A 72,089-nucleotide genomic window follows, 5' to 3' on the forward strand; every position below is an offset into this window, starting at 1 on the left:
GTGACCCATGTGGCCTCCTCTGGGGACCTTCAGAGTCTTCAGTCCAGTACCAGGTCCTGGTCCTGGTCTGATCAGACTGTTTCTGTTCGACGCTCCTCCTTTCACCTCAAACACCAGCTGAACTCCTGCCTCTTCTGCTCTGACTGGAACAAACACAGGCTGCCCATAAAGTCTCTTTACAAATTAACTAATTAATTACAAAAGCAAATGAACAAAGAAATCTGTGGAAATGATTCCAACATGAACAGTAGATATGGAGGTTTCTTTGCCTCATTAATCCACCTGTATACGGACACCATTAGTTGTATGAAGCACATCCAGACGGTACTGGATTTGTTCCCATGTTCTCTGGGTCCTAGACTCATCAGTGGTGTCGGTGACATCAGTAGTGGCTTTGCCATTGGAAATCTGCACAAAACTTTACAGGTATTTACTAAATGTTGAAAAAACAGAAGTGTGTAATGTCGATTTTTCCATTAAATCACAAATGCATTTATTATCGCGAGATGACACAAGAAGTCATTCCATAAACATGGTGATGAATGTAAATATCACGTTGATGTACAGATACATTCATTATTATTCTATATTACCCCTCTATCTCCTACTAAATTTAAAAAATAACTGGGTTTCCTGGTGTGTCCACACATACTGCACCATGTTTCTGTTAAAACTCTTCTTCACTTGTTGTAACATCCGTCAACATCCGGTCTTGTTTATTCATGTGACTCTAGTTGTGGAAAAACGTCTGTCCATTACACTTTTGTGTGATATACCAGTTGTGCTACGCCCAAAGAACCACCTCCTGCCACTGCAAAAACTTTTAATCGAAAAACCAGAGTTTTGGCCAAAGGGTCGTTTAGGTACATTTTTATGTGCAAGTTATATTCGAGCAATTTGAGGGTTAATGGAAAAGCGACTAGTGATCTTTTCCTTCAGGTCTTTGATGTCCCTTACATTTGTTCAATACATGATATCTTTACCAAAACCCCATAGAAAGAAATCCAGGGCTGTGATATCTGGTGAAGGAGGTGTCCAGGGAATTGGACCATCCCTGCCAACCCACCGCTCTGGAACCCACCAACATACAGTCCCCAATACTTAATCCTGTAGTTTCTCTGAGTCTGTGTATCTGATTTTGTTCAACAAACCAGGATACATATTGTGTCATTTCTTGAGCAGTAGCCACTTTAGGTGGTTTATTTAACAGAACCTATTTCATCAACAGAGTACCTGAAATACACAAGTGAAATGTGGTTCAAAACTTTGATGAACTACTGAGTACACAGAACAAATCTGATTAACACATCCCATCAAATGCTTTTGTAACAATTATTTTTAATTATAAAGAGACTTTGTGGACACCCTGTATGAACAGTGGCAAATGTTGAGACAAATATTTTTTGGATCCCTTTTGAATCATGCCAACATTTACACATATGATGTTTGACAATTTAAAAGATTTTTTTGAGCCAAGAAAGTCTTAGTTCTTGGCAAAGATACTATAGACATATGTAGTTTCATGTTACACACCTGAATAGACCAAGGTTATTATCGTTAACGAAAACTAACGAAATGACCAAAACTAGAATTATAAGAACATTTTCGTTAACCGAAACGAATAAAAACTGTAATTAAATGAAAAATATAACTAACTGAAACTGTATTGTGTGTTTATAAAACTAAAACTTATGGATAAAATTCCCTGCGTTTTCATCTTCGTCAGTGTCAGATTGATACAAAATTGATTTATTTCACTTGCAATTTTCTCTGCTGTCACCATACGACACTTTTTGGTCCATCACTTGTGGTTTCCAGTCGTCTTCTGGTCCCCACTCTACCTGGAAACATGGAGACTAAAGCAGCAGAGTCCTGTCTGGGACTGATTTGAATACGACGACAGAGAAGAAGAGAAAAGAGACCACTGAACTACAACTGAACTACAAGTAAACTAAAACTAAACTACAACTAAACTAAAACTAAACTCAACTAAGCATTTAGAAAATAATGAAAACTAATAAAAACTAGTAAACCTGCTCTAAAAACTAATTAAAACTGAATTAGAGAAAAAAAAGTCAAAACTAAATAAAACTAAACTAGAATGAAAAATCCAAAACTATTAGAACCTTGGAATAGACTGCATCTCTTGTCACAACACTATAACAGTCATTACATTAGAACAGTGTTTTGCAACCTTGGGGTCACCTGAAATTTCTAGCAATTGATAAAAAAAAAAACAAAAAAAACATACTAATAGAAAATATATGGTGAGTTGACAGAGCCAATCCCAGTCCATATCAGACAAACTGTGGTTGTGAAACTGCAGCACTGTGGTTCTGTTTGTGTCACATGTTCACTGTGGTCAGTTTCAGATGCTGCAGCTCTTTCATAATTCATAGTTTCAGTTCTTGTTTGTTCAGTATTAATTGTCCTCCTTGTAAATCCCAGCTGGACTGACTGGACAGATCCTGAGCCTTTGTGCAGTAATCTACACCTGGATTTACTGCCTCTGTCCACAGTAATACACATTATACAGACTAAATGTCCTCTAACATTAACGTTTATTTGCAACATAGTACAGCAAACTATTACATGATCAAAAACAAATTAATTTTAGCAAAAAAATGTCTGTTTTGAATGTCTGGGGTCACCAGAAATTTGTGATGTTAAAATGGGTTAACCCTAACCCTTAATGTAAAAAAAACAACACCACGTACTTCTGTTTTTGCGACATTTAATAAATATTGGTAATATTTTGTGCACATGTCCAATGGAAAAACAACTGTTAAAATTCCATTTATTTTCCTAAAGACATTTCTGGTTCATAGACACTGAGGTTATTCACATTTTTTTCCTAAGGATAGTTTGTAAATGTACACATTTTCATACTGTAATTTTGTTTATTTGTACTAAAACAGAAAATTTGGAGTTGTCATGATTTCAAAATTATCATTATCTCACTGGTCTGGCCCACTTCAGATCAAACTGGGCTGTATGCAGCCCCTGAACTAAAATGAGTCTGACAGCCCTGCTTTAGGTCATAGTTACACTCCAAAAGAACCTCTAACACTGTAGAAGTAAAATCAATGGTTTTAGACTAAAATGAGTGCTCGTTATGGTGCACATACAGGATCTGTGCTATTAGCTGGAGCTGAGAGGAGGTCTGTAAACTGGTCAGACAGCGCCACCAAGAGGCTGAGTGCAGGATGTGTTGTAAAATACTGCATATTGATAAAATTCCAATGGACCCCAGACTATCTACCCTGGTCTAATACCTGATGATGTAATTAAAAGAGAAGACACTTATTCAAAATTTTAATTCTTGCTGCAAAAAGGTAGTCACAAGGAACTGGTTCAAAAGTGACCTTCTTCGACCACAACAATGGCTGGACATTATAGAGGAAATCTATACCATGGAAAAATTAACATTTCAACTGAGGATTAAGATGGGAACTTTTAAGCAAAGATGGGAGAAATGGATCATATTCAAGGACACTAATTCTTGACACCAGATCAAGTACGGAAAAGCAGTCGAATGCATAAGGAACAGCATCCCCCCTGGTTGTATTGTGTGGTTTTTTGTTTTGTTACTGCATTGTAAAAGTGATTTAAAACATTAAAATAAAAAGTAAAAAAAAAAAAAAAATACTACATATTGAATAGTTAAAACATCTTGGATTGAAAACATTTTTGATTAATATCCCAAAGACAAAAAAGACACCAAGGAACTGATGAAATTCACACACTGCCTTTAATACTGTACATTTAATACAGATTCCATATTATAGTGTTTTTTTAAATGAATGGCAATGGCAAATCCTTTTTCTGCATGATGATTTCCATAAGTTAAGAAGCAAATGGAATAGCATATTTCAGTTTCTCGCTTATGCGGTTAAATTAGCTTGGAGCAAAAAAAACAAACAAAAAAACAGTTTGTAGGTCCCATATAAATAGGAATGATATAGAAAAGAGTGCAAAAATGGAGACTTCCCATTCATTTTATGAAGCAGAAAGAGTTGGGCATATTACAGAGTTCAATTCCAAACTTAGAGATCCTTAGTCGAGAAGCACATTCCTTAACATCTCAGTAAAAAGACTGAAAATACTGCATGGCAACCCAATCAATTAAAATCCCCAATTAAGTTAGCTTAAAACACAGTGCATTTCCAGACTGACATTGGAATTAAACGTCATTTCCTTTCATTTAATGCCACTCCCTCTTAACCGAATGCCAAAAGTGCAAGTTATTCTTCCCAGTTAGAAAAATATTGCAGCAGAACAAATAGTTCCAATTGGAGTCAATGACACCATCCCTCCAGTTTTAGAAATGAAAAAACAAACAAAAAACCAAAAAAAAAACCCCAAGCTAAAATCAAGGTTTCCAGTCACATGTCCTGGACTGTTAGAAAGCGAGAGGTTTCTGTTGTGGGGCAACATTATCTACAGTTAGAGACGTTTCAAACGTCCTTTTGTGGGGGAGCTATATTGAAAGAAGAAAAGAGCAGAGACTCAATTAGAACCTTGATACCTCAGCTTCGACCACATTTTAGTGTCTTATATTTTTTTGTCAGGTCATATGTATTATACAGATGAGTGTGTGTGTGTGTGTGTATACATGAATGTGTGTGCATGAGTGCGGGCTACTTTTGGGCTGGGCATGGTTGAGTATTTCAGGGCTGGCGGCGTTCCCTCTTGGTGAGCAGGTAACACTGGATGGTTCTGAGGCGGTCTTTGGCGGGGGCGAACTCTGGCTGCAGCTTCAGAGTGGATTCGTACCAACGCATGGCCTTCTCAAACTCCTCCTGGAAAACACACATCGTGTCAACACCAACCCCTGCCGTGACCCAGACAATCTAGACCAGGGTTCTCAAACTCCTGTTCTTTCAGGTTCCACGTTCAGCCTGGTTTGATCTGCAGTGGACTGCACCAGTAAAACAAGAACAGAACAACCTAGAAATAATGACAACTGACAATTTATGGCTTTGTTTTAGTGGAAAGAAAAAAAACCCATTAAATTATGAAAATACTTACTTTTATAAACTATCCAAACAAAAAAGATGTGAATAACCTGAAAAAACTGAAACTTCTTCAGAAAATTTAGTGCAGTTTTACCAATCTTCTTCCTCCACTTCTCATTAGTCCATGTGCATTCTGGATCAGATCTACAAAGACACTAAACTGAGGAACAGGAAGAGAAGAGTTCAAACTGGACTGAATTTAATACAGACATTTCAGGTTGGACACATTTGTTCAGGTTATTCACATTTTATTGGTACAGGAGAGTTTGGAAATGGAAAGAGTTTCACAATTTAATGTGACTTTTTTTGCACTAAAATTTGAAGTTGTCATTATTTATAGGCATCATGTTAGGTGATTTTTGGGTGATTTTTAGGTGGTTTTTGAGTAATGTTTGAGTGATTTTTAGGTGTTTTCTTGTGTGATTTTTGGGTGGTTTTTAGGGTAATTTATGGGTGAATTTGGGTGATTTTTGAGTAGTAATTTATCATTTCTACATGTGCATTATGGATCACATCTACAAAGACACTAAACACTGAGGAACAGGCAGAAAACTGTTAAAATTGTGCTTAATTTTCTTTAGACATTTCAGGTTGGTCATATTTGTTCAGGTTATTCACATTTTATTGCTACAGGATAGTTTGTAAATGTAAATATTTTCATCATTTAATGTTATTTTTTGCACTAAAACAAAGAAAAACTTCCGAAGTTGTTAATTCAAGATTTATTTTTGTTTAATTCAGGATTTTTTGGGTTTAATTCAAGTTTTTTTTACTTAACTGTAGATTTTTTTTTTTTTTTGCTTAATTCAACATTTTTTCCTTAATTCAAGCTACTTTTTTTTTTGCTTAATTCAATTCAAGACTGTGGAATTTTTGACTTTGCAAAAACATGCCAGGGGCTGGATTAGAACCTTTAGCGGGCCGCATGTTTGACACCCATGATGTAGACCATGTGTGATCTGAGCAGGTTTTATTATTAAAAGGCTGTGTAACATGACCATACATATCAGGTGACTGTAGATAATCTTTTTGGCATTTCATATTAGAGTCCTCCCCTACCATTATATTAAGGACCATCCACACCCCCACTCCCCTGAACGTAAAGTCAGTTCTTAGTTTAACACTCTAGCAGCTAAACTATTGGCTGAATTCATGCCAAACTGAGTTTATAGATTGCCAGTGACCCAGAACAGAAGTGATTACATTTTGGGAAAAGTAGGTCACAGTTAAAAATTTTTATGAATTTTTAAAATCTTTTCTTTCCCCCTTTCCTTATAATGGTCAAAAGGTGTCTGCTGTCTGTGTCTCTGCTGACTAGGGCTGTGTATTGGCAAGAATCTGGCGACACGATTAGGGGTCTAAGAAAATATCGGTTCTGCAATATATCGTGATATATCATTTCACAATACTGTATCGATATTTAAAAGTACTGTATCAATATTTTTTAGGTATTTATTCAAATCCAGATATGGCGGAGGTTCATTTTTGTTTTTCTGTTTTTCTTTATATTTTCTTTATTATTATTTAACACTCTTTTATTACATATGTTACTTCCTTTGCTGGGATCACACAAAAATCCTGTTCTGATGTTAGTTGTGAACTAATAGAATCTGAACATTTGAACAGGATCTGAAACTGGAATGTCTGTAAAACAGAATTTCAGTTTGAACACAGGAACATTTTGCGATATAACATTAGATCCTGTTGGGATCAAATTAAAATGTATTTTGTATTTGCGCATATTTCTGCTGTAATTCAATTCTTCCAGGAAATAATCATTAAAAAAAAAAAAGAAACAAAAAAAATTGCCTTTTTAATAGTATCATGATATGTCATGATCCTAGTATTGTGATTTGTATTATATCGCCAGATTCTTGCAAATACACACCCCTAGATACGATACAAATCACAATACTAGGATCACGACACAATATATCACAATGTATCATGATACTGTTAAAAAGGCAATTTTTTTATTGGTTTTGTTTATCTCCTGGAAGAATTGAATTACAGCAGAAACATGCACAAATATTAAACACATTTTTATTTGATCACAACAGGATCTAATGTTGATCTAATCACAAAATGTTCCTGTGTTCAAACTTAAATTATGTTTTACAGACATGACAGTTTAAGATCCTGGGGGGCAGATCTATCTTGGCGGAGGTCTGCGCTCTCAGAGTGCTTTTCTTGTTTGTATATGAAATGATATCAGACAGCCCTATTTTAACACAGACAAACAAAAGTTATGAAATATTAGTTATTGGAGCTGTTACCATTGCTATATAGACGTTGGCAAGGGTGAAGTGGTTTACAACAAAGTGTGGAGCGATTTCTACGGCCATACGGGCGACTGTAAGAGCATCCTCCCACAGCCGAGCGTTCTGGAAAATGTTGGCCAGACTGATGAGGGGTACATCCTGTCAACAGGTGGAGAGGAAACACAAAAACAGGTTAGCTTTGATTCAAATAATACATTCACAACAGCACATTCAAGTGACTACACTAGGGTTATACAAGGGGTTCTACAACCACTATGGAAGCAATTTAAGACTCATGTCAAATCCATTCTATTCTATTCTATCCTATCCTATCCTAGTCTAGTCTAGTCTAGTCTAGTCTAGTCTAGTCTAGTCTGAAGGATATGTAAAGGACTGTAAACTCAGTATTAGACTTTCCATTATTTGTGACATGCCGTTATAGTCTGATGTTTTCTTATCCAAGATACAGTGGGCTTCAAATGAATTAATTTCAGCAGATTTTAACTGAGTGCTAAAGGTTCTGTTCTTCTGCCAGATCTTATTAAAGCAGCACTTTATCCATATTCAATCACAGCAATGTTAACAGGAAGAATGTTTACTATTTATTGTTTTTAGAAGTAGCTCTTATAGTTGTTGAGGTGACACCACATTATGGCAGGGTTTCCTCCAAAAGCTGAGTGGGCTGCACAGTTTGCATTAGTTCACACTGTACAGACTTCTGTTTCTTCTTTGGACTTCAGTGGGATCAACTTGCTGCTAAAAACATACTTAAAGTGAATGCAACTTTTAATGAAACTTTGTAAATCTAGCATCTAATCAATTGGTCAGACCTGTTCAGTTATGTTTAAGACATATAGTGGTTCAGTGGTTGACTTCTGAGTACCTCAACTTAAGAGTTTTCCCTGTTAGGAGCCAATGCTTGGTCGATTTTTGCTTTGAGTTGCGAGCCAAAATTTGAGTTACGAGTGAGTTTCAGATACGCTGTCACTAGTTAGCACAACATCCGCCCAGCATCCCACGTCTCACTCGTTCACTTCACGTGGTTTCCTCACTGTGCAAGTGTCTCAGTTGTGTTAGGCTTGTGTTTTATGCTTTTTGAGCGGTTATTTTTCCAAATTTCTTTCTCCTAACCATGGGTCTGACCTCTTTTCACTTCTTCCAGACAAACTAAAGCATTTCAGCACCTCCATTCTGGAGATAATACCTGTAATATCTCATACCACCATTATCGTCAAATTTAGAATTATATAAAAAAAAACTAATGAACTAAAACAGTGGTTCCCAACCTTTTTTGGCTCGTGACCCCATTGTAACATCAAATTTCTGGTGACCTCAGACATTCAAAACTGAGACATTTTTATTATTTCAATTTTTTTTTTTTTTTTTTTTTTTTTTACAAAAACTAAAATAGTTTGCTATACTATGTTGCAAATAAATGTTAATTTTAGACGACACTGAGGCTATATAATGTATATTATTATGGACAGAGGCAGAAAAGCCAGGTGTAGATTACTGCACAAAGGGAGAATTTGATTTTCCTTGGTCAGGATCTGTCCAGTCAGTCCAGCTGTGATTTACAAGGCTGACAATTAATACTGAACAAACAAGAACTGAAACTATGAATTATGAAAGAGCTGCAGCATCTGAAACTGACCACAATGAACATTTGACACAGAAACAGAACCACAGTGCTGCAGTTTCAGACTCACAGTTCGTCATGTCTTTTATGGATTGGGATTGTCTCTGTCAACTCACCATATATATATTTTATTAGTAGGTTTTTATGTTTATTTTTATCAATTACTAGAAATTTCAGGTGACCCCATCTGAATTCCAGGTGACCCCACGTGGGGTCCCGACCCCAAGGTTGAAAAACACTGAACTAAAATAAAATACATTTAAATTAAATACTCATTATTAATTCTCCAAATCCACAGGGAGTCGCAGCAGAGGGATCAAAGAGCCACGTGTCTCCAGAGCTGCCGGAAGATTATATAAAAATGAGGCTGACAGGAGGAACCCGTCAGTACTCGTCAAGATGCCGTGGTGAACAGAGACATGGAGGATCCACCACCAGAATACCTACTAGCTGTCCTCCAACATTTGTCTTTTTATTGACTACAACATGGACAACGCGCTGAGCTTATGTTGGTGTAAGTTATCTATAAGTTAGGTGTGGAAATTGGGGTGATTTTTTGGGGGCTGGAACGGATTAATGGCATTTCAATTAATTTCAACGGGGAAAACTGATTTAACATACAAGCAAACTGAGATACGAGCTTGGTCATGGAATGAATTAAACTTGTAAGGCAAGGTAGTGCTGCATTTACATGTCTCAGACTAACAATCAGACAGACATTAGATGTGTTTCCCTGTGCAGCAGTGGTTGCATGGATGTTAAACACTGACTAAAGCATGGAGTCTTACTTACCTTCATGTGGTGGGGGGCATAGTTGAGGGCCTGACGGAGGCAGTCGATGGCTCTTTTCCCTTGACCTTTGACCCTCCAGTACAGTGCAGCCATACTGGATAATACCCATGATGTCTGATTCTGCAGGTTTTAAAATAAAGTGAAGGGAATTGGACAAAAAAAATCCACATTTGAACTTTGATGCACTTCAACAGTTATAACAAATAGTGCAGGGTAATAGTATGATGGGGGCAGTATTAAGACATAACTGCGGTGTAGCTGCCAATTCGGCAACTGTGAAAATGATCTTATCTCTGTTGTAAACTGGCAAATAATTGGATTTTGATGTTTCAAAAAACCTAGAGACAATTCACGTCAGCAAGTTAGGCTTTCAATTATTGCACAAATCCCCAGATTAGAGGGTACTGAAATTAACACAACATCAGCAAGTGAACAACTGCATTTACACAAACCCTGATATTTCAGTCATAAAAACACCTCAGGTGACCACACCCCTAGATAACCACGTAAACACTAAAATCACCCAGTTCTCTTTGGGTAGAATATGTGTAGAGCTGCAACCGATTAATCGACTAGGTGCTTGAAGCCAATGCAAAAATTCACGATTCGATTAATCAACTTGAATTGATTGAAGGGAGATATTCTATTGCAGTTTTCCTTAATTGAAGCTTCTTTGTGTGTCACAATAAGCGTCTGTGTGAAACACAACAGTGGAACCAATGTTTAACAGCAGAGAAATGAAGGAAACAAAGCTTTGATTCAGGAGAATTGTGTTTGAATGATTTTTTTTTTTTAATCACTTTGAGTCGATTAATCGGTTGCAGCTCTAAATACGTGTAAATTTAGTCTTGTGTTGGTTTACTCCATGTGAGGGGACAGGATTAGGTGATGTAACAAGTTTCCAGGAGGGACAGAACAAGGTTATTATCGTTAACGAAAACTAAAGAAATGATGAAAACTAGAATTGAACAAACATTTTCATTAACTGAAATAAATAGAAACTATAATTAAAAGAAAAAACGATAACTAACTGAAACTGTATTGTGTGTTTACAAAACTAACTAAAACAGATAAAAAATTATGGATAAAATTCCCTTCATTTTCGTCTTTGTCAACGTCAGATTGATATGAAATCGATTTAGTTTGCTCTAGCAATTTTAGCTAGCGGCACCATACGACACTTTGGTCCATCACTTGTGGTTTCCGGTCGTCTTCTGGTTCCCACTCTACCTGGAAATATGGAGACTAAAGTTGGGAGGAAGCAGCAGAGTCCTGTCTGGGATTTACTGGAATATAACGGTGAAGAAGATAAAAGATTTGACGAAACTAAAATTAATACTAAAACTAAGCATTTAGAAAAAAATGGAAACTAATAAAAACTAGCAAACCTGCTCTAAAAATTAATTAAAACGAACTGAATTAGAGAAAAAAAAGTCAAAACTAAATAAAACTAAACTATAATGAAAAATCCAAAACTATGATAACCTTGGGACAGAAGCAAGACTGAGGATGAAACAACTAATATGACAGAGATTTAAGGTTCGAAGATCAATGGCTGCCTTTAACAACTTGCACATTAGTGTCAGACAAAATAAAAGAAGCAGAAAATGTTGGTTAGACACTTCACTGTACCTGAAAACACTTCACAAATGTATAAAATTATCTTTTCTGATGAAACGTTTTGGGGCACTGACACACATATCTTATCAGATCACTTTATTTAGTGTCCATGTGAACAGTTAAAGTGCCATCTCTAAATGGAATTATTTCAAACAGGATGTACAAATACGGTCCATGTGGCTGCAGATACTGGGTTAAAGAGCGGCCAAGAATTAAGTTAAAAGGGACTTGTTCTTTTGTGGCATTAACCGGGAGAAAACACTAACATTCCGACAAATAGTTAGAGAGAAAACTCGACACATTTCGTGGCGAACTCGATGACTTTCAAATTGGTCTGTGCTTGTTGCTGGTGTAAAGTGATGCGAGACTCTGTGAGCCCTTACCTTCTCCAGGACTTTAGCGATCCGTGTGCCCACCTGCTCAAAGGACTGAGGTAAGTACTTATCTTTGCCGAGATTCTGCAGAACCTGAGGATTGAACAAACAAATAAACAATCAGCAAGGATCTCTGCACACTTAATGACAGTGAAACAGCCCATAAACGGCTATGTTCATTTTCATTTGAATTCCTCACATTAGTTTGCATAAAACATCTCATTCAATTACATGGGAGTAGTATGTATGATGATCAATACTTCAACAATATATTGAATTGATAGTTCATTGAATTATCAGTTATTTTGTCACTTGTGTTAAGTTTCAAGTTTGAAGTTTATTTGTCATGTGCGTTCAGGTACAAGTACCATGGCAATGAAACAGTGTGCCCTGGCTCTCTCTCCGCCCAATATTGAAAAATAAATAACAACAAAATAACAATCACAGCAACAATAAAAAATACTTAACAATAAATAGCACTAGCCCTCCTATTGTAAATAAAAACACTAAATAAATAAATACAATTCTAAAAACTGAAAGTCAGGCTGCAGGTTCCCAGCTCCCTCCTTCTAGCTGAGCTGCTGTTCAGCAGCCGTGTAGCCTGAGGAAAAAAAACTGTCTTTGAAGCGAGTAGTCCAGGCTTTGATACTTTGTAAACGTTTCCCTGACGGAAGATAATGAAAGAGTCTGTGTGCAGGATGACTTGTGTCCTGTATGATGCCCAGTGCCTTTTTCCTGCTGCATTTTGTGTAGATGTCCTGTAGTGACGGTAGTAATGGTGCTCCAATGATTTTTGATGCTGATTTGACTGTTCTGATCAGGAGTGTGTCGTCGTGTGATGTAATGTTCCCAAACCATACCAGTATTCTGCCAGTCAGACGGCTTTCTATTGTGCTGCGATAGAAATTGATGAGTGTTTTTGTTGACAAACCATATTTTTTCAGACATCTCAGAAAGAATAGTCTCTGGTGTGCTTTTTTGATGATGCTGCTGATGTGAAAAGACCAGGACAGTAAATCAGAAAAGTGGATGCCTAAGAACTTGAAGTTATTGACAATTTCAAAAAATACTATCTAGTATTTTTCTGATCTGACCCATTTGAGATTGAATTGGTTTGTATGTGGAACCTCAATTACAATGATTGTTAATATCTTTGTGTAATTTTTGCATTTCACAAATTCATCCAACGGGCCAGACTGGACCCTTTGGCGGCTCGGATTTGGCCTCCAGGCTGCATGTTTGACACCCCTGAGTACGGTCAGTAACTCCAGATAACACCCTCTAAGCACTGTTTAAACTGCGTTGAGTGTTTGGTTTGATGTTGCATGGCCTGGTGCAGCTCATTATACCTCACGCAGCTGGCTTTCTCCTGTGTAGTGGATGGCAGCGCGATTGGCCACCCCGGCCAGGTGGTCCAGGGTGTGCATACTGGCAGCTAGGTTGGCGTTGCATAAAGGCTCGGCAGCTGGCTCCTGGAGTGGAGTGGCAAAGTCGATGTGCTCCGTGATACTGAAGAGATACAGTGAGGAGAGAATTACAAACGAACATTAAAAACCTTAACGTTTTCAAAGGAAGAAATCAAGTACAGCTACATTTACGGAGGTTTGTTCTGTTGGCGGACTTTAACCCTTTAACCCTGAGACATTATTTCAGTGAAACAGGTTGCTGTGAATGACCTTGTGTTCCTTTTCGTCAGTGGTTTTGTTTTACTGTGTGTTTTAGGGTCAAAACAGGGTGGAATAAGTGAAAAAGACAAAGAGAGAAATTTAATTTTTACAAGTTTTTTACTAAATAAGGCACTCAGAATGTACATCCATAAGAGATTTAAGATGTTGAACATGAACTGTGAACTGGAACACACTGAACAACAAGTATTTGAATTTTGGCCCAGTAGTTTTGGTTCTGGGCTCTTTTTTTCTAAATCAGTTCAGCTGCTGTTTGGCATCTGGTTGAACTCCAAAAAGCAGTTACACGGTCAAAATTTGGTAAAAACACAAAAAATGACCAAAAAAAACAAAGAAAAACAAACAAAAAAAAAAACGGCGATGAAAAGGCAATGGGGGCTGCACTGAGATGCTCAGATGTTTATGACTAGAACAAGGTCTATTCCAGTGTTTTTCCAACCTTGGGGTCGGGACCCCACATGAGGTTGCCTGGAATTCAAATGGGGTCGCCTGAAATTTCTAGTAATTGATGAAAATTCAAAAAAAAATTTCAAAAAAAAAAAAATATATATATATAGTGAGTTGATGGAGACGATCTCAATCCATAACAGACATGATGAACTGTGGTTGTGAAACTGCAGCACTGTGGTTCTGTTTCTGTGTCAAATGTTCATTGTGGTCAGTTTCAGATGCTGCAGCTCTTTCATAATTCATAGTTTCAGTTCTTGTTTGTTCAGTATTAATTGTCCTCCTTGTAAATCACAGCTGGACTGACTGTACATATCCTGACCAAGGAAAACCAAATTCTCCCTTTGTGCAGTAATCTACACCTGGATTTACTGCCTCTGTCCACAATAATATACATTATATAGATTAAATGTCCTCTAAAATTAACATTTATTTGCAACATAGTATAGCAAACTATTACATGATCAAAAACAAATTAATTTTAGCAAAAAAAAACAAAAAACAAAAAAACAGTCTCAGTTTTGAATGTCTAGGGTCGCCAGAAATTTGTGATGTTAAAATGGGGTCATGAGCCAAAAAAGGTTAGAAACCACTGGTCTATTCTATCAGCATGTTTTGAATTTTTTCTTATTGAGGAAATGGTTGAATTTTTAGCAATATTTAAAATAAATCATATATTTGGAATGAGCACCACAGACACGCTCAGGGTTAAAGGGTTAATATTGGTTTTATCTTTTTTTCATCTCCTGTATAAGATAAAAATGCACAATGCCGTATGTGAAAGTCTCACTCTATGTTCTTCGCAGACACAGCCAACCAGGTGCTAGCTACAGTGGTGAGGTCCACTCTTCTGGTCCGCTGGCATTCCTCTGGACCAGGCCAGCCAAGACTCGTGTAATCCCTCCAGCGACCTAAACAAACCACAAAACACACTGATGTCTCATTTGGGTAGGAACAGGATACTGTGGCCTATTGGATCAGCTGTAGTTTCAGTTTTCTCTGAAGTTATGGAGCAAAGCCTGCACTAAAGGACTCATTCAAACTAGTTGGTTTGATGAGTGGTTCCACTACTGCAATATGAGGTTCATCTAAATGACTCTGGTGTAAAGTCCAGATGAACACCAATCATGTACGTTACTGAATGGGACTATTTCTATTATTGTTTTCTCTTGTGGCCAGTTGTCTTTGCTATGCCATTGTGAGGAGGATAAGGATTTAAAAATAGTATAATTTCACGAAGCTTAACCCAAAAAGACCCAAACATCCACCATCGACCAAAAGCATCTGCTGATCTAAAATATTTACTGCCTGTTGATCCAGTAATCCCATCAATTCATGCAAATAATTGGGATAAAATGCAGTTTATCATTTTTTCATGGTCATCAGATATGATCCATTTGGACGTTCAGACGCTCCGTAGTGAATGTGGAAACACCGACATCTTCTACAACATTGACTCACCAGTAAAACCCATGGACTTTGATCAATGACAGTGAATGGAGATACTTGTTTTATGTTCAGTTAATGATATACTTTGTTGAAAAGGTCCCTTTTTCCTTATGTTTTCCTGATTTGATCAAGTAATCTTTGTATTTACTTTGAGCTTGTATGAACATCTACATGATCAATAAATTAAATATAGGGAAACACCTGATTTTCACTAAAAATGCAAAATGCAGAGGATGATATTATAAATGATGATAAATCACTTGGGAAAGACAACAAAATCATTTGGAAGTTGTGTCAAAAATAGTTGTGGGTCTTTTATGGGTTAATAGATTAATACTATTATTTGCAGAACAACACCAGACCATAAATAAAACAAGGACAAACAATGCATTATGATTAAATGATAACTGTACAGTCTTAATCTACAGTGACATCAGGTGGTGAAACTGCCAGCTACAACCTAGGGTGATCTACAGTGCGTGTACCCTTTTATTGTACAGATCAAATTGTAAAATTAAATACATAATGATAAAGCACCATGACAAACTGTTAATTAGCTGCTATTAATTAGACATTTACTACAATATATTTAATAGATTTGCATCCAAGTAAGATAATGTTAAATGTACTTATGGATCATAGTACAGTCTTGTTCTGACATTAGGGTACAGTACTGTGACGTATTTATTACAATGCTCTTGATGAAAGTGTGAGTATTAATCCCAGTTATTATCAGTGTCCAAGGGGTATAATCTATCACTGTGAAAATACTGCTGATGCAGACAGTCTGTATACTTTACTCCTCCTCATCCTCAAGTTACCCAACTTTCAAACTAATGTGCCACACCATCTGCTATTTTACAGAGGACTTTACCTCTAAAGAGCTACACTGAGGCTTAGGCAACTATTTCAGCTGATAAAAGCCTTAAATAAATGTGAGATAATGACACTGAATTTAAAGTGTGCCTGTACTGGTCATGCTTAAAACATTAATTGTGCTTTGTGTATTACTTATAAGTAAAAGATGTGCAAATTCAGGAAAAAAAATTGCCATAAATGCACTGGACCTTTTTATCATGTGAATTACACACACGGGCAGAACCTATGGGGAGCTGCCATTGCCGGCCTGAAGCGACATACTGTCATTGATTACAGGTGATTGAGTGCGAGTAAACAAGCAGCAGTCAGTGAGTGAGACTGAGTGGAGTTCCGGGATTTCTGCGTTTGTTTGTACAGTCGTAAGCTTTGAAGTCCACCAGTATCCTAGAGATGTGACCCAGCACTGGCTGATAATGTGTCATCTTTGACTGGTGTCTGCTGCACGGGGTCAGTGACCAGTCCATCACAGCCCAGGAAATCAGACAAAACAATGATACTTGCGTCACTACCAGTGCTGGAACAGCCAGAGAAGGAGGAAACATGTCACTGACCATGACTGACTGACAGACCAGTGACTTAATACTGGCAAGTATTTGACAACAAGCTATAATGTAAGTTACCTGACAGAACCGTTAGGATTATACATGATCTTTTGAAATTTCACTACAGGTACCCTTTAAACTATGGGTGTATTCACACCTAGCAAGTCCTTTGGTCCACTTATTTGATTCAGATCAAATGAGGACTTGATTTTTTTCGTTTGGGTCAGATCACATTCTTATTACACTTTTTGCTAGTGGACCAAAACTTGTAAACAGAAGCACACATGTGACAAACTGTGCTAGCATTGGACAGAAAAGTCGGGGGTGGGGTGAACCACAGATGGCGGGTGTTGATGAAAATAAATGTGGAGGTCCTACATGCAGTTATCATTTTCGGAATATGTATTCTATTTTTACAGACACAAATTTATGAAAACAGATTAGGGCAGGACTGGATAAGCAGTGGCTTCTTCCTACTCCCTTTCAGGCACAACAGTTGTTCTATTATTCTATTTTTTATTTTTGTTTTATTAATTTTTTCACCCTATGTTTTGTATTATGTTTGAGTCTGAAATAAACTAAACTAAAAAAAATGCTACTGTCAAGAACAGCTCATTAGGAGCCAGTTTCGTAATATGGGCATCTGACCAAATGTCAATGAGACACTCAATCTCCTCATTGCTCCATGTCTGTCAATGGCTCACGGCTGCTGCTATTAGCTCTAGCTACCCATGCGGCTCGTCTAGCACAAAAAGGCGCATGGTTCCTTGGCTTGTTTTGGCTCAAGGCTGGTTATTTTCACACCAGAAGTGAACTGGCCAAGAGTCCGCTTGGAAGCGGTCCGCTTGTTTGATTCGAATCAGAGTTAACATTTGTATTCACACCTGAAAAAAAGTCTGGACTTTCCAGGGAAACAAACTCTGGTTCGTTTTAAATGGACCAAAACAAAGTAGGTGTGAATACACCCTTTATTTGAACCTATACGTAGGTGGTACAACCCAGTGAAGCACCTCAACTGCTTTCTTCTGTGTTCAAGCTCATGTAAGTAGAGGATGCTGGTATGTGTACCTGAAGGGCCAGGCGATGGGATGGTTGGTCCACTGATCTCCAACACAGACTGTCCAGGCATTGATTCTGCATTCTGGTTGTCGTCAGAGCCTGTAACGCTCTCTGTCCCATCCACTTTGGCCTTCCTGACACGCTTTACTTGAAAGGTAATCTGTTGAACAGCGGTCGTATAATTAGTCAGATTTACGTCACGTCAGGCCCACATGGGTTGTGGTGACTTTTTTGACTATGGACACTTACCCACTCTGCTCCTTCGTCATCCTCACAATTTCCAAAGCAAGGCCCTCCACCAGCCCGCGCACCCATGACACGGTCATTCTTTAGCACCCGAATGCCTCTCAGGTCCCCTCGTTTGCCGCCGACATCCAGAGCCCCTTCAAAAGCTCCCATTAAGTCCTCCTTCAGCTGCCACTCCTCCTCCCCTTCTACTCCTCCACTGCCAAACGGGATGGCCAATTTTGCTGCTCCTGAACCGGAGGGAGAAGGTCGCTGCTGGCCCGCTGCTTCACCTGATCCATTACTGTCCAGGATCACCTCTGAACAAGGACAGCAGCAGGTAGGAACATTAGTCATTATCAGCATAAGCATTGGAGATATTGACCTAATTGGTGTTAAACTAAAGATGCAAGTGGCTACGCATTTAAGTTTCAAAACTGCTCACTGTAAAAATCTGTCATGCATACACTTGTTTTTTATGCTCAGAGAGCCAGGCCATAACTCATGTTAGCAGGATAATTAGATAGAACTTATGTTTTCCACATAGCATCATCTCATTACATCTGGACAAATGTAATCAATCATACTGGAAACAGCAACATCTTTTAGCCGTAATTTTTAATTAACCATTTTATCCAGTATAAACACTGGATTAGAAGAATTTTCTGGAATTTTCATCTATTATTTAATCTTGTTATTACTCTCAAACAGCAGTGAGTCCTCCATGGCTGACATGGCTGGTGCGTCCTGCTTCTCCTCGCTGCCTTCCCACTCCTCCAGGTGGATGCCAAGGTCTTCAGCCATGCAGGCACCACCTTCTGCTTTAAAACAAGTTTAAGCACATACATTACTCTCCATAGATAGAAAAAAAAAAAACCTATAAGACAATGAAAACACCTCATTTTCTTATGATACTAACGAAAGCAAAATATGAACTTTACGTTAAATTCTTACAATAATACACTCCTAAATTTTCCTAATCTCACACACTGGACCCTCAGTGCAGTTTGACCTCAATGTGAATATTTTTAAAATTGATTAAAAAAAAGACCAGTTTAGACCAGAGTTTAGAATTTACAGGTGAGTTATTAAGGTAGATTAGATGTTTAATACACACACGGTGTCTAACATTAGCATCAGCACTTAGCACATTAAGAGCAATGAACTTCCACTGAGGGCACTTGGGGACCAACTCCAGATCATCTGCACCCTGGTCAGGGGCACTAACCCATATGTGCATGTTTTAATAATGGAGCAAATCCAGTGGTGCAGAGAACGGATAAACTCAACACAGAAAGGTTCTTATCTGAATGACATTTGAACCTGTTATGAGGTGGAAGTACTATCCACTGCATCACCACCTCGCCGTGGTTAGTGATTCAACATAAAGTCAGATTCTGAATTGCGATGGGTACAGTGTTCTCCTCGACAGACGTGATGACTTTTAAGACTTACCAAATCTCTGAGTATGTGTTTTTTTCCCTTGTTGTTGGATTTGGAACAAATAAACAACTTTCTCAGTGTCCCTGCTGATTCTGTTCACTGCTCAGTTTACTCTAGGAAAGCTCAGACTATTTTAATCTGGAAGATCCCCGCAGTGCTGGAGGACATCAAATCTGTGAGCTATAGACTTCTATTTTTTATTTCCTTATAGTCTGACTTTTTTTTTTTGAAGTTTGTTTCTGTTTGCATGCTTAGTGGAAGAGCTATAATAAACAGAATACAGTTGCAATGTTTGTTTTTCCATAACAATTTGAAAACAAATAGCATTAGCATGACTTTTGTCTATATTTCAAAGATTTGCCCTAATCTGAGGTCTGGCTGTATTCTTTTTTTAGTGTCTGCATGAAATCATGCACTCAGCGCACTTTATGGGAGCAATATTTAGCTTTGAAGAGCAAAATATACACACTGCTAAATTCAGCACTGGCTATTTTCTGCCGCTTAAATTATTGAGTGGCAAAATTTCTCTACTTCAAAGCACTTTTCTCTTCACTCCCACTGATATGAATAAAGAAAACAGTGCAGTCTCCGTTCACAGCAAATGCACAGTATATTACTTATGTCTCATTACAGGTTCAACTGACGACGCTGGAAGGGTTCAAGGTGTAAGACAAAAAAAAACAAGCGCAAGTTGAATCTTGTACAAAATCAAACCATCTGTATATTTCAGACAAATTTCAAAATCCCCACAGTTACCCCCAGATCCTGATGAGGTTTTGAGGATCACATCCAGACCACAACAGATGCCCCATTTGCCCTGTGGTGTGTCAGTAAACTGTCTACTACTATTGGCTTCTGTCTAATAAGCTGAATCATCCACTTATTTATTTATCAATAGCCAACACAACCAGGACACTGAATGTTGGTACAAAACCAGCTTAACCCATAAGGACCCAGTGTGACATTTGTGGCAGTTCCCAAATGAATTTCTCTCTATATTTAACCATCCTTAATTGATTTATCACCGTTTATTGCAATATTATCTTCTGTATTTTGTGTATTTTTTCAATGAAAATTAGGTGTTTTCCAACATTTAATTTACTGATCATGTGGATGTTCATAAAAAGCTCAGAGTAAAGATGAGGATTATTAAATCAAAAATAAAGAAAACTGAAGAAAAAGTGACTTTTTCAGTAGACTATATCATTAACTGAACACAAACCAAGTATCTCCATCCACTGTCATTGATCCAACTCCATGGGTTTTACTGGTGAATCAATGCTGTACAAGATGATGGTGATTCCACGGTAACTACGGAGCCTCTGAACATCCGAATGAGTCATATCTGATGACCATGAAAACATGACAAACTGCATTTTACACCAAGGATTGATAGGATGAGTGGATCAACAGGCATTAAACAGTTTAGATCAGTAGATGGTGGATGTTTGGGTCTTTATGGGTTAAATGGATTAAGCAGGGCTGTATTCAGTCCAGTCATGTTTCCACAAATACAGATTTTAAGTATTACTCATTGGAGAAGCCACTCCTAAAAACTGCTTCACACTGTGTCACATACTTTACACACTTCATGGAGTATTCAAGTGCAAACAGTAAATCAGGAATCTATATTTGAAAGATAATGAAGGTAGACTGTGTGGCTCATTTTGCTTGTTTAAATTCATAGGCCTACATCTATAAGGTCATTACAGCATTTAGGTCAGTGGTTCCCAACCTTTTTTGGTTCGTGACCCCATTTTAACATCACAAACTTCGGGCGACCCAGACATTCAAAACACAGACTTTTTTTTTTTTTTTTGCTAAAACTAATTTGTTTTTGATCGTCTAATAGTTTGCTGTACTATGTTGCAAATAAACGCTAATCTTAGACAACATTTAGTCTATATAATGTATATTATTATGAACGGAGGCAGTACATCCAGGTGTAGATTACTGCACGAAGTGAGAATTTTATCTTCCTTGGTCAGGATATGTACAGTCAGTCCAGCTTGGATTTACAATGCTGACAATTAATACTGAACAAACAACTCAAACTATGAATTATGAAAGAGCTGCAGCATCTGAAACAGACCACAATGAACTTTTGAAAGGTAAACAGAACCACAGTGCTTCAGTTTCAGCTTCACAGTTTGTCATGTCTTGTGTGTATTGTGATTATCTCTCTCAACTCACTATATGTAGACAGACAGACAGACAGACAGACAGACCGACAGACAGACCGACAGACAGACCCCCAGGTGACCCCCACGTGGGGTCCTGACCCCAAGGTTGAAAAACACTGCTTTAGATGCTAATTAGATGCTAAAATCATAAGCATAACCAATTCATTTGCACAGAGGCTGACTTTTATATTCGAAAGTAACTCTGTGATCATCAGGCAAGCAAGTGGTTTTAAAATAGTACTTTTTAAATTAATAAAATATTAAAGCTGCTGTGCATATATTCTGGCCAATAAAACAAAATTTTGGCCAGTGTTTCTTTTCTACTAGTACCTTTGCCTGGTGATTCCAAATCATTACAGTGTGTTAGGCCCCAGGGTCTAGGACTGGTATGTGTTGTGTGTTGCTGTTACTTGTTTGGTCTTGCAGTGTGCTCCTGGGAGCTGGTTGGGTGGAGTTGGACCAGCCAAAGGCAGCAGGCCACAATCTCCTGAGTCAATAAAGCCCGCCCTGTCCTGTCAGTCTCTGCCACTCCTCTGCCACCACATTATCATACTTTGCTTTATTATACGTTTCCGTTTGGAGTTTTGTTACCTTACTTGGGCACCGTGGCTCCCTCCCAGTTTCATTTGTTGAATGATACCCTTTCAGTTACATTCATTGAACTTTGTAAAATAAACTTCTCTTCCCAGTTCACTTCTTACGTGCACTCTTTCTATTCCTTGTTATCAGTAAGTCAGGCCGCAGCACATGATTGCAGGCTAATTAGATAGAACTTACTGTTTTTCCACACAGCATCGTCTCAGGAAAATTCTGGCCCTTGGACAAATGTAGTTAATGACCCCTTCTTTAAAACTTTTATATTCCAGAACTACAACACTATGCTTGAGAAATCTGGTAAAATTGCCTTGTCTGTGCATTAACTCACGTGAACAGGACTGCCGGTGTGACAGATTGTAAAGGAAGGGGTAGAACTGCAGACAGCGCAGCAATGGTAGGCTGCTGCGACACTGTTCACAGCCAGCGAAGGAGGAGAAGGAAGAGGCGGAGGAAAGGGCTGTCACCAGGATTTGGCGGAACAAGGCCAGAGCACCTGTCACATTGCCTTGGGCCAAGTGCACGCTCACCAGGCTAAGCAGGGTGTGGGGCTAAAGCAGGAAAAACAAACAAAACAGAAATATTAGCCGACAAGTAACTTTATGAGAACAGTCATTCAGTTTTGGTAGATTAGACATGTGTATACATTTCAGTTCCTCTTATTATTGCACTGAATTGTGAAGTATTAGATGTATAAATTAAAGTATGTAAGTAATACTTTCATTTTTCCATGAGTGTCAAACTGTCACCTTTAAAGCATTTTCAATTCTGAAGCAAAACCCACCTGTAATTCCTGGGTGTGAACTTCATCAGCACTACTAACATACACAAAAGGTTATTTCATTTAAGGTATATTATAAAGTACAGTTTTTGCCCAGACAAGGCCCCTTTTTGTAAGTTCACCTGAACAAGATGCTGGAACTGTTCCCTATTGATTTCAGTCAGTGCTGACCGGATAGCATCTTGCAGATCCTGCACATTTTCTAGCCAGGTCCTCTAGTGCTTAAATCTAGCTGTGGTAAGTTGAAATGTGGATGATCTAGAGGCTGCTACAAAGGACTGGATTCATAGACATGATCCTAGAGTACCTTGAGATGACACGGCAGAATACAGTGCTGAAGTCGGTTTAACAATGACCATAATGCCTGGTCATTAAGGAATGTACATGGACACATTTAGCCATGAAATGGATAGAACTGTTCCTCAAGTGAGGTGACGGACTGAGTACATTTTGTTGCAACGTACAGGACAATTAAGATTACATAACATTAGATCAGCACACTTTATTCCAGACAGCGTGTAAAGGCTGGAATGGGCTTAAACAGCCCTGCACTATAGGATTTAAAACAAATGAAACTATTCAGCAATTACATGTTCTGATCTGTTTGGTTTGTCTGTCTATGTATGTAAAGGTACACTTTTATGGAGATTAACCTTTTATGTTGTTCTACAGTATTTCTGTATTACGATCATTAAATTTAACTTACTATCAGGGTTTCCTTTCTTATAATTACATGAACAGTTTCTGTCTGACATCACCACTAGCACAAACACTTTAGGAAGAAGTGTAGGGCTGCACGATTAATCGATTTTAAATTGAAATTGGATTTTTTAATTAGTACGATTTTTAAAAAAGGGAAATCGTAAAATCGATTTCATCTCTCTCGTACCTGCGGGCCGCACGCTTGCGGGCTCCCGTAGGCTCCTCCTCCTATCAGTGACAGCGGTCTGTCACAGAAGTCTGTGTAATGACTGGACTTTAAATGTGTTATTGAGCCCGCAGTACTTATAGCAATGTAAGCCGTGACTTCACGCACAGATCCCGCAACTGAAATAGAACTGCATGTGGATCACTCATCTTCCGTTGTCCCAGATCCGTATCGTACTGTCTTCTTCCGATCTGGGTCCGGGTCTCGGGGTCATCAGCCTCAGCAGAGGAGCCCACACAGCCCTGTGCCCACACACATCCACCAGCTCCACAGATAGAATCCCTCCAGCGTGTCCTGGGTCGGTCTATTCCACGCACGGATCCCCCAGTTTAAATAGAACCGCATGTGGATCACTCATATTAACGTGGTCAACGCACGCACGCACGCACGACTGATGCCTGTCACTGACTTACATTGGTATCACTTCTGTGGGCCCAGATACCCAGAAAAAAAAAAAAAAAAAAAAAAAAAAAACATATATATATATATGTGTGTATATATATATATATATATATATATATATATATATATATATATATACATACATACATATTTACAATTTAGTCCTCTTATTTGCTAAATTTTTCATTCACAAATGTAAGTTCTGTTACACAAAACCAAATATTTATTTTTTGAAAGATGTTTGAACTTTATTTAAAGCTGTTAGATAAATGTGGAAACAAAAAGGCTATAAAAAACATAAGTATTTGCTCTGATTTGGACATTGTATTATATAGTGTATTCCCCCTGGCAAACTTCTGTTATTTTCTTGTTGTATACATTGTTTGTATACTCTACTTCATTCAATAAAGATTTAATTAAGAATAAAACTTCTGTGGGTTCATCACGTGATCCCATCACAGATTTGAGGTCAGAGCAGTGCCTTGCATTGTTGGCTGCTCACGAAAATGGCATGCTGACTTCTGTTGTCTTTTGTAGTTTTACCCAAAAATCAAAATCAAAATCGAAAATCGAGTTTTTAGAGGAAGAAAATCAGGATTTTTTTTTTTGCCAAAATCGTGCAGCCCTAAAGAAGTGTAAAGAATATTTTAAAATTTAAATTTCAAAACTACAAGAACTCTCTTGTTCTCTGCTACACTTGTCTTCTACTAATCGTTACACTGTTTTAACCCTTTTTCTTCAGGTCTGTCTCTCAGAGGCAGCTGGTGGTAAAACAAAACAGAGAAGCGGAGCGAGAAATAAGCACAGTCAGTGTCCTGAGTTAAACTTGTGTGTCAGTCGGCTGACGGTCTGCATGTGGCGACATGCCACACGCCCTTTCATTTTATTTTTTTTGACTCAACCTGGAATTTTAGTGCTTTCAGTACTTTGCTTTTTGTTCATTAAGGCTGCCCTGTGTCTGACAGGACTGTAAACAAATAATGTGCAACTTTGTGTCTCTTCGAACCTGGTTTAGTTTATCTGAAGTTGGATGAAGCTGAAATTCCTACACAACTGTAATCATTACCATTTATATGTTTAATTAATAATCATAGCATCATCTGACAAAATAAATATTTGAAAATATCTTAGATCTGTTTGCTAGTAATTATTTTGCATTCATTTAATTGTAAACAGCATTACATTACTGTTTATTTGGTTAAACACTACTGCTCATTAGGGATGTAAACAATTAACTATCAATTAATTGTCGATAAGAATTTGCCCGATTAAATTACAATATTGTTGGTTAATTGCCCTTTTCCACGGCGGTGTTTGTGGTGTCGACAGTAGGGGGCACCACTGCCCACACTAGGCTTCATCGATGAGGCTGAATATTGGGGTGAGTTGTCCACCTGTCCACACCTGTCCAAAGGCTGCCGGCATGTCCGCGCTGCGATGCTGCAGCCGGGATAGTCATTGAACTGGATCATGGCGTTGATTAGTTAGAATCGCCGTAGGGACATGGTAGAGCGAAACCGCACCCCTGCCCAAATACACACACATATGCATGGTCGGTATACTGGACGGAGCGTTTTCCCTGGAGGTTGGTCTAGTCCATGGTGATCTGGACTATCTGGTCAGAGAGACATAAGTTGAAAACATCCTCCAGGGTCCTGATCTGGGCCACAATATAAGGTATGTCGGGCACCCCAGTGGCCACGGGAAAATAGGGGGGGGTGTCTCGCTCCATCATGTCAGGTAGTGATGCAAAGTCAAAAATGCCCATTTCTTCTAAACTGCCCCTCTTCAGATCCATTTATTTTATTGAATTTCTCTGCAGAATTGATTTAGTTCTACTACATAAACGTCATTGCCTGTACTGTATCCCAAATGGTACAATAAATCAATCATTAAGGAATATGACATACTTTTTTCATGAAGTACATAAACAGTATTTTGCTTTTATTCTTATAGACTCTATTGAAAGACAAATTCAGGCTCTCAGGAAAATCGCCGCTTATCAATTACCCGTTAATTGATCGATAAGGTCAACCAACTAATGATTCATGAATTAATCGATAATTTGCATCCCCACTGCTCATTAAGTATCTAACTGATGTTAGATATGAGGATGTTGCTATTCTGTCACTGTTCTAAGTGTACATTATAATCACATTTTTAACACAGGCTGTTATTAAATGAGGACAGTAAGTTTCACATTTGTCAGGTAAAATAAATTCTTTCCAGATCCTGGGCTAGTGAGAAAAAGTCCAAATGTAAACCCCAGTTATTGTATGGTGACCTGATGGATTCTCTTTACACAGACACATTGAAAAGAAATATGTGATGAGCTACAGGATTAAGCATGTATCGTCAGGATGTTCTTAGTTTCATATCAGTGACTGCTGCTGAATGGTACTGTAGACTATCAGGAAAAGCTGGTTCTGTCATCAAGCTGATGCTCTAATAACAGTGGGTGGTCCGACAGTTCATTAGGTATAACTCTAAAGTGGTAAACTGCGGCTGTACATGTGCCTTTACCTCTGATGCATTCAGTGCCAGTGCCTGCTCCAGCAATGTCTGTGCGTGGGTGGTCAAGCTATAGTGCAGCAGTAGGTTAGCAGCATTGGTGAAGGGCAAGTGGCGGTAGGACGGTGGAGCTGAGCTCAACACTTTACGCAGGCACTGCAAGGCACGGCTGCCATTGCCTTTAGCCCGCCAGAACACTGCTGCCTCATTGTGGACCTGCCAGCGGGGTATAGTGGCCTGTGTGTACGAAAAACAAGTGTGTTAGCTTAGAAAATTAACAACGTAAGATCACTGCAGACAGCTGAAGGTTGGAGAGGTTAGAGTGAATCATCAGCAGTTAAGAACTTCCAATAAACTGAGACTTTATGGACATAAATCTCTGTAGGGTAGGTTTGTAACCAGTATTTCACTAAAAAAGGTTCAGTCATTCAAAAGTCATCACTGTAAAGGGCAGTTCAAGTGATTTAAGTCTGGGGCTACACTCACACTGTAAACCTGAGTGCTCAATTTAGACTTACTACTCAGATTGGGTTTTTATGTTTTACTCTTCATGCTACTATTAAAATAAAGCCACTGTTAGATTCTGTTGTACACTGGTCCTGCAAAAAAAGAATAATACACAAAGGTGTTACATGCAGCTGTAGGTAAACACTGAAGCCACTGAAGTCAGATTTAGAGTTTACATTTTATCAGATTTAATACAGGACTATTTCCCTGTTGACATTCACCTACTGACTCCTGCCAATGCAGAATTGTGATGAATCTCAAGCGAGACAACAGTGATGTAAAAGTCACAAAATTCTCATCAGTGGTCAGATTGAGGTCATGAGGCCAATAAATGAATAATAAACAATAAAATAAAATAATAAATGCTCTTTGCTCTAGGACGATGAGTGGAAGGAGCCCAAAATAAAGACATCTGATGTGTGTGCAGTAGGGCTGGGTAAAAAAATTGATTTAATCGATCTTACATCGATTTCGTTTTAATTTTGCGTAATCGATTAATACTGGATGAGATCGATTTTTCAGATTAGGACCAGGAGTATGCGGAAGCATGGCCACCTCCGTCTTGCAAACCCTTGAAATGTCATATTTATTTCCTCTCTAATATCAATATTGATTTCAGTATTGATGTGTTGCATGACTGCAGTAGTCAAATAATCAGGTTACAACTCAAAATTGTACTTTGATATCACTAAATTAATCTGAATCAATCAATGAATACAGAATCGCATCGATATTGAATCGAATTGAATTGAATCGTGATTAATCGATTCAGAACCTTATGAATCAAAATCAAATCGATTATGGAAAATGGCTATGATACCCAGCCCTAGTGTGCAGTCTGAATGTAGCCAAAGGCATTCAGTGCACAGGCCGACATGGGGAGACACCCTGAAGTGAACCTGTGCTGGTCATGCTTACGACATTAATTGTGCTTTGTGCATTACTTATAAGCAAGAGAGGCACAAATTCAGTAAAAGGAAAAAAAAAAAAATCACCATAAATGCACTACACTCGACCTTTGCCATTGACAAATGCAACTAATCAAGCAGCACAGCTGTAAGCTTTGCACTCTGCCATTGTCCTAGAGACGTGACCCAGCACCAGTCGATAATGTGTCATCTTAGACTGGTGTCTACTGCATGGGGTCAGTGACCAGTCCATCACAGCCCAGATAATCGGATAATACAATGAGTCTGCGTCACTACCGGTGCTGGAACAGCCCGTGAAGGAGGCAACATGTCTCTGACCATGACTGACTGACGGAGCAGTGACTTAGTATTCCCACATATTTAATAAACGTAAGTTATGCAAGTAAGTTATTAGTTAGTAATGCAAGTTACCTGATGGAACCGCTAGTATTATACATGATCTTTTGAAATAGCTAGCAATGAAAATTGATCACAGGTACCCTTTAATATCATTCAAAAATAGAACTATACAGCTGACAAGGAACTGTTTCTTTCAGCTGAGGAATATCGCTAAACTTAGGAAAATTGTACCAAAAGACGATCTCGAGCTGGTTATCCACGCCTTTGTGTCATCTCGTTTAGACTATTGTAGCAGTTTATTCTCTTGTCTAAACAAAAATGGACCTGTCTCGACTGCAGCAGGTCCAAAATTCTGCTGCCAGGTTCCTGATTCGCACCAACAGAAGGGTTCATATTACCGCGATTTTAAAAGCCCTTCATTGGTTCCCAGTCACTTTCCGCATTCATTTTGAAATCCTGGTGTTGACCTTCAGAGCCCTGCATGGTCTGATATCAGAGTCTTGTTATGCCCCTGTACCCCCTCTCGGAGGCTGAGGTCGCTGGAACAGTACCTACCTACCTACCTACTACTCACACTCGCTTCAGGACCTGAGGGGACAAGGCTCTGGACTGATCTCCCACTCTCTTCGTTCTTTGGACTCTGTTCATGTTTTTAAGAATAAACTCAAAACCCACTTGTTTCTTCAGGCATTTTAACGGCAGTAGATTAAGGGTTATTATATGACCATCATGTTTATTTTAATTTATACCTATTTGTGATTGTAATTTTATATTGTATTTTATTGTCTTTTGTGAAGCACCATGTGACTTCCCTTGCCTGTGAAAGGTGGTATATAAACAAACTTTGCTTGCTTGCTATAAGTATACAAAGTAAGAGATGGATCTGACTCTGTAGGATCATCTTGTCATTCCAGCATTTGAGTGCACTATTGAAATTCGTAACATGTCAAAAGCAGTGAAGCTTATTAACACTGTATAAGTATATACAGTATAAAGTGACTGATCCTCTTAAAATTTTCAGCAAGTAGCACATCAAACCATGCTTGATGCAGGTGTCTCAGCCATATTATAAAATACCAAAAGAGTAATGAATAGATCTCTTACTTCTTTCAGAGCTTGAGCGATTCTGGACCCTATCTGTTCCAGTGTCCATCCTCCACTGCGTAGCTGCAGTATCTGAAATCAGACACATTGAAATTGCCGTTATGTTAATTGCTGTCTATTGTTGCGGTTGGTTATAGAACACTGACAGTCACCATTCACATACATACCTGCGAGGTGAAGGGATCTGGCAGCTCCTTTTCTTCAAGTGGCCAGTCTAATGAGGCAGGCAGTGAGGCTGGATATGGTTGGGGCACTGGGCCACAGTCTGGCAAAGCGACTGTCTGAGGAGGACTGGTGCCCCCATACAGTAGAGCTGCCACTGGGCTGGATACAAACAATTACAAATATTGCAACATATCACTTCTGGGCAGTTAGTACAAGTGCAAACTCTGGAGGTAATCTTTGCTGATGTTTATTGCAGCATTGAGTTTCCAGGAATGTGTACTGACCTGAGGCCTTGTGTTTCAGGAGGAATGTAGTATGTGGGCAGCTGGTCAGCAGGGGGAACCGATGGGAACTCACTGGCACAGTCAGCCCTCTGAGGCCACAACATCCTCTGCATGTCCTAAGGGGAAAAAACAACACTTAGTTTCCCACAGTCACACACCTGTTACCAGGTGTACACACAGTATATAGAATAAATAAAAACGTTCAACTATTAATCAGTCTCTTGGGACCACAATTTGCAATTATATGAAAAAAAAAAACAAAAAAAAACTTACAAAACATTTGACCTTACTCACAATTTGATGCAAGATAAAAGATAAGCAATATTCATGTGACTTTAAATATTCATCACGTAGCATTTCTTTACAAGTGTGGTGCAGTCGCTCTCTAAATTTTGGTATGGGCATCAGCACTGCAGAATTTATCTACATTGACCTACTGCAACCAATTCTAAATGAAAACATATGTGTATATCCAGGGTTTCCCAACCACTGCAACAATTAGGAATAGAATCAAAGTAAACTTCTGTTTAGTGTAATGCTTAATCATGGTTCAGGGCCCTTCAATATCATTTAACCATTGTTAATTTGCGATTATTATTTATACAACACACAAAAATACCAAAAAGTATAGAATAGAATAGAATAGAATAGAATAGAATAGAATAGAATAGAATAGAATAGATCTTTTGTTGTCACTGTTACAGGAACAATGAATATCCATTTAGCTGCAAACATTTAAAGCGCAAAAAGTCTAAAAATACCACACAAAATACTGAAAAATATAGGCAATGTACAAAAGCTACAAGATAAAATATTAAATATACATATATTACTAAAACACTGCTAAAATGTACAAAAAGCTGACTTTATACTACAGATAAAAGAAATATAAACAATAAATAAGGAAATATATATATATATATATATATATATATATATATATATATATACCAGCAGTATAGGTATTTCAGAGAAATTATATTTTCCTCATCCGTGAGCGTATTTGTGTTGCTGTTTTCTTGCTAGGATTGACTGTAATGTCAAATTCACCACTGTGTGTTAGTAATAGTCAGGAATTGTGTAAAAATGCAGTTTTTAGTCAAATACTGTCATACCCCTGAGAGCCCCATGACCACCAGACCTACTGCCAACTTAACCCTGCTGAACCCCTGAGAAAAGAAGTTGGATGTATTTCTATGTCTTACCTGTGTGTAATCCTGATGGCCGCCCCAGAGCGCGGCGGCAGGATCCTGGTCTCCAGACACAGAGGGGTGAAGCCAGGGGCTGGCAGCGGTCTGGTTTGAGTTGTGCTCAGACACAAGTGCCACACTAGATGCAATTGACACCTCCTCTCCAAACTATGAACATATACACAGAATTAATTGAGAAACACAAACACTCACTTTCATTTAGTCTATATAAATTAAATATAAATTCAGAGGCATCTGTCATTTATTCAGGAGCAGTAGTAAATAAATATTATGTGACTACGTAAACAAATGTGACATGTACCTTGGGCCTCAGGCTGTCACAAACATGAAATTTCAGCCGACCATTAACTGTCATTAAAGTAACAGCAACACACTATTCAACTGTCTTGGCTCATTTTGTGCCAGTATTATATGCTTAACAGTAGTTAAGTAATATAACCTCATGAAGATAAACTGTTTATTAGAATTCAGTGTTTCATCTACAAATTGGTCTGACTGAGTCCTGGGACTCAGCTCACAAAAAAAAAAGTCCCTCTGACATTTTGTGGAGTCCCACTGCTATATTGTTGAGTCCCCAAATAAAACTTCAATTTTAAAAAGTATTTTGTTTGTTTCATCATCTTCATTTTCCAGATCAAATCATGTCACACATATACACCATTGTACACACATAAACAGAAAGTGAAACATAATCATATTTTCCTGAACTGTTTAAAGAACAAATGTAAATATTCTGAAAGAATGGTGATTTTAAAACATGTTAAGCTGATCTGATCCAGACTGGTCAGTGGTTCACTCCTGGTGAGTGACAGAAACCACAACAATGGCATAAGGTCTAGTTACTCTGTCGGTCAGTCAAGGGAAGATCCTTATCAAACCATAGTTTTAGTTTGTTTTTCAGAGGCATGTTTTCACTGGTGTTCACTCCACAGATCGACAAATTCACAACACAGTATCAGTACTATCATTGGTGCCTGCAGCTGTACATCCATATGACCTGTGCGTACTGAGTGAAATGAGAGAGAGAGAGAGAGAGAGAGAGAGAGAGAGAGAGAGAGAGAGAGAGAGAGAGAGAGAGTGAGGGAGATGTATGGGATGGAGGTATGCAGGGACCGCACTACTAACCGTGTACTAAATGGCTGGCTCACAGGAAAATGCGAAGAGACATTTTTATTGGCCGCTTATGGGGAAAAAATTATTGTAAATTTTGTTTTATCTTTGTGTCCCCTGGGATTCATTTGTTCATTTTTTTTTGCGTCCTTTTCTAATTCAATCCATCTAGGATGCAGGGGTAGATGAAACATTGGTGTTTGACAAAATACAAATTTAAAAAATCTTACTGACTTTTAGGATAAAAAGATACACCTAAATCAATTATGTTCATCTCAAAGTGAGCCACATAGCATGATTGCCTGAGTCATATTTTTGGCCAAATTGTGATATCTGTGTAACTTTACTCTCTTAACACCACTGCCTCATTTTATGTAGATATCACAATTTAGCCAAAAATATGACTTAGTGCAATTATGCGAAGAGGCTAATGATATTAGAAGAGCCAGAAGGAACCTTTGTTCCTACAGCCTTAAAAATATACAACACCTTAATCGAGAGCTTACAAACACATGAGCTGAATGACTATTTTACTGCCAACAAATACTACTATTAAATAATGAGCTAATTAATTGTTTCGTGTTATTTTTATTTAATTGTATTTTGATAGGATGACTGAATTTCCCTGAGGGGATCACTGAAGTTTATCTCATCTCATAAACAGTTGGTGGCACTAATTCTGCACTAATGTCTCATAAACCATAGCAGAGGATGTGGGAGCAAAAAATAATGTCATTACAGATGGAAAGTGGAAATAGTGCTCAAAATATGTTTTTTAGTTTCTTCCAGCTGCTTTTATACAGGTGTATGGAAAATATTCTACCGATTATGCAGTGATCACAGTAAGCTGAAGTAATTGCCGTCAGTCATACTGTATCCATAATTATTATGACAGAACTAAGTGTGTCTTTTGTTTTCACAAAACCCAGGGCAATGAACAATTAGTCTTCTTGTCGCCATAACCTACATTTTCCAAATCTAAGACTCACTTGTACATAGTGAACATGCTCAAACAGATCGCCACGGTGATAACGCACAGGCAGGTCAAAGGGGCAGTAGAGACTGCGTTGCTGTTGGCCCAAACGACACATCTGATGGTTCCCTAAAGCACACAAAACAAAGCACGTTTCAGGGCTTTTTTTTCTTTTTACTGCAGCATCAAACAATGTGCGCATATGAAGATTAAACCTAGATATAAAAAGATCAAAGCTTTTTAAAACAGCTTGCGCATTAAGTGGCATTAGATTAGAGAACACCTCCTCGTGTGTGTTAAACTGTTTTCAGTGCCGTCATAAGCAGGTCTGGTTAATGTGCGTGGCATCATACCAAGCTGGGCTTCCTTGGCCATCTGGGTCTCGTGTATAATGTTGCGTAGGATCTGCTCTTCCTGCAGCAGCTTGTGTTTGTCCAGTGCCTCCTGTTGGCGAAGATAGTGGTCATGCTGCTTCTGGTACTCTTTTAGCTCATTCAGTGTCCGCTGAAGGGATCTAAAAATATGGAAAATGACGGAGGGAAAATAGAGAACAGTTGGCAGAAATACACACCAGGGTAACAAAGCATACCACATTATCATCTTGTTTTCATACCTTTAGGCTAACGACTGACAGCAAATACATACCCATGAACTGATAGTTTGAGTCACATACTTTTTAACTAATATTCTATCTTTTTTTTTTATAACTCAAATTAACAATTATCACGTTTCCTGTTGATAAAATTACAAGCATTGAGTAGTCTGATATCTTTAAAAAGACATACAGGGTGGGGAAGCAAAATTTACAATGAACATTTAGTTGTTTTTTCTCAGCAGGCACTACGTCAATTGTTTTGAAATGAAAACATATATTGATGTCATAATCATACCTAACACTATTATCCATACCTTTTCAGAAACTTTTGCCCATATGAGTAATCAGGAAAGCAAACGTCAAAGAGTGTGTGATTTGCTGAATGCACTCGTCACACCAAAGGAGATTTCAAAAATAGATGGAGTGTCCATAAAGACTGTTTATAATGGAAAGAAGAGAATGACTATGAGCAAAACTATTACCAGAAAGTCTGGAAGATACTATTAAAGAAGAATGGGAGAAGTTGTCACCCCAATATTAGAGGAACACTTGCGCAAGTTTCAGGAAGCGTGTGAAGGCAGTTATTGAGAAAGAAGGAGAACACATAGAATAAAAACATTTTCTATTATGTAAATTTTCTTGTGGCAAATAAATTCTCATGATTTTCAATAAACTAATTGGTCATACACTGTCTTTCAATCCCTGCCTCAAAATATTGCAAATTTTGCTTCCCCACCCTGTACATACATACATATATACATACATACACACACACACACACATATATATATATATATATATATAATTTTTTTTTTTTTCACAGACTGCTGCTTAATCCAGCTGAAATAACAGACATTTGTGTTCAAGTGTTTGTTCATCACCAAAGCATATGTAATGCATGAGAACCAAGACAAATAAATGGAAAGGTTAAGTTCGCATTTTGAGATTTACGATTCGTGACTCACAATGAACTCATACACTGAGTAACATGCGAGGACCCATTCCACCTTAGAAAATGCCAGTAGCTGTCAGTGTTGTGCCAAAAACTGATTCTATTACCAGTTTATATCTGTCATAATATGCAAATGCACATGACTTTACATATGTGGAAATAAAAAGCTGGGTCTTTATGAAGAACTGACATGCAAGATGCAGTAAATTTGATTAAACAACCTTAATTCAAAAGAAAGTAATTATTTATTAAATCTGCAAAGATCACAGAATTGAATCATCCATGTTATTTTGGGGGAATTAGATGAAACTGTATTTCTGATATAAAACTGTTTGACAAAGAGACCACAAAGGGGGTTAAGTTGAAATGGTACTACATTAAACCCCACACATGTACCTGTGTGTAGGTGTGGTTTCCTACCTGTGCTGAGCTTCTAAGCGCTGTTCCAGCTTTTGCTGACACAGCACAGCATGCTTCCTCCTCAGAGCCTGCTCAAAGCCTGGCTGGGCCTGCAGTGCCTGCTCATAACACAGCACTGAGTGGTTGTACTCCCCGAGCATCTAGTTCCATTAAAACAAAACAAAACAAGACCCACATGATTATTAGAGTAAAGAAAAAAAACATGACTTGATCTTTGTTTCAGACTAGTAGTTTAACTGCTGATTAATCAGTGGATGATAATTATCCAGCTCTGTTGTGTGCTAGCAAGGTTAAATGTTCATAGTTTCTAAGAATTAAATAGCTTAGTATAATATAAAATTTTAAAAAATATATATAATGGTTCCTCAATCATATTTGATCTTTTTCATATTTGAACTGCTACAAAACATTTTCTTCATTACACCTGAAACCCTCAAAATGACACTAAAGCTAAATAAAAATGTAACAAACTATTCCTGTGAATAAAAACACAAACCTAGACTATCTACGTGCCCATTAAACCAAAACTAAACTATCTGTACTGTACTGACATACAGCTAGCCTGTTATTATTGCAAAATAAACCAGACATGCAGGCGCATGTTTATGCAGGCATAAATTCTGCATATGTTCAACCCCGTATCTCAAGTGAGCCTTCTCAGACCAGTTCATTTGCTGTATTTAGAGGCAACACCTGAACATCAAGGGCACTCCTGATCTGCAGCAGAGATGGTGGGTAAACATATACATTTAGACAAATTAAAACCTTTTTTTTTTTTTTTAAACAAATCAAATTTAATGCTAATTACTCAATCAAAATGTTCAACTACTTCATCATCAAGGCTGGAAGGCTCAAGAAGGTAGAGGCATGTTGAGGCATTTCCTCTATGAAAATGCAGATTTTTCAGTAGTTTGTCCATTGTAATCCATGTTATTCTTGGCATTGATGTGTTTCATCTCTATCAAGTCAAATAACTCTGCTGTCAGCTCAAGAAAAAATATTTTAGTGTTTGTACGTATCTTCAGAGTATCTCAAATGAGCAACTATTAAGCAAAAAAATTAATTTGATTTTTTTTTTCTATCCACTGATATGATTCAACAGGGCCCTCAGCAGAACTGTGCCCAAGACAAATTTAAAACTAACAAAGCAAAATTAGATTTATTACTATAATTATTAGAACTATGTGACAAACAGGCCATTTACAGAGCCATTTTGAAAAAACTGCACTAAATTTAATTTAGATAAACATGTCCACAGTCAGTCAAACACCATAAACCTCAGCACTCATCAGGTTTCAAAAGCGTCCATTTCCCACGATGCAAAAACATGATATTCTTGTGGGTTTAATGTTCCAAGCTTTTGTCATCTCACTGACTGACCATTAGACACCACTGTAAATGTTTTACCAAATGGTTTACATACAGTTAGCATGTGCTTTAGCCTTTAGTGTACATTTTAATGAGGCTTTGACTCACAGCATAAATGTTGCCTAAGGTGTAGTGGCTAGTGAACAGATCTGAGGTAAGGTCCAGGGCAGCATGGGCGAGAATAGCAGCATCTGCTGAGAAATGGGCGCGGTGCAGGATGTTGGCCATATTCACCAAGGCGACATCCTTGTGTTGCCTAAATGTACACACACAGAACACATACCGAGTGTGCGAATGTCAACAGGTTTCACATTATGCAGGGCAGAGTCCTATAATCTTTACAGCTCAGCAAACAACAAGTCCAGCAGTTAAGGGGCATTCTGAGCGAGCTGGTGGTACCTTGGAGAGAAATGCAGAGCACGAACAACACAATCTACTGCCTTCTGAGGCTCATTCTTCATTCGCCAGTAAAATGATGCCATGTCGTACAGCACCCAGGAGGACGAGTTCTGAAACACACACATTATAGTTTTCTATAAAAACTATCATTATGTTGCATAATTTTTTGTTTCTGAAATAACTTAAGGCTGCAACAGTGTCTATATGAACAGATCTGGTAGTCTTGAGTGTACATGGCAGAACTTACCCTTAATAATCCATGATGAATACGATGGCCAACCTCATCAATACTTCGGCCAAGCTTTTGAGACAATGAGCTAAAAATTGGATCTTCCTTTGAAAGTAGTGGGGAGGTCAGGTTTGCCCTCTCCTGCACACCCTGGACCACACAGAAAGGTTTTGCATTTGGCACAACATATACAAAGCAGCAACAATAACACAAAGCAAATTAAAGCAAGATTCATCTGAACAAAACTCAGTGATCATCTAACCTGTGAAGCTATAATAATATTGTATAAGTCTTTTGGTATTATACAAATAGATTTCCACATAATAAACAATAACTGAAATCAGTATTAAAAAAATGCACGCACAGTGTAAAAACCATAACTGAAGGAGTTGCTGGGGTATTACACAGTCATGACAACAAAACAAATTTTACCACAGGTAGAGCAAAAAGTACTTTTACACCTAAACAACAGAGGCAATGAAAGATACTTGAATTCCGCTCCCTTCCATTTGCAAACACTTGATAAATTTCGTCTGTACTCACCCTAAGATGCTGGAAAGCATGGATACTATATGGTAGCTCAAAGACTTTGGTACAGTCAGGCTTTTCTAGATCTGGAGGCAGAGCTGACCTGGAATCCACATAGTCTTCAGGACTGAGAGGGAAGAGGAAAATCTCTCAGGATGACATTTCTCATAGGAAAATACTAAATTTCAAATGAACAGCTTAGTATAAAAATATTACGTACTAATACTATCCCATGACATTACACAAGAAATCCAAGAAATAATATTTACTTTTTCATTAACTGATAAATTTGCTTTGACATTGCTGTACATGTAAACAAGACAAATAATTAACTCTTGTACGTACCAAGGCAATGCAAATAATTACAAGATTTTTGACAAGATAACGATTTCTTGGGGGATATACATCTCTCTTTTCCAATGTTTACCTGATGTCTTTGCTCTCCAAGGAGATGTAAGTGCCATCATACAGGTCCAGGTCTCCCAGAGGTACTTTTGCCATGACACAGTCTGCATCCTCTTTGTAGTGTCTCTGTTCTAGTCCAGTATCTCTATCCTCATTTTCCTCAATGTGGATCTTCTGTGCCACCAGCTGCTTCTGCATCACATTAACCAAAGACAATAATTAGTAAGGACGAAGGACTTGGTGAGAGGTGAAGCATCAAAAAGCACTGTATACAGTAGTGTTTTATGATTATAGTAAAAGAACTTGAACCACACATACCTCTAGTTTTTTGAGGTAGTTAACACGGGTCTCTTGTCTCATGAATATCACAACATCATGTGGGTGCTTCAGGTTTAAAGGCGAGTCAACCTGTAACAACAGCACGGCTTTGGGTGTTAAATGCATAAATGTCATCACAATGACAACAAAATATATACCACCGGCTGATTAACGCAGGTTACGTAGTAAATCACGCAGGTCTAATTTTACAAGGGCAAACTGAGGACCACAGCCTGTCAAATTTAACTGGCAGACTACGCTTTAGTTTTCTCTGTAGCTTCACGAAGTCAACAGTCCTCAGTTTGCTGGCGGTCAGCATGACTTGAGTAAACTGATAAGGAATTCCCAATTGAAATGTTGCCATGAGTATCATTTATTTGACCACGACGACCTAAAACACCTGAATGTTAGCGCCAGCTGTAAGGTAACTTAGCTAATGTAGGCTAACGGACGTGGCCAAATAAACAAACCGAATGAAAATTTTATTCTTTTGCGGTTCTTATGTGACAATACCGGTGCTCACAAAAGACTGTTCTGGAGTTCATATAAAACCATTAATATCACTTTACCAAGTCATGCAATGAAATATTAAAAACTAGCATAAATTCTACAAGCTAGCCATCTATCTTAACGTCAGCGCTAGCAGATATGGGAGCTAACTGTCATACTTGCTGTTGGATTTTTCCGTCTTCTGTGACTACCCAGTGGGTGGTAGCTCCTCCAGAGTCCACTATAAGTACACATAGTAGGATGAAAAGCTTCCCCTGAAATAACGTTTTTCGCGAATAGTTGATCCGATGGGGCAAAGACTCAGGACAGATTTTCCTGAGGTTCGCCATTTTTCTGGCTTCTTTTGCTCAGTGCTAGCCAACGGCGTCCTCCGGCACACAGGGGGCGCTGTGGGCCGCACGGTACGCGGCAACAGGTTTGCGCTGATGACGTCAGGACAAAAAAAACAGGAAACTCTGAAGAAACGAAAACTTCGAGACATTTTCAAACCGAAGGTAGATACATTCCGAAGTAGCATCCGCTTACTCGGGGTTTTAATGCTTGTGTTGCTGATGAAGACGTGAGCCGTGTCCGTGTCCAGGTCAGTGTGTGTGTGTGCTCTCCATGGTTGTGTAGCTGCTGTGGTTGAAGTTCGAGTTCCGCATCCAGGGCATGGCTGCTCCCCAGCCCACTGCACTGACAAGGCTCCTCTGTGTGTGAGCAGTTAGCCTCAGTGTGTTACCGGTCTAACATTTCACTGGTTTTCCTGGCTTAGTATTGGCAAGGATACTGCTCCATTTTAAAGCCTGTCGCGTTATTCTAATATGAATGTAATGACCTCATCACTTCAGCGGTACTTCCCATGTTAGGCTAGGTGTCACCTAAGTTCTCCCTTTCCTATGAGCACTTCACACTGTCATTGTTAGTCACCTTTTATCTGACTGTATTTGTTAAAACACTAACAATGTGTATGACATTTCTCTGTACGCTGTTGTATCTCCATTAGAGTGATCCAAAAAAATTTTTTTTCAGATTCTCTGGATTCGAGCCCTGCATTTGGTTCCATATCTGGCCAAATTACTTCAGTCCAAATTTGATGCAAATTTATATATATATATATATATATATATATATATATATATATATATATATATATGTATATATTTAGAGGTGTCACAGACAGGTGCAGATGGCTCTATATACTATAACAGAACTATCCAAATGAATAAGGCAGATTACAATAATTTGTCATTTTATTCTCCAAATCAAACTGACACTCACATAAAAATGTTCCTTAGAAAGTCCAACAACCACTGTTGGTTTATTTAAATGACCAAAAATGTTCCTGTGTTCTTTGACAACTTGTTGCCAGTACTGTTTGTGATCTGCATTTGTTGTTCGGGTACAGTTGAAGTCTGGAATAAGCTCCGCCCCTCTGTCAGTGACATCATTGACAGCTTTAGTGGAATGCCCAGTTTTCTCCTCCTTCTGAAAGTCTGCATCATCAGCCCAGTCTACTGGAGGAACTGTTCAGAATGTTTGTGGCAGATCCAAAGTTTCAAACAAACGCATGGTGCTGGTGGGGACAAATGCCCTGATCTGCTTCCCTTCACAATCTGATGGATTAAGGACATCCCAACGTTTAAGTGGAACCCAGAGAACCTGCATTTAACATCATGTTGTCCACCATCAGCTGCTTCTGCTCTGGTGTCACACTGATATGCATTTAGCTGTTAACAGTCAAAAATAAGTATTAGTAAAAATTCCAGTTAATGAACTGGTATATGCCTTACTTAATTCATATATTTGTAGCTGAATCACTCAAACCTTGGCTTTGATAGTACTGCTCTTCTCTTACAGGTCAGCTCAGCCATGCTGAAAATGAACAATTAGTCCATTTCCAGGACACTTCCAGCAACTTGTGCAACCTCTAAAACATCTTTTTTTTCCAAATTTTTTCCTAAATCATCTTTTGAATGTCAAAATCTAATGCAGGGTTCTAATTGAGGTTATCTGAAACTTTATTTTTTACCAGGATTGTTGGATCACCCTAATTACCGGTCTAACATTTCACTGTTTTTCCTGGCTTAGTATTGCCAAGGATACTGCTCCATTTTAAAGCCTGTCACGTTATTCTAACATGAATGTAATGACCTCATCACTTCAGTGGTACTTCCCATGTTAGGCTTGTTGTGCCAAATTCTACTCCCTGCCGAAAACTGCATCACTCAGCAGCTGCCGAAAACTGCTCCCCCTTCCTAAATCAGCCATGAAGAGGACAAAGTGCACCAAACTCGCCCGGTCATTACACCAGAATAGCTCCCAATGTGAGCTGCTAAAGTCATTTCACTCCTGTAGCTTCGCAAGCTTATTGTAATGGGGGATGCAGGTTTCAGCAATATCTGGTGCAGAATTCTGCTCCCTGCCAAAAACTGCATCCCCAGCCGCGGTATCTGTTTTTATTGTTATATATTTTGTGTGTTGTGTATCTAAGATTTAACTTTAGAAAGTTTTATATACCTTACAGTTTGCACATTCTAACCAGATAAAAAAACAAAACTGAAATATCTTACAATATTATTCATTACTTAATTGCTACACAGCTATGATGGTGTTAAGAGGTTGAATAATTCACAGTTAATTTCATACCCTACAACCAGACTCTTCATGGCTGATTTAGGAAGGGGGAGCAGTATTCGTCAGGGAGTAGAATTCGGCACAACAAGGCTAGGTGTCACCTAAGTTCTCCCTTTCCTATGAGCACTTCACACTGTCATTGTTAGTCACCTTTTATCTGACTATATTTGTTAAAACACTAACATAATATGTATGACATTTCTCTGTACGCTGTTGTATCTCCATGTTACTGGAATTATGCTCTATAACAGGGGCGTCAAACTCACTTTAGTTCAGTTCCACGTTCAGCTAAATTTGATCTGCAGTGAGCCGAACCAGTGAAATAATATATAAATAAAGTCAACTCCAAACTTTTATCTATGTTTTAGAGTGAAAAAAGTAAAATTACATTACAAAAAGGTTTATATCTACAAACTATCCTTTCAAAAATGTAAATAACATGAACAAACTGGGAAAAAAAGTGTAATTTTAGCAATATTATGCTTCAGTTTATCATTTCCATATGTTCATTATAACTTACAGATCACAGTGGCTCTACAAATACACAAAATATTTAGTAACAGACAGAATATTCTTACCACCGCCAGGAGGTATTCTGATTGCTTTGCTTTGTGTGCGTGCGTGTTTGTTTATTTGTTTGTTAGCAAGATAACTCAAAAAGTTATGGACGAATTTGGATGAAATTTTCAGGAAATGTTGATACTGGCACAAGGAAGAAATGATTAAATTTTGGTGGTGATCGGGGGGGGGCTTGCCATCTTTACTCTTTCATCCCTTCTTTTTGTGGCTCTTTCCACAGATGTCTTGCTTTGAAAACAATAAGGGGACTGTGGAGGAGGACAGTTATGAGGGAGCTGTTGGTGGAGAGCTGTCCGAATGTGCTTTGGCGATGCTGGAAAAGGACCGAGAATCTCTGCTCAGTCCTTCAGAGGGTCCTGGTACCTTAATGAGCAGCAGTTCTTCCAGTCTTCAGGCTGCAACCCCTCTCCAGGGTTATGATGTGGAGTTTGATCCTCCCCTAGAGAGTAAATATGAGTGCCCTATCTGCCTCATGGCTTTGAGAAATGCCATTCAGACGCCTTGTGGGCACCGTTTCTGCAAGAACTGCATTGAGAAATCCATACGGTATGCTATTCATTCCACTTATTACCAGTGGTATCAAGTCTCCTTTTTGTGAATTATGAAATTCTTATCATAGATGCTAGCTAACTGCAGAGCAATAATTTACAATGGGGGTTCTCAAAGTGGGGTACATGTACCCCCAGGGGTACTTGGCAGAAGCCCTGGGAGTACTTGAAATTTTTTTGGAAAAAAGACATTAAATAAGTCACCATTTACCGACAAAATAAATAATGAGAATTAATGCTGAAATATACAGCACAATAAATATGTTCATATAGTAGTTTTTATCTTGTTTAAGCTTTGGTAACATTTTAAGAGCATTTCTATTTTATGTTATTCAAAATGAGTTTATTTGAGTAGCTGAGTAATTTTTTTTGTTGATGAAAGGTTTATTTATTAATTAATGACCAATTTATTTATTTTTCTTATCAATGAAAGAGGGCACTTTTCAGTTTATATTTTGCACACAAAATTTACATTTAAAAAATGTGTTTTTTTTAATGTATTACAGTTAATTATATGTTGCTTGTTCACAAAGTTTTGAAAATATAAAAATACACCTTTGGCTCAGGAACAAATTTTGCTTAATTTTTTTCAATCAAAAATGCTGAAGTGAGAGTTGGGGGTACTTGGCTAAAAAAGTATATTTCAGGGGGTACTCCACTGTAAAAAGTTTTGAGAACCACTGATTTACCTGATATTTACTAGGCAGATTATGTAATACTTTTACAAAGACAAGCTTTCCTGCTCAAAGGAAGAATACAACATATAATTGAACATCTGGATTTTCTATTTTCCTCTTGTAAACAGTGACACAGGACAGAAGTGCCCTGTGGACAATGTAATGCTGTCAGAAGACCAGCTGTTTCCTGATAACTTTGCAAAACGGGAGATTCTTTCGCTAACTGTTCGGTGTCCAAACTCTGGCTGTTCTGATAAAATGGAGCTTCGACATTTAGAGGTAAGGAGTCTTAGTAAATACATCTGATTCTGTGTCCAGCTCAAGAAAGGACACAGGAAAGTTTCAACACAAGGCTAGAGTTTTAAAGTTATCTGCCCGTTGGTCCTACATACTCTTTGCTTACTTTGTGTTTTTATATATAAAGTAGATGCAGTCAGCCACAAATTAGTTATGTAATCTGTCACTGGTGTCCTTCATCTTGACAGCCTTGAGACATTCCAGGAATTTAAGGCCGCTTCCACTTAAATCTGTCTTAATGTGAACGTAGTTTTCAGTTATATGGGTTTTGAGACGTATGGCACTTATTAACAGTCATGAAGTTGAAGTTTTGATGATTAAGCTCAGGATGTCTTATGAACAGTACAGAGTAGTACAGTGCTGATATAATGACTGAATTTGCAGCTGCAGTATATTACTAAACACCCTCGTATCAGATAAAACACATTAAGTAATTCACTTTATCATATTTTCATATTACAGCCCTTATAAGACTCACGTGTGTTCAGAAGTTTAAGATCAGAATAGTACACATTGGTTTTTTCATTATATGTGCCTTATTTGTGTATTTTTCCATTAGGGGACTACTTTATTATTATGTAGTCTCTAAACCTGTTATATAATATGAAAAAAAGAAAAGAAAGGAGCTTAATTTGTTCCAAGAGCAATTTAAACCACATCCTTGATTAGATTAGATTAGATTAGATTGAACTGTATTGATCCCTTGGAAAGAGCCCTCAGGACGTTCAGGTTCCAATAGCAACACAACACTGAATGTAAAGAAATATTATAAACAAAGAGTAATAACAATAACTATTTTTTAAAAAAGTAGTGAAAAAATAGGCAATTGCACATCGAAAAGTGCTAACAGAAACAGCAATAACAGAATAGTAATAATAATGTAGTAGTAGTAATAATAATGATAACTAATTGTTATAATATAATATGCTCTCTCTCTCTCTCGCTCTCTCTCTATTATAATAATTACAGGATAAAAGTTTAATTTAGTGTATATTTATTTTTGGTCTTTATCCAAAATCATCATAAATAAGGGCCTCCTTGTCGTTATGTCCGTATTTGTTCATGCCATGATTTAGAAAATATTCTATTAAAGGTTGCGATTGATTTGAGCCATGAAATTGTTGTATATGAATCACTGCTGAATAAAATAAATTGTGCTATTCCCTCCAGAATCATTTGGCACAGTGTCAGTTTGCTACTGTGCCTTGCCCACACTGCCAGCAGTCTGTGAGAAAGACCCATCTAGAAGAGCACACCAGTACCGAGTGCCAAAGGAGACCTGTTTCATGCCCAGACTGCATGGCCTATTTTGTTTATGAAGATAGAGAGGTACTGGTCACTCTGTATTTCTGTAGATGAATCCAAAATAAGTCAATGAAATGATTGCCTGGTTTGGACCTTGAATCCCTGAGGACTAGTGTGTGGTTGTGGTTGGTCTTTCAGCTTCATCAGCAGCAGTGTCCTTTTGCCTCAGTGAGCTGTCAGTACTGTGAGATGGACCTGCTCAGAGACCAGGTGAGTTTCAGCTGCATACCGTTTATTAGTTCTGTTGGTTTCCGGCTGGTTTTCGGTGCTGTGCATGATGGGTCGTTTGGGGCTTCAGAACACTGGTTTTACAACAACGACAAGTAAAAATGTCTGCTATGTAAGTTATGAATATTTTAGTAATTCCTCTTGTCATCTGTTAAGTACATCTTGTGTTACAGGAACAGAGGAAGTAATTCATACCAGTCAGACCTATCGCATTTGTGCACCAATCCTACTGTAGCAAATGATACTTATTCAGCATAGGGGAAATTCACATATCCAGTAGTTTATACACATACTAATTAACTCGATAAATATAAATAAGAGTAGCAATGCAATAATGAAAAATAACAAACTTCATTTTTCATTATAAGTATAACAAAAAACAACGCATGAATAACAATAGAGAACAAGAAAAGCACTGAGAGCACAGACCTCCGCCAAGACAGATCTGTGCCCCCCCCACCCGATCACCACCAAAATTTAATCATTTCTTCCTTGTGCCAGTATCAACATTTCCTGAAAATTTCCTGAAAATCTGTCCATAACTTTTTGAGTTACCGTGCTAACAAACAAACAAACAAGAAAAGCACTTGGAGAGCGCAGACCTCTGCCAGGACAGATCTGCCTCCCATGCATATGTGCATGTTTGTTTGTTTGTTTGTTTGTTAGCAAGATAACTCAAAAAGTTAGGGACGGATTTTCAGGAAATTTTCAGGAAATGTTGATACTGGCACAAGGAAGAAATTATTAAATTTTGGTGGTGATCAGGGGCGGGGGGGGGGCAGATCTGTCTTGGTGGAGGTCTGCGCTCTCCGAGTGCTTTTCTTGTTATTATTATAGTTATATACATTTTAATTTTATAGCATTTGTCATAGTACTCAATGCTGTTTAACATTAAAGTAAAATATGAAATAAAACAAGATGAACTAAATTAGAATAATTCAGTAACGTTGATGAAATAAAGCACAAGAATTAACATTTATCCAAATAATATGATTAAGAAATAATATTGAGCAACTAAGTGATAATGAAGAATAAATGGTAAACTGATGAATATGGAATGTTTCTCTGTTATAAATATGAATGTACAGTTGATTATGTTTTTCTTTCAGATGGAATCCCACTGTGACATGGATTGTCCAAAAGCTCCCATCGCATGTAATTTCAGCATCTTTGGATGTAAAGAACGGGTACGTGATCCCATCCACGGCTGATATTAATACGTTGTTTTCGTATTGTCGACTCATTACATTTTAATGACATGTAAACCTACATCCCTTTGTAGATGCTGCGTCATAACCTGGCTCAGCACATGCAGGAGTTCACGCAGATGCACATGCGTTACATGGCTGAGTTCCTGCGCGGCCTGAGCCTCAACGGCACCACAACCAAAGCTCTGTGCACCCTGGGGCCTTCTGCCTCCCCCGAGGACCAGGGAGCTGCAGCGTCAGCCACCCCCTCAACTGGACCCAGAGGAGCCGGGTGCAGCGGCAGTAACTGCGCCCCCTGTCAGCCCAGCGAAGAAATGCAGAGGCTCAGAGAGATGGACGGACGACTGGTGAAACAGGATCACCAGCTGCGAGAGCTCATCATTTTAAAAGAAACACAGGTGTTGGATGGCTTTGTGTTTTAGTACATTAGGCTGATTTGCAGTTTCCACTTCAGCTGATAAAGGAGGGGCGAAGGAAACATACCTTTGGCCTCATAGTGTAATTGCCTAAGTCATGTTTTTGTCCAGATTGTGGTATCTGTTACTCTCTAACGCTGCTGCTTCATTTTGCATCATTGGCTATGACTTGAAAAAAAAAATATGACTGAGGCTGTTGTGCTATGAGGCTAACATTATGCTGCCTTCACGTGCTGTGAGGAAGATGATCCTTTCCACTTTTGAAAAATGGCTGACACACAATTTTTTGTGACCAAACAGTTTTGTTGATGTGTGAATTTATCTGCTACAGTATTTTTGTGTGTTTTTTTTTGTTTTGTTTTTTTACATTGATAAAAGCATTCTTTAACATTTGTGATGGATCCCTTGTTGCTCTCTGTTTTGTTGAGAAATTCAAAGGTTATTTCATCTCGGCAGGTCATGTATCAGAATTTTCTCCCAGTTCTCCAAGTACGATGTAATAGGGCGTTCATGTGCAATTTTTGAATTTGTTACCATAATTCCCATAGCACGTGAAAGCAGCATTCGTTTATCCTTAATGTTTCCTGAAACCCACAAGGGCTGTTCAGTAGGGGTGTAAGAAAATATCAGTTCTGCAATATATCGCGATATTTCATTTCACAATACTGTATTGATATTAAAAAGTACTGTATTGATATTTTTAGGTATTTATTCAAATGCAGGTATTGTGGAGGTTCAGTTTAGTTTTTTTGTTTTTTGTTTTTTCTTTTTTGTTTTTTATTATTTCACACTCTTTTATTAAATAATGTTGGTTCCTTTGTTGGGATCGTACAAAAATCCTGTTCTGATGTTAGTTCTGAACAAATAGAATCTGAACATTTGAACAGGATCTGAAACTAATGTCTGTAAAACAGAATTTCAGTTTGAACACAGGAACATTTTGTGATACAGCATTAGATCCTGTTCTCATCAAATAATGTGTTTAGTATTTATATTTCTGGTGTAATTCAATTCTTCAAGGAAATAATCATTTTAAAAGAAACCAAACAAACAAAAAATTGCCTTTTTAACAGTGTCGTGATATATCATATTGTGATCCTAGTATTGTGATTTGTATCGTATCACCAGATTCTTGCCGATACACAGCCCTACTGTTCAGACACTGCGTAAAGCTTGCTGTCTCATATCTGTTTTAAAAGCGTGACTGTTTTAGTAAACAGAGTTTGAACCTTCTTTGTCTCTAACTGTTCCTCAGGCAGGACAGCTGAATGAGCTGCGGCGCAGAGTGTCCATTCTGGAGGAGACAGTGAAGGAGCTGGAGGCCCAGCAGTGCCATGGCATCTTCATCTGGCGTCTCCGAGGTTTCTCCGCCCACATGCGGAGTCAGGAGGCGGGCCACCCGGTCGTTGAACACAGCCCAGGATTCTACACAGGTCGCCCCGGCTACAAGCTGTGCCTGCGCCTCCACCTGCAGACCCCCAACGCCCCGCGCTGCTCCAACTACATATCGCTCTTTGTCCACACAATGCAAGGTGTGTTCGATGGGCAGCTGTCCTGGCCTTTTCAGGGCACAATCCGCCTTTCCATCCTGGACCAGGGCCCCGAGGGTCAGCATCATGTGGAGGTAATGGAGACCAAACCTGACCTGCAGGCCTTCCAGAAGCCCACAAACCACCGCAACCCCAAGGGCTTTGGCTACGTCACCTTTCTGCACCTTCAACAGCTGAGTCAGAGAGCATTTGTCAAAGATGACACTCTGCTTATCCGCTGTGAGGTGACACCTCGTTTTGACAGCATACTTCATCGAGAAGCACCAGCAGTGCAGCCTCGAGGACTTGAGGCATCACTTTCAAGAGACTAGAGTCAGATTGAGCTATGAGATACTGAACCCGCGTAACTGTATGTTAAGGCGTCAAGTCAGTACAGACGGAGCTACCAAAACTTCAACCAAACATATTCTATAAATGTCCTGCAGTTTACTAGGTGGTAACATTTCTAATACATCATGCTTCAGAAACAAATTCTGCATATTTTAAAAGTATAAAAAATATCCCACAGATCAGGATACTACTGTGATGAGTGAACATTGTAATGAAGCAACCGTGTAAAAAAAGAAACACACAGGCTGTCCTTTGTAAAATATGTATCATATTCATATTACGAGGGTGGCTGTGGCTCAGGAGGTAGACTTCCAATAACTGGAGGGTTGGCAGTTCCAATCCACTCTGTCCTAGTTTGTAGTCATGCTGTTGTGTCCTTGGGTAAGACACTTCACCCACCCTGCCTCCAGTGTCACTCACATGTATGTGTATGAATGTTTGGTGGTGGTGGAAGGGGCTGTTTACTGTGGATTGGTCAGCCCTCTGTCAGTCTGTGGCGACTGTGTAGTTTACCACCACCAGTGTGTGAATGTGAGAGTGAATGAATAATGGGTAATCTGGGGGCCTTGAAAAGCGCTATGGAAATCCTATCTGTTATTACTGTACTTTTTGGGCTATAAGGCGCACCTGACTATAAGCTGCAGGTGTCCACGATGTGACTTGAGATATTTACACAGAAAGATGGTAAACAGACAGATTATTTAAATATTTATTTCCATACCTTAACTGCTTTTTTCCAAACAATAATAATAATAATAATAATAATAATAATAATGGATTAGATTTCTATAGTGCTCTTCTATGAACACATACTCAAAGTGCGGGATTCAAACCTCCAACCCTTCAGTTATTGGACGACCTGCTCTACCATCTGAGCCATGGCCACCCCCAAAACAACAAACAGTGTCTGTAACGGCAGTCAAACGTCAGGAACAGGCTGGTTCAAAACCCACAACAGTCACTGGTCTGTCTCCTCCTCTTCTTCTGCTCATTAAACCACTGCAGTCGTCTTCTTCAGTGTTCTTCAGCTGAACATCCTCAAAGGCTCCGTCACACTCCTTCTACGTCTCTCCTCCGTTGTTGCTCAATGGCACTTCCGTGCCGCAGCTCTATTTCCTTCTTTACAGACACATAGATTGGTTTTAGCTGCATCATATGCATTTCTTCGTGTTTTCCATGGTGAGGGTTTGTGCATGACACGCAAAATGATTGTTAAAAGTTCAGCTTCAAACTTCTCCTCTTCATCACCTCTTCTTCTTCCTGTCTGTCTCACTCTTGTGCTTCCTGCTAGAGCGCCCCCTGGAGGACGTTAGCCTGTATAAATCTATACTGGAGCTGCATCGCTGTATAAGCCGCAGGGTTCAAAACCAGAAAAAAGTAGCAGCTTATAGTGCCGAAAGTACGGTATTATTCAGATTCCTTTATTGTCTGGATACAGTACATTTTACCTCACACTGAAATTCAACCTCTGCTTTGAACCCATCTGTAGTCATAGCAGGCATCCGGGGAGCAAAGTGCATCAGCCAACAACTTTTTCTGCCAGTCTGTGGAATCGTACTGGCAACCCTTCAGTCACAAGCCAACTCTCCAGCCCTCTAGGCCACAGCTGCCCACATTATTAATATTATTATGACAGCCACTAAAACACTCACATGTGGAACTATCTTTCCACTTCTCCTGTGCTGGAAATTTTCATTCAGATTTCCTGATTAATTCACTCTTCATCTAAAATTCAACATATGATTTGATCTCACCAGAACACTAGTGAGGTACTCTGGACATCTCAGAAAATTGTCAGCATGGTTGTGGTGGAAAGAACTGACCAAAAAGCCACATCTGAATACTTTTACCCCTTTTCTTTTACACAATATGAAGCATGATGTATTAAAAATACAGTATGTTGTTTATATATTTGAGAGGTACTCTTTGTATTTGCAAAACAAAATGCAGAACAGCATAAAAATAGCTTAATAACTGTCGTTGGCATTTAGACAATCTGTTGTTTTAAAGCTACAAGTTTGTTTTGATGTGGATGGCATAGCTATATTAATACTTATAAGTTTTCCACCAATCAAATGTCAGTTTCAGCTTTTTAATGTGATTGTGTTATGTGGAATTTTAAAACTGATGTACTCACACCCACATGTAGCAACTGTCAACATGTCTTCACTAGGTTGAAATGGTGTAAATTTCAGAGCAGAGAAGGAGTAACATTAATCAACTCAGTGTTTTAAGGCGTGTGCCGGCCTCCTGCAGACTGAATATTATACTGCAAGACTCTCTGGTTGTGGTTGTTGGACACAGAACTGAATTTTCAAGAAACCCTGTGGACTTTTTGACAGTTTTACTTAACAGTGCCTCATTTTGTTGTAACTCATGCTCTAGTACTGTGTGCAGAAAGACGACAAACAGAAAGATGTGGATGAGATAGCGCAACGTACACATGCCTTAAAATATAACAAATAAGAAGCAGGTGATATCAAACCCCAAAGACCAGAAATACACCATATGGCAGTGATTTTCAACCTTGGGGTCGGGACCCCACGTGGGGTTGCCTGGAATTCAAATCGGGTCGCCTGAAATTTCTAGTAATTCATAAAAAATTACAACTTACTAATAAAAATGTACATTACATAGTCTAAATGTTGTCTAAAATTAACATTTATTTGCAACATAGTATAGCAAACTATTACACGATCAAAAACAAATTAATTTTAGCCAAAAAAATGTCTCTGTTTTGAATGTCTGGGGTCACCAGACATTTGTGATGTTAAAATGGGGTCATGAGCCAAAAAAGGTTGGAACCACTGCCATATGGACTTCTTGTTACTTCAATAATAACAGAGCATCAAGAAACAAAACATATATATACACCACTGACTGATTTACAGACCAGCAACAAAAGGATGAAAGGAAGGCTGATGGACCAAATGTATATCACAGGTGTCAAAGTATTTAAGAAGTGTCTTTAAATATATTTTATCTGTAAGCACCGTGACTTTTTATTCTCAAGAATGTGTTTTGATGGCTGTAAACACTGTAAACAGAATTCAAGTTCTACGAAAGCTACACAGAGTAGCTGCTGAGTAAACTCTGCTACATACGCAGCGAGAACAGAGACATTTCTTCATTGGAAATTTCGTTTGGGAGTTCTCACAGCTTGCTCTTGACACATTGGCCGGCAGAACTTTCATATCGCGCAGTGTGTGACAACTATTTAGCCGATTATTGGTCAGAAATCCAAAGTGGATGTGGTTAATTCGTAAACGCAGAGGACCTCCCATGAGTTCGACACTTGAGTTTTTCATGAAGTACGAAATGTCCCGACCAGAATGGACTTTGTTCTCATTTTTGCCACCTCGTAAAGAACACATTTCTCTGTTCTGGTGCAGTATGTAACAGGCTTAATGCTAAATAAAGGAGCTCAGAAGTCGTGTGCCCTCCAAATGTAGCATTTCACGCTTCACTGTTTTACAATATTTGTGTCAGCAGCATTTATGCAGCATGATTACTGCCTAAATACATGACATTCCTGTAGATATGTGATGATTGAGGAGCTACTGTAATTTATAGTGCCTTTATGTCAAAAATAAAGCCTACCTAATGTGAGGAACAACAGTTCCAGACATCAGGCTTCTTCGTTGGTCTCATCTAAAAAAGCCTTTACAATGTGGGTGATGAGGTATAATGTCATATTATAGTCTTTAATAATGTGATTTGACATTAATCTGTGCCCGCTGTATTTTAGAAGTAATAGATTTGTTGGTACCATAATTTAAACATCTAAGCAAATTAAAGTCACATCTTTGTTATTGCACACTCACTGTTGTGTTTGGTATTTAATGTCTTGAATTAACTTCAGATTAGAATGTATTACTGTTTTATTTAATCTACAGGGAGTCCATAAAGCTTCTTTACGATTGAACAACATTTAACATTTAGTTGTTAGCTGTAAGGTAAGCTAGTTCATGATCACAGGGGTCTGGGTTAGTTGTAACAAAAACGAAAAATATTACAACCTACCCCAACCAACATTTTAAATGTGCATGTGCATTTTTTAATTGAATGTCAGTATGCCTAGGAGTTGGAAGTGAAAGACGGGGGGGGGGGCTCTCAGCATTTTGGAGAGGGCCTCAGATGATGTGAAGAAGCAGAGAAAGTCAAACACAGCAGTGGAAAAACTGGACGGCATATGCCATGTCATTGTATACAGATTTACAAAGAAAGAAAGAAACTAGAAGAGAAGGGATCCAGTGAGCTTCCACGTGTTGGCTACCACAGTGGAAGTAAAGTCTGCACCACAGAGCAAGAAACAGAACTGACAGATTATTTGATGAGGGCTGCTGATGCACACTATGGACTGTGTCCACGTGAGGTAAGCAGATAAGAACTGGTGGAGGAAGTCAGGGGAAAGTTAGCCATTTATGCTGGTCGCAATATACTGTTTTTTTTTAATCAAGATCTTTTTATTGAAGTTTTCTCAATATAATACAAGTGCAGAGCTGAATGGTCATTAAAGAAATCTTAAGTAAGCATGGGTGTAAATTAAACACAGCTAGCACCATAGAAAACAAAACAAAAAAAACAACAAAAAAAGCAAAGCAGAGCAAACAACAAACTACATAAAATAATCCCTCCTCAGTTATTGCCAGTGCACTAGAAATAATAAGGGATCACTATCATGACAGAAACCTGTGCTAGGAGTAAGTCTGGAGTAAGCAGCATTATTAAACTGCACCGAAAAGTCAAGTATTTACAGGGTCTGGAATGTTTTCAGGAGGGGACCCCACACTTTCTGGAATTTCCCATTTGATTGCTGAAGTGAGTATCTAATTTTCTCCAGTCTTAAGCAGGACAGAATGTCTTCTAACCACTGTGCATGAGTGGGGGGGGGTGTCCCCCCATCTAAACAGGATTGCTCGTCAAGCTAGAAGGGCAGCCAAGGATAAAGTGTGTTGTTTTTCTGTAGGTAGCTGAACTTCACCTTCCGTGACACCAAACAGAGCAGTCAAAGGCTTTGGTTCGAACTTGATGTTTAACAGCTGAGAAAGTGTATGAAAGATTTCAGTCCAATATTTGTTAAGGCTTGAACAGGACCAGCACATGTGGATGAGAGAAGCCTCTGCATGTTGGCACTATATACATTTTAATGGATGGGGAAATATTATTTTTACCTCCACCAGGAGGTATTGTGATCGCTTTGGTTTGTGTGCGTGTTTGTTTGCATGTTTGTTTGTTTGTTTGTTTGTTAGCAAGATAACTCAAAAAGTTATGGACGGATTTTCATGAAATTTTCAGAAAATGTTGATACTGGCACAAGGAAGAAATGATTACATTTTGGCAGTGGTCAGGTGTGGGGGCAAGATAAGTTTTTGAGTTATCTTGCTAACAAACAAACAAACAAACAAACAAACACGCATGGGAAGCAGATCTGTCTTGGCGGAGGTCTGTGCTCTCCGAGTGCTTTTCTTGTTATATTTTGTATCTGGTTAAAGTTACAGGTGAGAGAACTTGCCTATCAGCTTGCAGTGAAATATGGGTGCAAACATCCAAAGTCATGGCACACATCTTCAAAGGCTGGGGCAGACTGGTTTTCAGCCGACATGAAAACAAACCCAACTTTGTCTATTAGGAGTGCCGAAGCTACAAGTCTTGCGCGGGCCACTAGTTTTAATAAAAACAGCGCAGCGATGTTTTTCAGAAAAATGAATGAAGTAACACAGAAGCACAACTTCACTGCCAATGACATTTGGAATGTCAGTGAAGCTGGCGTCACAGCTGTGCAAACCCCAGACAGAGTGATGGCCAAACCTGGCTCTAAACAGGTTAGGGCGATGACACCAGGAGAAGGGGGTTCCTGGTCTCAACTGCATGTGCACGCAATGCCACTGCTAACACAAGTCCTCCCATGTTTGTGTTTCCACGAGTACGCTCTGCAGACCTGCTGCTTATCAGGCCCCTCCTCCTGCTGCCCACCTGGCCCCTCCTCCTGATGCTCACCTGGCCCCTCCTCCTGCTGCCCACCTGGCTCCTCCACCTGCTGCCCACCTGGCCCCTCCTCCTCCTGCTGCCCACCTGGCCCCTCCTCCCGCTGCCCACCTGGCCCCTCCTCCTGATGCTCACCTCGCCCCTCCTCCTGCTGCCCACCTGGCCCCTCCTCCTGATGCTCACCTGGCCCCTCCTCCTGCTGCCCACCTGGCTCCTCCACCTGCTGCCCATCTGGCCCCTCCTCCTCCTGCTGCCCACCTGGCCCCTCCTCCTCCTGATGCTCACCTGGCCCCTCCTCCTGCTGCCCACCTGGCTCCTCCACCTGCTGCCCACCTGGCCCCTCCTCCTCCTGCTGCCCACCTGGCCCCTCCTCCTCCTGCTGCCCACCTGGCCCCTCCTCCCGCTGCCCACCAGGCTACTGCCTCCTCAAGCTCTAGTGAAGATACAATGGGTCAGTTGAACTTTAGCCCAGACAATGTGCAACCCCTACCAAAAGCTGGACCAAGGAAAATCCCTACAACAGGAAGGAAGAGGAAACGGTGTGCAGTACTCACTGAAACACCTGTTCAGAAGGCCCTGGGAGAGGAGCACAGAAAAAGCTCTGACAAGATCAAACAGAAAATAATCTTGCCACGGAAAGGGCCGGCCAAGAAACAAGATAAATCAACCTGTAAAAACCAACAACAGCCTAGGCCCTCTAAAACACAGGTGTCAAACATGCGGCTCGGGGGCCAAATCCGGCCCACCAAAGGGTCCAGCGCGGCCCCTGGGATGAATTCATGAAATGCAAAAATTACACTGAAGATATGAACACTCAAGGATGTTCAAATCATTTTGGGTCATTTCAGTCTAAAGTGGATCAGACCAGTAAAACACTACCATAATGACCTATAAATAATGAAAACTGGAAATTTGTCTCTTTGTTTTAGTGTAAAAAGAAGTAAAATTGCACAAAAATGTTTACATTTACAGACTAGCCTTTTACAAAAAATGTGAATATCTGAAATGTCTTAAGAGAAGTCTGTGGAATTTTAATAATACTAGCAGCATTGTATCTGTGGTGCAATGGGCTCTGCACAGCGCCACTACTTCCTGAACTTTAGGTGGGTCTTTTATTTCCTGTCTTTCATTATTGGACACACTGATTAATCCAGGTGTGTCTGATTAATCAGTAGTTGCAACAAGATGCAGCAGATACACCTGGATTAATCAGTGTGTCCAATAATGACACAGAAGACAGCAAAACGTACCAACACCCAGAATACCATTGTAACCCACCTTACCCACAGCCCCGGTGAGACAAACAATATTTCAGGGTTACAATATTATTCACATGGTCTCTTTTTAACTTAACATTTTCAAGTACTTTTTAATCAAACATTTTAACTAAATGTTTTAAAGTACTCTATTCTCAAGGTGTGTTAATATTAATATAAGTTTTTAAGGTGCAAAGCTGTCAAACACACATTCTTCATTAACATGATTTAAATAAAAATGCTGCAGTTCACTCCTACCAGTATCCTTTCATGGATTGTTCCAGCTGAACGGTCGGTTGTTTCTCCTTCTGTGTCTGAAACTGTGTGTCCTCCTCCTCCAGTCTGCAGCAGCTGTTCTCCATCCAGTTCATCAGCTGGAGCCAGACCACAGAGGAAGGAAGGGCACTGCCTCTGTCCTCCTGTAGGGGGCAGCGTTTGGCTGATACAGATTTTGACTCAACACACACACACACACACACACACACACACTCACACACTCACTCACACACACTCACACACTCACTCACTCACTAATGTTCCTGGTGCACCTTTGCACAGTTCAGTTTTGGTATGTTAAAATACCTGGAACTAGTGCTGGGACTGTTGGTTCTTTGAAGGGAGTCGTTCAATCAGGAGTCGTTCACTGAAAAGAGTCGTTCAACAGACTGGCTCTGTTCTGTTTTTGCATTCTTTTGAAACACCAGTGTTTGAATGACTAAATAGGCTACATGTGATGATTGACATTCCATTTTAAAGGTGTTGAATTGGTGCGGCAGTAAATATTATCTTACTGTAAAAAAGAATGTTTAGTTCAAATGTGTGGGTTAAATCCATGACATGAGAGGTGACATTAGACAAATGATGGAACTGGACCAAAAACATCCCAGTACATTATGTGGACTAGTCTGTAGAAGAAAAATGAAGAAGAAAATCAAACATTTTCTCATGAAAGAACATTTTTTTCTCCTCAAAACAAGAACAATAAATGTGTGGAAACATGCATAAAAAATGCACAAAACACAACAGTGATGAATCAGTGTTATTAATCAAAAAAAAAAAAAAAAGAACGACTCTTTACAAAGACTCAGTTCCCATCGTTCATTTCAAAGAGCCGTTCAAAAGATTCAATTCATTCATGAACGTCAAATCACTACCTAGAACTAAAATGATTCACAGTAAAAAGCGATTCACACACACACACACACACACACACACACACACACACACACACACACAAGTCATGTTAAACAGGAATGAAAGTGTTCAATAAAAAGCTTTCAAAATCAAGTTTTTGTTATAATGCATATTTAATAATGTTACATCTCATCCCAGTGTGTTCCAGTGAACCCAGACGATGGGGTGGATTGTACCATTTCTCTGCTTGTGTTTGAGACTAAACTTGCAGAGGAAACACCTATGCCATTTTAGAGCAGACACTTGATATGATTTTTTTTTTTTTTTTTCCCATTTACTTATAATAGGCACAGTTTCCCATGTCTGTAGCAGCAAATCTATGGGTTGAATTCAGACCAAATGTGGTTTCTAGATTACCAGTGACCCAGAATGGATCTCATTCCATTTTAGGAACAGGTCACAGTTCACATTTTTTATAAATGTTTAAAATCTTCCCATTTACTTCTAAAGGGCCAAACATGTGTGAGGGGCGGGGTTTGTTGTGTCTGCCACCACTTCTGCACATGTAGAAATGAGAAGATGAGGCACAATATTGTTACATTTGCACTTATTTTTCTTAGCAAAGTTCAAATTGTTCATAGTTGTTCATGTTATTTACATTTTTTTTTAAAGGATTATTTGTAGATGTGAATATTTTCACAATGTAATTTATGTTTTTCACTCTAAAACAAGTAGAAAAGTTTAGAGTTGACATTATTTGTATATTATTGTTCTTATTTGACTGTTCCGGTCCACTTCACATCATGTTGGGCTGAATGTGGAACTGAACTAACATGAGTTTGACCGCCCTGCTCTACTGTCATCTCAGTGGCTCTCCAGTAATACAGATCCTTGACTGGAGGCCATAGGTACGGATTCACTGCTGTAGGTTTGGTGTTCAGTAACACGACTTCATTAAGTCAAACCTGAGAACTAGGCCCCGAGAAACAAGATACGACAGGAATCTGCTCAAATCAAGATAGGTCCAGGGATTTTCTTCCCTGCATGAATGTTCCACAGCAGCAAACAGGCATCTGTTCATTTAAAACAGGGCTGTCAAACTCATTTTAGTTCAGTTCCACATTCAGCCCAATTTAATCTGCAGTGGGCCGGACCAGTGAAATAATAACTGTGAAAAAAGTAAAATTCTATTATGATCAAGTTTACGTCTACAAAGTTTACTTAAAAATCTGAATAACATGAACAACTGGAATTGTCTTAAGAAAACCAAGTGCAATTTTAACAATATTCTGCCTCAGTTTATCGTTTACACTACATTACATTACAATCGTACAAAAGATTTAGTAACAGGCAGAATATGGGTCAAACTCCATTTACTTTTCTTCAGACATTTCCGTTTGTTCATGTTTCTTCCGGTTATTCACATTTTTTGTAAAAGTATAGTTTGGTAATGTGAACATTTACATGGAATTTTACTTTTTTACACCAGAAAAATAAAGAGAAAATGTGGGGTTGTCATTATTTATAGGTTATTCTGATATTTGACTGGTTCTGACCCACTGGAAATCTGACTGGACTGTATGTGTGTGTATGTGGAACCTGAATTTAAATGATTTTGACACCACTGACTGTTCATATCTTCAGTGTCATTTTTGTATTTCACAAATTCATCCTGCGGGTCAGATTGGACCCTTTGGTGGGCCGGATTTGGCCCCCGGGCCGCATGTTTGACACCTGTGATTGAAAAAGACACAAGATGAGGTTTATAAATGTTTTCTTTTTTTTTTTAATAAAAATCTTTGCTTAATGTAGAAACATCTTCAGCAGCATTTTCACCTCAACATAATCACCCTGAACTATACATCATTTTCTTCAGCTTCAAGTCCTTGACATCAACATAAAGACAATTAATATATTATGCTGCAGGTTTTCGGATGGTGGGATGAAGCTGGAGTAACTGGCGAGAGGAGGAGTGATAAATGGGAGTTTGATAAATAGTGCGCCGTGGACCTGACCTGAGAAAAAATATGAACGCAGCTAAGTGTTTATTTTCTATCGCCATTTACAGATATGATGTTTGTCAATTTGAAAGACATGTGACATGTCAAAAAACTCAGTTTCTAAGTAGCATCTAAGTTGTGTTAACCCTCTGGTATTCAGGTGTGCCTTTTAGGCACACTTTGCACTTCGTGTTAAAAACTTCATATTATTTTTCACAATTTAAATAAGGTTTGAATTCAAAAGTTGTTCATATTTGCATGCTCTTTAAAATTCTGTCCACCAACTCAAATGTGCACATTGTAAACAAAAGAAAATGACCAGACTAGCATCTGTCTGCCAAGTGTGCCTAAAACGCACTATTTCTAACATTTGATCTGTGTGATTAGGACTGAGCTGGATTTACAAAAATAAAATCAAATTAAAGCAGAAAAATTAATCAATATATAATATGTAATAGTTTGATTTATAGGTGTGCATTTTACGCACACTTGGTGACAGATGCTAGTATTTTTGTACATTTGACCTAGCACTAAAAATAATAATGCAAATTAACCGATATTGGAGTTAATCACTGACATACGCCAGGATGAAAAAATCAAATAATATGTGATCCACTTTTTATGGAGTATATTGAAAAAAAAAAATTTTTGTGTTTTTTGCATCCAAAAAAAAAGGTTTGTTTCCATTACAAACACGGCATTTAAAGGGTTAAAAAATGTGACAGTTATTGAGTATTTGGTATTTTTATTTATGGCTCAAGTTGATGAAATAGAAAAAAGTGTAAAAGAATTAAAAACATTAAAACATTGACATTATTCCACAAGTGTGCCAAAAAGGCTCACTTGGTGCTCAGTGAGGGCCTTGGTGGACGGGATACCAGAGGGTTAACATAAACTCACAGAAAGTAATCCAGGACAGTGATATCTGGTGAAGGAGGTGTCCAGGGAATTGGACCATCCCTTCCAATCCAGCGCTCTGGAAATGTTTAAGAACCCACCAAACCTGGTCCCCACTGTGGCGGTGCACCATCTACCTGGAAAAGCATGGTTGGTTGAAGGTCATCCAGTTGTGGTGACACATATTCAGTCTAAAGGTCAAAGGTCAACATTTGTAGTGATTGATCTCTCCTTGAAGAAAAATGAACCAAAATGCAACACGATTAAAAAGTTTGACAACCACTGAGTACATAGAACAAATCTGATTAATATACCTGATCAACTGATTTTGTAATAAGTGTTTCAAATTGTAAAGGGACACCCTGTACTTCACCTCGATCTTTGAGAGCAAGGTGGAAAACGTCTGAACAGATGTGAAAATCACTACAGTTTTGGTATGTTGAAGCTGAACAGCCACGATTCAAATCAAGGAAAAATCAAGTATCAATCAGATACTTTAACAGATTTACAAAAAGTGCAACTTTCCAGACATGTAAAGATATGTTAAGCTAACACGATTTAGCACATAATTATTTGCGTGTTAAAAAGCACATTCCTACATCAGTCACAAATGAAGACTCCTTGCTAGAAGGTTTTATCATCAGTTAGGAGCTCCTCAGAATCTTTACAAAAATGGAAGAGCAACCAATGTGTTGCAGTTTGCGTCTTCACCAGTAGATGTTACTAAATCATACACACTGATCCTTTAACACAGGGGTGTCAAACAGACGGCCCGGGGGCCAAAACCGGCCCACTAAAGGGTCCAATCTGGCCCATGAGATGAATTTGCAAAGTGCAAAAATTACACTGAAGATATTAACAGTCAATGGTTTCAAAGTCATTTTAGTTCAGGTCCACATTCAGCTAAAATCAATCTCAAGCAGGTTGGACCAGTCAAATACTATCATAATAACTTATAAATAACGACAACTCCAAATTTTTCTTTTTGTTTTCCTGTAAAAAAATAAACTACAAATACTTTAAAATATTTACATTTACAAACTATCCTTTCACAATAAAATGTGAATACCATGAACAACCTGAAATGTCTTAAGACAAATAAGTGTAATTTTACTAGTTTTTGCCTGTTATTAAATGTTGTGTGCATTTGTAGATCCACTGGGATCTGTAAGTTGTAATGCACATGTGTAGATGATAAACTGAGACATAATATTGTTAAAATTGCACTTATTTTTCTCAAGAAATTTCAGGTTGTTCATGTAATTCACATTTTTTAAAGGATAGATTGTAGATTTAAAAACATTTTCATTATGTAGTTTAAATTTTTTCACTCTAAAACATAGAGAAAAGTTTGTAGTTGTCATTATTTGTAGGTTATTATGTTATTATTTTACTGGTCCGGCCCACTGGAGATTGTGTTGGGCTAAATATGGCCCTTGAACTACGATGAGTTTGACACCCCTGCTTTAACCGTTTGATTTCAAGCAGGTGTTCTGACAAGATGTTAAAACCATTAACCTGATTTCTTTGCATACATTCAAAAGTAATTTAAACATGTGATCTACTGAAGTTATTAAACATACTTAAAAGTCAACTGTTGAAATGTTCTTATCTCTGTATGATGCCCTGGCTTCAGCGAACATGTCATAAAAGCAGAATTTCCTTCACTCAGTCTATAAAAAGACAAATGATTTCTTTTCTCAGTCATTTGAAAAATACTAAAAAAGGCCCCAACTGAAATGTACGTATCTTTGAATATAAATAAATATACAAATCCCCTCAGACTGTATAAACCCACTGCATGATTTAACCCACATCAACTACAAAAACCCACAGTTTACATACTCACTAATCAGTCATTATATTAGGGTCATTCCATATGAAATCAACAGATTTTAAGAAAATTTCCCACCTGACCCTCTCAGATTTTTCTACATTTTTACATACTTATAGAACATTATATATGATGGGAAATCCAAAATTTCAAGGCTTAATTGTAAATAGTTCCAAAGTTCTGTCCATTTGAAATAGGTAGGGGCTACCCGAAAATTGCGACCAAAATTAAGACTTGAAATTCTCGTCTATTTTCAGGCTTCTATAACTTCTGAACAACAAGAGCTAGAGGCCTGAAATGTTCAGAATCATTTCACAGGAATCTATAGTCCTCAGAAATGTGAAAATATTGACTTAAAATTTAGAATTGCATGTTACAGAGAATGACGAAGTTGAGATTTTGTCCATCGTCAACTTCTAAAATGCTCCTTTTGTCCACTCATTCCACACAAACTAATCCTCATATTCAGTGTAAATGTTCTGTGCTCTATCTGTTGTACTGAGGGAATGGATCTGTGGAAAATGAAGGTCCTGTGTTCTGTTCTGTATGATATATGAACAGCTGAAAATCAAAAATATCTGTCCAACCTTCGGATTCAAAGGTCAGTATCAGCATGTGGGATAGGTAGGATCACAAAATAAAAGACACCATGTGAAAGGGTTCAAGGTTCAAGGTGACTTTATTTATACCCGTGGGTAGATTTGTTTAGCAGCAAGCTCTCGCTCACTGCCGGTTGCTGCGTGTGCATGCGCCCAACACAAATCCTTGGGAAGAATTGACAAAAATCCTTAGAAAGTACAGGAATTACCCTAAATTTGGACACCAAGCACAACTGGCTTCTATAAATCCTTCTATGTTAAATGTTCAAATTAAATATGGACGTTTTCGCCCCCATATGGGATTTATAGAAGCAAGTTGTGCTTGGTGTCCAAATTTAGTCACTTCCTGTCCTTTCACATGGTGTCTTTTATTTTGTGATCCTACCTATCCCACATGCTGATACTGACCTGTGAATCTGAAGGTGGGACAGATATTTTTGATTTTCAGTTGTTCATATCTCATCCAGAACAGAACATAGACCTTCATTTTGCACAGATCCGTTCCCTCAGTAGAACAGATAGAACACAGAACATGTACAATGAATATGAGGATTAGTTTGTGTGGAATGAGTGGACAAAAGGAGCATTTTACAAGTTTGCGATGGATAAAATCCCAACTTTGTCATTCTCTGTAACATGCAATTCTAAATTTTAAGTCAATATTTTCACATTTCTTAGGACTATAGATTCCTGTGAAATGATTCTGTAAATTTCAGACCTCTAGCTCTTGTTGTTCAGAAGTTATAGAAGCCTGAAAATAGACGAAAATTTCAAGTCTTAATTTTGGTCGCAATTTTCGGGTACCCCCTACCTACTTCAAATGGACAGAACTGTGGAACTATTTACAATTAAGCCTTGAAATTTTGGATTTTTCCATCATGTATAATGTACTAGAAGTATGTAAAAATGTAGAAAAATCTGAGAGGGTCAGGTGGAACCACTGGATGAAATTATATGGAATGACCCTTTAAGATTCCCACATTATTTTAACGATATCACAGACGATTATACTCCCATGTTGCCTTTTTCCCCTTCCAGTAGTTTTTCTTTAGCTGAATCCTGGGGTTCTCTGTGGGGAGTTTTCTTCATTTCTTGACTTTTGACCCAAGTATAGGCTGATGATCCACCCAGAACCATCATGTTACTGGTCCACCACAGCAGGCTTTTGCTGGAGGAGTTGTACACCACCGCAATGACGGTCTGTGCGCAGGCTTTTGCCGTCCCTGAGACGTTGTGCGTAAGCGGACTCGTATATTTAATCTGGAGGCCCGTGACGTAGCCGATGGCAAACCCGAACACCCCTCCGACCGTCATCATTCCCCAGAAACCGAGGTCCGTGAGGCGGCTGAAGCTGGCGACGCGGCCCAGCTCTCCGAACACGAGAATGAGCGGCAGGAAGAGGACGCAGGCATTGATGTTGTTGTAGTAGGACAGCTTCCAGATGTTTCCGTCCACTGCCGGCATCACCTTTTTGGTGTAGATGGCGTTGAGGGAGACGCAGGCGCTGGCCAGCACTCCGAAAACCACACCGGACCAGGACAGGGATCCTGCTGTGCCCTCCTGGTCTACACCAAGCCAGAATCCACCTAAAAGACAAACAGGACCCCGATAACAACAGGTGCGTCATTTACTGCAGTAAAAATACACATTAAAACTGATGAACATGAATAGAATTTATAATGGGATCTAATGGGATATAACTGAAATCTGTAACTGGGATTACAACTGTCACTCTCACTATTGCATATATTTTCTTGGGCTGCCTTCATTTGTTCTACAAATTATTCATCATGCAGCCTATTATGTCTTCCAAAGCAATTTCACCTGCTAATTCACAGGTGTCAAACATGCGGCCCACATTCAGTCCAATGCCATCTGAAGTGGGTCAGACCAGTAAAATACTACCATAATAACCTCTAAAAACTGACAACTGCATTTTTTAGCTCACCGGCCGACAGGCCGTCAGCTATTGTTGTCATGCAGCGTCTGTTGGCATCTGCCGTCCGTTACAAAACTTTCAATCGCCTTCTTCTCCGAAACTCCAGTTCTGATTGACTTCAAACTTGGTATACAGCTTCTGTATGATGATGTCAACAAAAGTTAGTGAAATTATTTGGATCCGGATCTGATTCCGGATTTGGTGCCACTTTGAAAAATGTTCCCATTATAACAGACAGGAAGTGGATTGATCCAATAAATCCGTATCAATGATATCAAGTGTGAATTTGAGTGTTTTACAGATCTGATTGGAATATGAGCAAAACATGGACTATTTCTGTAATAGAATAAATACACAGAACTGGGGGAGAATAAATGGATCTGGATACATTTCCCAAAGCTTTGAATTTGGCCGCTAAGATACAGGGCCATTGGTCCGATTTTTTCTCTTTGTTTTAGTGTAAAAAAAATCGGACTTGAAGCTTCCAAGTAACGTGACCCAGCGACTCTAAACCAGTCCCTAAAGCCCCTCTTTAGTATAACAATTTGAGAATGGGTCACATGACTAGGAAGTTATTGAAGAAAAACATACTTATTTCATAAGAATATGAATAATATCCATAAAAAATATTAATATAGACTGGAGACAAATATGAAGTGGTGTTTCCTAAAGGTCCTCTGTATTAGAATAATTTGAGATTGGTTTGGAGTCACTGGGTCACATGACTGAGAAGCTATTGAAGGAAAACATTTACAGCAGTAATTTATTGACAGTCCCTAAGGAAGGCGATGGCTTTTGAAAGTCTGTCGAATATCCAACCTGCTGCTGACTTTTCTGTTATTTTCCAGGTCTGGTCCACTTCAGATCATACTGGACTGAATGTGACCCTGAACTAAACAAAAGCACACATTTGATGTTCAATAAGGTCAGTGTTGAAAACTCAACAGTTCAGTTTAAGCTGAAAAACTTGAGTTTATTAGAGAAATGACAGGTGATTGTTAACTTGTTGACACTGATGTTGACTTTGGTTTGACCTGAGCCAAACTGACCCCAGACCAGTGGACGTACTGTACCTAGGATGACCCCACAGCACAGCAGGGCCTGGAAGGATGTGGTCTGTTTGAGGACCACATATGACAGGAACACGTTGAACACTGTGCTCAGGGATCGACCCACGGTGTAGAAAGCCACTCCGACGTGTTTGAGGCACAGGTTGTTGAAGGTGATCATGCAGATGAAGACCGCGGACAGAGGGAGCACCTCCCGGGACGTCTTCAGGTCAAAGCGGACCGCAGGGAAGTCGATGAGTCCGGGACACAGGGCGGACAGCAGCTGCATGAGCCGGCACAGCCCCACGGTCACCGCACACTGGAACAAAGTCACGAACAGCGGCGCGTCCAGGTCCCGGTTGTCCAGCAGGTAGTTGTTGAGGAACACCATGGTGATGGACACGAACCAGTACAGGGCCACCACAGCCGCGATGCGGACCGCCCGGAACACGAACGGCTGCTCCTGGGCCTCCGGGTCCACGGTGTCCGAACCGGCCAGAGCCATTCTGAGGATACTGGACCTCTTCAGCTGCGTCCTGTTCATTATGAGCAACAAGGGGAAGGAAAAAGAGGAGAAACATCAGCTAAGCTAGGCTAAAACTGGCAGAAGCTAACATGATTCTGACTTCCGGAGCAACAACAACACGACTTCCGGTGGCGGTTCTTCAAAATAAAAGTCCTGTTTGTATTGTTTACTAAAGGCAGAGGTGTCAAACTCTTTTTCCGCAAAAATTTTATTCGTATTTAAGTTTTACAGAACAAACATGAACCAAAACAACCTAAACACTCATACACACACCCAGTCACACCACACAAACTTGCACCAAATTCTGTCTGTCTATCTATCTATCTATCTATCTATCTATCTATAACATACGTGTTCTTATGAAACTATGTATATATGTAGAAAAAAATAATAGCAATAATAACAACAATGATGATGATGATAATAATAATAATAATAATAATAATAATAATAATAATAATAATAATAATAATAAAATACAGCAATCTAACAGATGTGTCAAACTCATTTTAATTCAGTTCCACATTCAGCTAAATTTGATCTGAAGCAAAGTTATAATAGTTTTGGATTTTTCATTATAGTTTAGTTTTAATTAGTTTTGACTTTTTTTCCCTAATTCAGTTCGTTTAAATTAGTTTTTAGAGCAGGTTTGATAGTTTTTATTAGTTTTCATTTTTTTCCCTAAATGCTTAGTTGTAGTTCAGTTGTAGTTCAGTTGTAGTTCAGTGGTCTCTTTTCTCTTCTTCTCTGTGCTCCTATTCAAATCAGTCCCAGACAGGACTCTGCTGCTTTAGTCTCCATGTTTCCAGGTAGAGAGGGGACCAGAAGACGACTGGAAACCACAAGTGAACACAAGTGATGGAGCAAAAAGTGTCATATGGAGACAGCACAGAAAACTGAGAGAGTGAAATAAACCGATTTCGTATCAATCTGATGTTAATAAAAATGAAAACTAAGGGAATTTTATCCATAATTTTTATCCGTTTTAGTCAGTTTTGTAAACACACAATACAGTTTCAGTTAGTTATTATTTTTTCTTTTAATTGTGGTTTTTATTTATTTCAGTTAACGAAAATGTTTTTACAATTCTAGTTTTCATCATTTCGTTAGTTTTCATCAATGATAATAACCTTGATCTGCAGTGGGCCGAACCAATAAAATAATAACATAATAATATATAATTAATGTCAACTCTAAACTTTTCTCTGTTTTAGAGCGAAAAAAGCAAATTTATATTATGAAAAGGTTTCCATCTACAAACTATCTTTTCAAAAGATGTGAATAACATGAACGAACTGAAAAAATCAGTGTAATTTTAACTATTCTGCCCCAGTTTATCATTTCCACATGTACATTATAATTTACAGATCACAGTGGATCTACAAACACACAAAACATTTAATATCAGACAGAATATTATTAACACTGAAAAAATACCTCTTAAGACATTTCAGGTTGTTCAGATTTGTTCAGGTTATTCACATTTTTTGCGAAATTATCCTTTGTTTTAGTGTAAATACATGAAAATATTTACATTTACAAAGAGAAAAATTTGGAGTTGTCTTTATTTCTATGTTATTATGATAGTATTTTACTGAATCCTGTCCACTTGAGATTGAATTGGTCTGAATGTGGAACCTGAACTGAAAGGATTGTTCATATCTTAGTGGAATTTCTGCATTTCACAAATTCATCCCAAGGGCTGGACTGGACCCTTTGGAGGGCCGGATTTGGCCCCTGGGCCGCATGTTTGACACCTGTGCTTTATTTCTTCTTATTATTATTACAATACATGTCATTTTTAGTCACTTAGTCAATTTTTATATATTTTTTCATCTTCTCTTATCTTTCTATTGTGTTTAATGCCTCTTGTCTTGCGCTGCTGTACATTTATACCCCTCCCCCCACCTGGAGATCAATAAAGTACATCTTATTTTATCTTATCTTAACCATACAACTCTGAGCAAATAAAATCCACCCCTCAAAGGACAGCTTCATTTGTGTTTGATAGTTCAGTGAAAATGTGAAGTCCTGCTCCCTCTGGTGATGGAAGCTCATACGACCCACATTCACAAAATGCATGAACGCAGTGGTGAATTGTGACACCTTTTACACTGATGATGTTTATCTATTTAACCCTTTCATGCATGAATTATGAGAACTTTAATCAATATTTTTATTCCTCTTTAGGCATTTTTCTGAAATATATTCCCATGTGGCACGACCAGACGGAGCAGGATCTCGTTGCTTCATTTCAATTCTTTGATTTTATTTTGAAGGCACATACCCACAGCAGTGTGACTACTTCCTCTAACAGTTTTTTAATTTAAAAAGACAGTGTCATCGAATCGTTCTCCTTAAAATGAGAAATAATATCATATTGAACTGAACCGCTCTCATCAGACACAGTTCTTTAAACCTAGTTTATTGAATTATAATGTGAAACGTTACAGTTAAGATTAGAGTCGATTTACAGGAAGAGATATGTTTCATATTTTTTAATATTTGTAAGCTTCTGTTCCTTCCAGGTATCTAAATAATAACTTCCTGTGTCTGTCTATTGGAGAAGGTTTATAGCAATTGTTAAAAGAATCCTCACCTTCAGTTGTTGAGTTTGCTGTATTGTGGATGAGTCTAGCATGTGCAAACAGTCTGATAAGGAAGTGTTTTCCTTCTGCTGGGGTTACAGCGTGTGCACCTGCTCATAAAAGAACAGACTACAACCTGCATTTCCTGGTGTGACGGTGCCTCCACCCATAAAAGGAAGAGAAGCTCCGAGTTTGCAAGGGAAATAGTTGATTTAAACATTTTAATATTTGCAAAATGTTGTAAATTGGAGGATACCTTTGACTTTGACCTCTCCATGCAGCAGACACAATTATCACCAGCATTAGAGTCTGGTAAAAGAGTGGCGTTCGATCCATAACATTTGGCTTTTTATGGGAATGTGAAAGACATGGTTTTACCCTGATGGAAGATGGCCTCGATTTTCTCCATGTTAAGGATAGTTTTATGACTCTTACTATAAACTGCTCTGTTTAATCCACTGATGATAATGTTGTGGTTTACATCCGTGTTCATAATTGTCAGTGTTATACAGGAAGGCTTACCCTGTTACGTGAGTCTTCACACAGCAAAAAATAAGGATCAGAAAATAATCCCACTTATGGGGTCATATTTGTTGAATTAGAAATCATATTAACATAATATTTTATCAAGGAAGCCATAAAAAGATGCTTATTTATAACACTGGACTTTATATGATCAACTTTATTTTGAACAGAAGTAGGAACCAAATATAAAGATAAACAAAAGGCAAAGAGAGACCACAAATTTAAACAGAACAATCCAGAATATCGAAGGTAACAAGCCAACCAAAAAAATAGAACTGCTAAAAATAGGACCAAGGCTCCTGTAGTCCAACAACATATTTAAAGACGTTCATTTGACCTTTGAAGGTCACTAAAGGTCAAAGGTCATGGCACCAAATGAAAGGCCAAATGTAACTTCATAGTAATTATATCAATATCTTCAACTGTTCTGAACTTTTAGTTATTATAGTATTTGGAATTGTTATTTGGAATTTCCCCTAATGGGACTGGTAAAGGAACATCTTATCTTATCTTGTCTTGTCTTGTCTTGTCTTGTCTTGTCTTATGGCACTTGGAAATTTGCCCCATTACAAACCAATGGGGATTTTTATAAATTCAAAAATTCCTTAAAAAATTATAAAAAAAAATATATATATATATATATTAATAATAAAAAAAAACCCTCTGCTATGAATTTCAGTTGACTCATGCTGACAGTTTTGGAGAAGAGAAATCTGGACATAGATGACTTTGGGTTTGACCTTTCACGTTCAGTCAAGGTCAAAGGTCATGGCACCCAATGAAAGGCCATATGTGACTTCATATTTATTGCCAGTTGTAAATTATATCAATACCTTCAACTGTTTTCAAGTTATAGCACTTTGAAATGTCCCGTTATAAACCAATGGGTATTTTAAAAATTTCAAAAATGTATACAAAAATTACTTTACTGTGAATTGTGCGGCTCATTGTGTTCATGCTTGTTGCTGTGTTTCCTCCTACGTGTGTTAAAAACATGACATGAAATGACATTTATTTCCGAAGTTTAAATATAAGGATGAGGAACAGCAGTTTAACCCAGGACGATAATGGAAGTGTTTGAAGAAGGAAATACAGCTGGTTTGCTCTTCTGTTTTCTATGCTAGATTATAACCTCAGCTTTTTTTCACTAACTTAGTGGCTGATCTGTTCTTTTTATGCACCGTTTGTATTAATCATGTAAAACTGGGATAGGACAATATAAGCTGGCCTTCTTCCAACTCCATTTCAGACATAAAGTGTTGTTGAGGAGACACAGTGAGGTAGTCTGTTGTGTGACGCATTGTGTGACTTTCTTTTTTTTTTTTTTTTTCTTTAGTCCAACACTGCAGAGGCTGCACCGGTCCACCTGTCAGTCTGACGCTCCATCCTTCCCTCACTGAACAAGACCCAAGATACTTAAACTCCTCCACCTGGGGCAAAGACTCTCCACCGACCTGGAGAGGACAGACCACCTTTTCCAGTTGAGAACCATGGCCTCGGATTTGGAGGTGCTGATATCAGTGAATTAAATATGGGAAAATACAGGATTTACACTGAAAAAATGCAAAATACAGAGGAAAATGTAATAAAAGGTGATAAATCACAAAAAAAAAAAAGGTTAAATATAAAGGAAAAATTCATTTGGGAACTACTACTGAAGTAGCACTGGGTCTTTATGGGTTAAGTAGACCGAGTTTTAAGAATATGTTTTTTTTTTTTTCTTTTGGGCCAAAATGTTTTTATTTAAATGGTTTTAACAAACATACAACAAACAGTGCATATATCAGATCCATGCAACCTGCAGACTACAATCACAAACATTATTATGTTTACAAAAAAAAGCAAAAAAATTATACAAAATCCAGAAATCTGAGCCTCTGCCTTTAGACGCCCCAGTGGGAACTTTGTCAGTTGTTTGCGTTGTCCTCCAGTAACTGTGGATTGTCAGCAGACACAATGAAAGGATTCCACAGCCGTTCAGATGACTCCTGTTCGTCCTTCAGAACAGAGGACAGTTTTTCTAGTGTTTGGGTACAAAGCATCTGCTGTATCCACAGACTAACAGTTGGTCTACCAGTTCTGTTCCAAACTAATGAAATGCATGTTTTAGTAATAAGTAGACTGAAGTGGATAAAAATCCCTTCATTTGTTGTATATTCATGTTTTTCTGGATATATGCCAAACAGAAAGAACTTTGGGTCTAACATGACTTGTTCAGAAATAATGTTTTCAATTATTTCCCTGATTTCCCTCCAGAACAGTGCAGTGTGTGGACAGTAGCACATCCAGTGAACCAGTGTTCCTTTGCATTGGGAACATCTGGAGCACACATCAGGTAGATTCTTATTATAGCGCTTCAGATCTACTGGTGTAATAGAAACTGGCATCAGCCATTTAAAGTGGAGGAGTGGAAGGTGTGTATGAATGGAAGTGGAGTGTCCAGAAGCACATGCAGACTGCCAGTCTGCCTCTGGTAACTGCACATAAAGCATCCTTCCAAGCTGCCAGTCTGCCATAGGAGTCCTCACATACATGAGACATGAGGACATGAGAAAACTGAGACATTAACCGCTCTTTGACTGTTTATGACCAGATGTTTTCCACTGATGACTGAGCAGGTTTAGCTGTTACACTGTTTGGATTTGATCTTATGAAGCTTCTCAGTTCCCGGGATCATCACAGCTTTTCCCAGGATCATCTCTGGACCTGCTGCGGTGCTCCTGCCTCTCTCCTCCTTCATCGTCATCACTCACTTATCCTCAAATGCATCCATGTGTCTCCCCCTACCCCCCCCCCTCCCCCAGTCTCTCTCTATCTTTATC

The 72,089-nt window shown here is 38.6% G+C and overlaps 4 protein-coding genes across 6 annotated transcripts in view; 2 read left to right on the forward strand and 2 right to left on the reverse strand.

Annotated features, from left to right (window-relative positions):
- Positions 1–3,732: 3,732 nt before the first annotated feature.
- On the reverse strand, positions 3,733–39,560 carry ttc17 (tetratricopeptide repeat domain 17). 2 transcript variants are annotated; one of them, XM_030162420.1, is made up of 25 exons: positions 39,337–39,560; positions 38,669–38,758; positions 38,373–38,542; positions 37,961–38,072; positions 37,436–37,567; positions 37,189–37,298; positions 36,898–37,045; positions 35,422–35,561; positions 33,808–33,968; positions 33,471–33,583; positions 31,366–31,518; positions 30,161–30,276; positions 29,879–30,035; positions 29,712–29,783; positions 26,845–27,069; positions 22,542–22,761; positions 18,692–18,811; positions 18,015–18,310; positions 17,775–17,925; positions 14,627–14,747; positions 13,054–13,213; positions 11,714–11,797; positions 9,711–9,830; positions 7,295–7,438; positions 3,733–4,802 (listed from the first exon to the last, which is right to left on the reverse strand). In XM_030162420.1, exons 1-25 carry the CDS (start codon positions 39,505–39,507, stop codon positions 4,671–4,673), a joined length of 3,618 nt encoding a protein of 1,205 aa, XP_030018280.1. In that variant the 5' UTR covers positions 39,508–39,560; the 3' UTR covers positions 3,733–4,670. The 2 variants fall into 2 exon arrangements, with proteins under 2 accessions (XP_030018280.1, XP_030018287.1); XM_030162427.1 differs by having other exon boundaries at positions 18,692–18,808; positions 39,337–39,559.
- Positions 39,535–49,082, forward strand: traf6 (TNF receptor-associated factor 6). 2 transcript variants are annotated; one of them, XM_030162436.1, is made up of 8 exons: positions 39,535–39,758; positions 42,594–42,919; positions 43,727–43,877; positions 45,066–45,224; positions 45,339–45,410; positions 46,538–46,615; positions 46,711–47,034; positions 48,308–49,082. In XM_030162436.1, the coding sequence occupies exons 2-8, from the start codon at positions 42,594–42,596 to the stop codon at positions 48,911–48,913; spliced, it is 1,716 nt and encodes a 571-aa protein (XP_030018296.1). In that variant the 5' UTR covers positions 39,535–39,758; the 3' UTR covers positions 48,914–49,082. The 2 variants fall into 2 exon arrangements, with proteins under 2 accessions (XP_030018296.1, XP_030018306.1); XM_030162446.1 differs by having other exon boundaries at positions 39,645–39,672.
- A 5,555-nt stretch (positions 49,083–54,637) lies between these two features.
- Positions 54,638–56,601, forward strand: LOC115417208 (extensin-3-like). Its single transcript, XM_030131215.1, has 3 exons — positions 54,638–54,757; positions 54,888–55,256; positions 56,518–56,601. The coding sequence occupies exons 1-3, from the start codon at positions 54,638–54,640 to the stop codon at positions 56,599–56,601; spliced, it is 573 nt and encodes a 190-aa protein (XP_029987075.1).
- Positions 56,602–61,956: 5,355 nt separating this feature from the next.
- slc35c1 (solute carrier family 35 member C1) overlaps positions 61,957–72,089 on the reverse strand; it is a 13,272-nt gene continuing 3,139 nt past the window's right edge. Inside the window, exons 2-4 of the mRNA XM_030162459.1 lie at positions 65,653–66,208; positions 63,611–64,226; positions 61,957–62,074 (exon numbers count right to left, since the gene is read on the reverse strand). Coding sequence (XP_030018319.1) covers positions 63,646–64,226; positions 65,653–66,172 — 1,101 coding nt within the window. The 5' untranslated portion in view covers positions 66,173–66,208 and the 3' untranslated portion in view covers positions 61,957–62,074; positions 63,611–63,645. The remainder of the gene's footprint in view (positions 62,075–63,610; positions 64,227–65,652; positions 66,209–72,089) is intronic.

This window comes from Sphaeramia orbicularis, chromosome 3, assembly GCF_902148855.1.
Source record: "Sphaeramia orbicularis chromosome 3, fSphaOr1.1, whole genome shotgun sequence".
NCBI lineage: Eukaryota > Metazoa > Chordata > Actinopteri > Kurtiformes > Apogonidae > Sphaeramia > Sphaeramia orbicularis.

Excerpts from the sequence above, each read along its gene's own strand:
- LOC115417208 (XM_030131215.1), top strand. The coding sequence starts at position 54,638 with ATGAATGAAGTAACACAGAAGCACAACTTCACTGCCAATGACATTTGG. Across the intron at positions 54,758-54,887 it reads CCAAACCTGGCTCTAAACAG|GCCCCTCCTCCTGCTGCCCA; the intron begins GTTAGGGCGATG and ends GCTGCTTATCAG. Across the intron at positions 55,257-56,517 it reads CTCCACCTGCTGCCCACCTG|TCTGCAGCAGCTGTTCTCCA; the intron begins GCCCCTCCTCCT and ends CTCCTCCTCCAG.
- ttc17 (XM_030162420.1), bottom strand. The coding sequence starts at position 39,507 with ATGGCGAACCTCAGGAAAATCTGTCCTGAGTCTTTGCCCCATCGGATC. Across the intron at positions 37,299-37,435 it reads TTCATCATGGATTATTAAGG|AACTCGTCCTCCTGGGTGCT; the intron begins GTAAGTTCTGCC and ends TGTGTGTTTCAG. Across the intron at positions 29,784-29,878 it reads CAGATCCCTTCACCTCGCAG|ATACTGCAGCTACGCAGTGG; the intron begins GTATGTATGTGA and ends GTCTGATTTCAG.
- traf6 (XM_030162436.1), top strand. The coding sequence starts at position 42,594 with ATGTCTTGCTTTGAAAACAATAAGGGGACTGTGGAGGAGGACAGTTAT. Across the intron at positions 43,878-45,065 it reads TGGAGCTTCGACATTTAGAG|AATCATTTGGCACAGTGTCA; the intron begins GTAAGGAGTCTT and ends TATTCCCTCCAG. Across the intron at positions 45,411-46,537 it reads TGGACCTGCTCAGAGACCAG|ATGGAATCCCACTGTGACAT; the intron begins GTGAGTTTCAGC and ends TTTTTCTTTCAG.